At 43.0% G+C, this 60,419-nt stretch overlaps 2 protein-coding genes across 4 annotated transcripts; one reads left to right on the forward strand and one right to left on the reverse strand.

The window, feature by feature from the left end:
* Positions 1–542: 542 nt before the first annotated feature.
* LOC115141178 (HIG1 domain family member 1A, mitochondrial-like) lies at positions 543–3,573 on the forward strand. The gene is made up of 4 exons (XM_029679894.2): positions 543–668; positions 1,191–1,286; positions 1,830–1,964; positions 2,125–3,573. Exons 2-4 carry the CDS (start codon positions 1,196–1,198, stop codon positions 2,187–2,189), a joined length of 291 nt encoding a protein of 96 aa, XP_029535754.1. The 5' UTR covers positions 543–668; positions 1,191–1,195; the 3' UTR covers positions 2,190–3,573.
* LOC115141184 (natural resistance-associated macrophage protein 2-like) lies at positions 3,355–42,491 on the reverse strand. Of its 3 annotated transcripts, XM_029679905.2 has the most exons (18): positions 42,321–42,491; positions 37,697–37,796; positions 37,065–37,187; positions 32,782–32,918; positions 28,818–28,937; positions 21,948–22,067; positions 21,726–21,832; positions 21,435–21,505; positions 21,251–21,318; positions 20,928–21,083; positions 20,494–20,652; positions 20,249–20,335; positions 19,952–20,071; positions 19,610–19,759; positions 19,141–19,214; positions 18,714–18,867; positions 18,459–18,521; positions 3,355–7,041 (listed from the first exon to the last, which is right to left on the reverse strand). In XM_029679905.2, the coding sequence occupies exons 3-18, from the start codon at positions 37,099–37,101 to the stop codon at positions 6,970–6,972; spliced, it is 1,695 nt and encodes a 564-aa protein (XP_029535765.1). In that variant the 5' UTR covers positions 37,102–37,187; positions 37,697–37,796; positions 42,321–42,491; the 3' UTR covers positions 3,355–6,969. The 3 variants fall into 3 exon arrangements, with proteins under 3 accessions (XP_029535765.1, XP_064858280.1, XP_029535775.1); XM_065002208.1 differs by lacking the exons at positions 37,065–37,187; positions 42,321–42,491 and adding an exon at positions 41,315–41,461; XM_029679915.2 differs by lacking the exons at positions 3,355–7,041; positions 37,065–37,187; positions 42,321–42,491 and adding an exon at positions 41,315–41,460 and having other exon boundaries at positions 16,228–18,521.
* Positions 42,492–60,419: the final 17,928 nt, after the last annotated feature.

The raw sequence follows: 60,419 nt of genomic DNA on the forward strand, positions 1-60,419 counted from the left end.
GAGGTTTTTTTTAAGTATGGGGTGATTCCAGTGTGAACATAACATACACATTTTTGCATTTGTTTTATTTTGTATAAAATCCCCAAAATTGATCCGAGGACATGGAAGTGCCCGTAGTTGCATAATCACCCATATATGTTTTAGTAAGATTGGATTTTTGGCATTTATAGCAATGGTTATCAACTGTACTGCAGGGATGGAATGTAAAATAGCAGAAAATAGAGGTTGTGGTGGTAGCTGCAGAAAGGTACTTGGATGTGCGAGACTTAACGTCAGAGTTACAGGGTGTGTTAAGTAGTTGAGTCCCATCCTTTCAAGCTGTTGGCCTGAAGTAGGACTAAATAGATTTAAATCCTGGAGTATTGTGTATATATATTATTATTAAAAAAATGTGTGTGAGTGTGTGTTAGATGGTAGGGTATTTGTTTTATTTATTTACTTTTTCAAGCGAAGTATAAGGGAGTTATACTCCAGTCTGGGTAGGTGGCGGTAATGCAACATTTATTGGATGCCAATTGCCTGTAAACCTCACCGAAGAAGAATATAGCAATATTGCGTATTACGGGATATGATAAATTGATTTGACTTCGAAGGTTGGAATAGACAGCAACAGGTAGCCGAAGAGAGCGTCTTCAGCATTTAACCGGATCGTTCGACAGAGCACGAATGTAAGTTATTAACCTACTAACGTTAAAGCTCACTCGAAGGGCTTTGTAATGTCAATACTTAGAGATGATGTTGTGAATGCTGAACCATACTTTATTGACAGATAAACCCTGATTCTGTCCTTTGAAGGGATGTTAGCTAGTAGCTATTAATAACTTTAGGTGACAATCTAAGGTCACGACGACAAATAACTTGTTATGAAAACAAAGCGGTGTCTAATGATTGTCGAACATCATCTGTTAGTTTAACATGCGAGTCACCGGGCAGAAGCTCGAACTGGGGGCCCATCGGTCTAGTAGTGAGTCTGTACTGTAGTTGATTAGTAGACTAGAACAGATAAATTCAAGGCGTTTTCCTGCTATGTGTCACGTAGCTAGTATGTTGTGTAAGGACATGTGTTATAAGCAATGTATATGGAATATAAATTATGATTAAATTATTGCATTTTAATGGACTTGAAGGAAAAACTATATACATTACTTTTGCAAGTCCGTATGACAGATTCTGCCCCTCTTTGCTCCCAGTTACCATGTCCTCCAACAACAATTTTTCATCATTTGATGATGAGAATGAATCAAAACTTATGAGGAAAGCAAAGGAGTCGCCGTTTGTCCCAATAGGTAAGTGAAGCTGTAGAATTGTAAAAAAAATATTCATGGGCAGGAATTATGTTGGGGGCTTCATTGTAGTGGAGGTTTTCCATAGTGCATGTTTGAGTGAATCCAAGTCAGTCATGGAATAAATTGCAATCCACTCTTCCAACCCTGGTTAGATGGTTAGATATCATACACCCAGTAACCTAACGTAGCAGGCATAAAACAAACCGAGTAGTGGAGTTCCCACATCAGGTTTTAAGTTGAAAAGGAAGCTAGGTTGAATTAGCTGTGTCCCTGAACCAAATGCATCCGGTTGTCAACTCCACTAAGCTCAGTGCTTGACTTGGGCAGGAGCTCACTGGAACTGAGTACTGGCACCTCAAATTTTCTACAGCTTGAGGTTCTGCACCTCCTAGAAAAACAGATCAAAATGATTGTGGAGCTCCTGCACCTAATAGTAAACGGTACCCAAAATAAGTACCGGCACCTATTTCAGTCCAAGTCGAGCACTGGGTAGGACTACACCCACCCAGTCATCATTACATTTCCCATGTGTGTGTTTTACAGGCATGGCAGGATGTGCTGCAGTGGTAGCCTTTGGTCTGTGGAGGCTGAAGTCACGGGGGAACACAAAGATGTCAGTCCACCTCATCCACATGCGTGTTGGAGCTCAAGGCTTTATAGTAGGCGCAATGACATTAGGTAAATCCTAATCCAATATGTGCTGTATAACAGATACACAGGCCCAACAGCTAATATCTCTATCAATTTACAGGGGAAACATGTACCACACAAGACTGACCGTGTTGTCCTTACACACTAACATAAAATAGACTGCTAACATGACTTTGTCTATTTGTAGGGGTGATCTACTCCATGTACAAAGAATACAGTGCCCACAAGGACCTGGGTAAAGATGGCAAGTGAGCCAATCAGCAACTGGCTTGACCAGAGAACGCATCAAGCCTGCCATTCCTGCATTGTACTTTTTGAAATAGAAGTCCTAGAATGGATCATATCTGTCAAAGTAACATTCCATTGATGGCAAGTAATTTATACTGAACAAACATATAAATGCAACAATTTCAAAGATTTTACTGAGTTACAGTTCATATAAGGAAATCAGTCAATTGTAATAAATTCCTGAGGCCCAAATCTATAGATTTCATATGGCTGGGCAGGGGTGCAGCCATGGGTGGGCCTGGGAGGGCACCCACTGGGGAGCCAGGCCCAGCCAATCAGAATGAGTTTTTCCCCACAAAAGGGCTTTATTACAGATAAATACTCCTCAGTTTCATCAGCTGTCCAGGTGGCTTGTTTCAGACAATACCGCAGGTGACGAAGCCAGATGTGGAGATCCTGGGCTGGCGTGGTTACACATGGTCTACGGTTTTGAGGCCATTTGGAAGTACTGCCAAATTCTCTAAAACGACATTGGAGTCTGCTTATGGTAGAAATGAACATTTATTTCTCAGGCAATAGCTTTAGTGGATATTCCTCCGCCAATTGCATATGCCCTAAACTTGAGACATCTGTGGCATTGTGTTGTGTGCCAAAACTGCACATTATATAGTGGCCTTTTGTCCCCAGCACGAGGTGCACCTGTGTAATGATCATGCTGTTTAATCAGCTTCTTGATATGCCACACCTGTCAGGTGGCTGGATTATCTTGGCAAGCGAGAAATGCTCACTAACAGGGATGTAAACACATTTGTGCATAGAATGAGAGAACGCTTTTGCTTATAGAACATTTCTGGGATCTTTAATTTTTGCTCATCAAACTTGGGACCAACACTTTACGTTTTATATTTTTCTGTATATTTTGGATGAGGTTGTCTTTTTGTTTAGTAGCATTTCAATCTAGCAATCACTTTGAAAAAGTACATACATGTCAGGAAATTGGACAGCACATCCATTGTGTGTTCTGTTTATCATTCTCTCTGCTAGACAGCTGCTGTAAACCACTAGTAAAATATCACTTTTTAGGTAACTAAACCCATAGACTACTATAGTTAATCCATACACTGATCCTCACCATGAGTTATTTGTGTGTGTGTGTGTGTAGCTTATTTACTTTGACATGGGAGTGAACTGTTTTTTAAAATGGTTTTATTCTACATGAACAGGTACAGAAGTAGGTTGTACTTTCAACTAACTATCCACACACTAACTAGTCTAACGAGAAGTATTGGCAAAAAAAATTATCGAGCTCAGGTGGTCACTCTGTCCAGCCTCACTGTTCATGAGTTTGTACTTTTGAAAAATAAATATTTTTGAAAAGTGACCAGAAATAAATATTTTTTGAGCATAATTTGTACTTTTATTCATACAAAATGTATGGTATCAACAACTTGTAACATCCAAACTGTTACTTTGGTTTTCCTTAGAAAAATATATACAAAAATACACTAGTCAATATCTACTTGATTGTTACAATTGACAAATTACGAGTACTGACCTGGCTTTCTACAGTACATAAAATCAGTTGAACTATATACCTTAGTGGATGATTCCTGTTAGAATGACAAAACAATCCAGAGTAATAACTTGACTAAAGTGGTGGCCATGCAGAGACCTTATATATATGATCTACACTCAATGTCAGTAGATGGAAACAACATCGATCACTATTGTGTCATGTTTGATGATTCATATTGTCATCAGGAACTGTATTTAGCAGTGACACCTGACTTCAGACAGCGCCAAGCAGCAGAAAAGGCCTACATCTTTCATTTGTTATGGGCTTTGGAGACAACTTACACTTTAACGGAATTTCAATGGGTAGAGTTCTGTACCAACAACAACAATGGCTTACACAAAGGTTAGTATCACATCGTCCTTTCCCTTAACTAATCCTCAGGTAATGGGATCATTTGGGCATGACGTGGGCTTTGTTGCCTTTCAATTTAAAGCCAAAGCAACAGTTTTACTGAGGTGCTTTGACCACAATAGCAGGAAATTAGTAAAAGGGTCAAATTATACAGATTTTCAATGAGTACACCCAATATATCTATTTGTGCCTTGGGTGTGAAATTGCATTTGATAAAATGTATATTTATTTTGAGCACCCCTGTCCCAGTTTAAGCAGGGCAGTGGGTGCATATGCATTGCATATCTTTTGAAAATAAATAAAAATGTTGGCCAATATATTCCAAGTGCCTGACCAATTTAAGTTAGGAAGTTAAATAAAAAGACATCACCCCACCTGTGTTTTGTAAAAAGCTGAGGTATGGGCCTGGAGAAATGTAACCACGCTAATTCATAGACAGAGCTATGAAAGCAAGCCCTGACCTTACAAGATATCAAAATGATAGCTTTAAGCACGTGTCGAAGATATACAGAGTTTGTTTACATTTACAATGTTTCCAGACATTGCAGTAAAACAAGCTTATATTTTTGGTTCTGATGGGGTATAGCAGTTGAATTAAACTCATGAGGCATTTTTAAGAAACAATATTCCTCAAGAATCAATAGATATACACAGTGCACAAAACATTAGGAACACCTTCCTAATATTGAGTTGCACCCCCCTTTTCCTTCAGAACAGCATCAATTCGTTGGGGCATGGACTCCACAAGGAGAGAGCAGGTGTTCCTAATGTTTTGTACACTCAGTGTATATTAATTTATATGCAAAACAATTTATGTAGCAACTTGGCCCTTTAAGTATTCTACATCTTCTCAATTCTTACCAAAGTGAAGTTATTTGTTCTCATAATTTTTTTTATCTACAACATATAGTACCAGTCTAAAGTTGACACCTACTTATTTTTTTATATATTTTATTTCATTTATGAATTTTATTTCATTTGTACTATTTTCTACATTGTAGAATAATAGTTTAGACATCAAAACTATGAAATAACACATGGAATCATGTAGTAACCAAAAAAGTGTTAAATCAAAATATGTTATATTTGAGATTCATCAAAGTAGCCACCCTTTGCCTTGACAGCTTTGCACATTCTTGGCATTCTCTCAACCAGCTTCACCTGGAATGCTTTTTCAACAGTCTTGAAGGAGTTCCCACATATGCTGAGCACTTTTTGGCTGCTTATCCTTCACTCTATGGTCCAACTCTTCTCAAACCATCTCAATTGGGTTGAGGTCAGGTGATTGTGGAGGCCAGGTCACCTGATGCAGCACTCCATCACTCTCCTTCTTGGTCAAATAGCCCATACACGGCCTGGAGGTGTGTTGGGTCATTGTCCTGTTGAAAAATAAATGATAGTCCCACTACGCGCAAACCAGATGGGGTGGTGTATCGCTGGTTAAGTGTGCCTTGAATTCTAAATAAATCACTGATAGTGTCACCAGCAAAGCGCCCTCACACCATCACACCTCATCCTCCATGCTTCACAGTGGGAACCACACATGCAGAGATAATCCGTTCACCTAATCTGTGTCTCACAAAGACATGGCGGTTGAAAAGAAAACAACACAAATTTGGACTCATCAGACCATAGGACAGATTTCCACAGGTCTAATGGCCATTGCGCGTGTTTCTTGGTCCAAGCAAGTTTCTTCTTATTGGTGTCCTTTTGTAGTGGTGTCTTTGCATCAATTTGACCATAAAGGCCTGATTCACGCAGTTTCCTCTGAACAGTTGATGTTGATGTGTGTTACTTGAACACTGAAGCATTTATTTGGGATGCAATTTCTGAGGCTGGTAACTCAAATGAACTTATCCTCTGCAGCAGAGGTAACTTTGCGTCTTCCTTTTGTGTGACGGTCCTCATGAGAGCCAGTTTCATCATTGCGCTTGATGGTTTTTGCGACTGCACTTGAAGGAACTTTCAAAGTTCTTGACATTTTCCAGATTGACGGACCTTCATGTCTTAAAGTAATGATGGACTGTCGTTTTTTTTTTGCTTATTTGAGCTGTTCTTGCCATAATATGGACTTGGTCTTTTACCAAATGGGGCTATCTGCTGTACACCACCCCTACCGTGTCACAACACAACTGATTGGCTCAAACGCATTAAGAAGGAAAGAAATTTCACTAATGAACTTTTAACAAGGCACACCTGTTAATTGAAATGCATTCCAGGTGACTACCTCATGAAGCTGGTTGAGAGAATGCCAAGAGCGTGCAAAGCTGTCATCAAGGCAAAGGGTGGCTACTTTGAATAATCTAAAATATAACAAATTTAGATATGTTTTTGGTTACTGCATAATTCCATATGTGTTATTTCATAGTTTTGATGTCCTCTATTATTCTACAATATAGAAAATAGTCAAAATAAATAAAAACCCTGGAATGAGTAGGTGTCCAAACTTTTGACTGCTACTGTACATGCTTATTAATTGGAGGACAAACAAACAAACTGTGTAATACATACTGTGTATTTCCCATCTAAAATTATAACAGCGTTTCAAAGTCATATGGAAATGCTGACCTGAGAAAAGGCCGGCGTACTTGCAGAATTTTAAAAGCATGCTCAACATGATAAAAACCAACAGCTCATTGGTACTAACTTTAAGATGCCAATCATAGTTAGTGGAATGTCAAGTGAGGGGTTCAAGGCATCTTGTAAGGGATAGATGATGACGAAGGGCACTTACAAAGGTCTCGTTGGCACTAAGGCAAAGGAGGAGGAGCACTGTACTGGCTGAGCCTGTGGTCCCATGCCTCCACCATGTTAGGTCACCCCTGTCTAGCTACTGACTTTACCACTGCTAATATCCACCCCTCCAACATGGCCTCCTTATCTCTCCACCATCGTGTTGCCGTCCATGTCATTCAACAGGTAAACGTCTGTGTGGGCCGTCAGCCTCATCTGTTGAGAAGAGAGGAGGGTGAGAGATGGTTCATCTCATGTAATCTGAGTTTGATTATCTTATTACTCAAAGTCAGAAGCACTCGATTGGTGGGACGTCCCGTTCATCAACTCAATAATCATTACTGGCATACTTAAGCGGTTGTGTTTTGACTATGTATAGGCTACGAACTGTAAGCAGCAAAGCACTTTATCAAGTTTTGCGACTGGGATTGTGATTGGCATCTATAGTCTCAAATTTTGAGACACTGACACCAACCAAAAACATAGTATGTTTTTACCAACACAACACTTTTTGCTCATTGGACCTGGTGGTATGTATTCATTATTGTGAAATTACAGTACAAGTTCAGGAGCATAAAATGTGGTCAGCCCAGTGCAATGCGTAGCTGCGGGAGTATGGGATCAGGACTTTTATTATGTAGGGGTTGCTACAGACCACTATTGTGTGTAGATTGATGAGGAAAAACATTTATTTAATACATTTTAGAATAAGGCATTAACGTAACAAAATGTTGAAAAAGGGAAGTGGTCTGAATACTTTCCAAATGCACTGTAAGTGAACAGAAACGGGCGTAGAAAACTTACTCCAATGTCTGTATTTGGGTTAAAACAAGCTTATATTTTTGGTTCTGATGGGGTATACCTGTTGAACTAGGCTCATAAGGCATTTAAGAATTTGATAAATTGATAAAGTGTACAAAACATAAGGAACACCTTCCTAATATAAAGTTGCACCCCCTTTATCCCTCAGAACAGCCTCAATTAATCAGGGCATGGACTCTACAAGGTGTCGAAAGCGTTCCGCAGGGATGCTGGCCCATGTTGACTCCAATGCTTCAAGCTGGCTTGATGTCTTTTGGGTGGTGGACCATTCTTGATACACACGAGAAACTGTTGAACGGGTGTTGGAGGAAATTATAGTTGAAATGATTAATAATGTATACATTTAAATTAGGACAATTTATTCTAATACTATTATGTATGGGCTCTTGGTTAAGCTGTTACTGAAAATGTAAGCAAAACTAATTAATTGTCTGTACCTCTCGGGCGGTTTAAGGGAGAGGGGTGATGTATCTTTTCTGACAGATAAGAATGGTCCTTGATGTACCATTTGTGGAGGAGAAGATATCTTTTAGACAGATTGGAATGTCTGGTTTATGAGGGGAGTAGAAAACATCTCCGGACCTGAAAACACTGGGCTATTGTGGGAATCTGAGAGTGTGAGAAACTGATGATGTCATTTTCAGTTTATAACCTGTGGAAATATGTGTATGTGGCAGTACTCTCTGGAATTAAACGCTGTTTACCTGGCTTTTAAGACTGGTCTCGATCTACTTCATGCATAATTAATGAACTTACACCTCATTAATGACCTAGAGCGAGTGCTAATATGATTTTGGCTATAAAACATATAGGAATTTAGAAATTCCACTAACAATGGGAAAAACCCAGCAGCATTGCAGTTCTTGACACACTCAAACCAGTGCGCCTGGCACCTACTACCATACCCCGTTCAAAGGCACATTTTATCTTTTGTTTCCCATTCACCCTCTGAATGACACATACAATCCAAGTCTCAATTGTCTCAAGATTAAAAATCCTTTAACTGGTCTCCTCCCCTTCATCAACACTGACTGAAGTGGATATAACAGGTCACATCAATAAGGGATCCTAGCTTTCACCTGGATAGTCGATGTCATGGAAAGAGCAGGTGTTCCTAATGTTTTGTACACGGTTTCATCAATACAGAACCTTCTAAGTAGGTTTGCATGGGTGGGAGTTTCGGCTTTCGGCGCTGGTGGCACAAAATCAAAGGTCGGACTGTTTCAGGGGAAGGGGGTATATCTGATCTCCATCACCTAGGACGTGACAATGGTTAATCAAATCTCCCAATTTTGTCGATTTTTGCTCAGTTTTGAGGGCTTTCTCATACAGTTGCAACTGTATATGCATTTGTAAATCAAGACCTTTTTTTTTTTTTTACCCACTTTTCTCCCCAATTCCGTGGTATCCAATTACTATCTTGTCTCATCGCTACAACTCCCTTACGGGCTCGGGAGAGACGAACGTCGAAAGTCATGCGTCCTCCGAAACACAACCCAACCAAGCCGCACTGCTTCTTAACACAGCGCGCCTCCAACCCGGAAGCCAGCCGCACCAATGTGTCGGAGGAAACACCGTGCACCTGGCTACCTTGGTTAGCGTGTACTGCGCCCGGCCCGCCACAGGAGTCACTGGTGCGCGATGAGACAAGGATATCCCTACAGGCCAAACCCTCCCTAACCCGGACGACGCTAGGCCAATTGTGCGTCGCCCCACGGACCTCCCGGTCGTGGCCGGCTGTGACAGAGCCTAGGCGCGAACCCAGAGTCTCTGGTGGCACAGCTAGCGCTGCGATGCAGTGCCCTAGACCACTGCGCCACCCGGGAGGCAAATCAAGACCTTTCTTGAGTTGGGCTCTGGGATGGTGCAACTGTTGAGCATCTGAGTCTATGGTTGTTTGTGGGGGAAAGGGGTTAAGTGTGTATGAGTGTTTGTGTGTGTGCACGTGTCTATCCCACAACTGTTGCGAGGGAGTAAAAGATGTTAGGGACAATATAGGATGAATCACAATAATTCTTTGCTAAAATAATAATTGCTTGCCAAAGTGTAACTTTTGTAATTGCAATACTGGTAAGAGATAATCCTTTGCATAATCTGCATACATTACTACAAATATGAATAGCTCATTATGGAAATTAAGATAAATATTTTAAAATCCTGTTTAGTAGCTATACATAATACAAAGCGAGGTGAGGGCGATGGAAATGCTTTTGGCGGTTGAACTGCTTCTGTTCTGTGGGTGGCACTGTGTGCTCTTTTCGAAGGATGGGTCCCGGTCTCTCCGGGATCTCTCTGGGATCCGGGGGATCGGGGGGTCTGCCGGTCATTAGGATGACAACCCAACGCGGGATGAGGGGTTTTAGCAGGTCGAATAGTGGGTACCAATTGTAGGTTTACTTAGTAGCAATGCAAATATCATGGTGCAGCTATATAGACAATCATCATGTTACTTTTTAATGGTAGGTTTACAAACATATACAGTGGGGCAAAAAAGTATTTAGTCAGCCACCAATTGTGCAAGTTCTCCCACTTAAAAAGACGTGTCCTGTAATTTTCATCATAGGTACACTTCAACTACGACAGACAAAATGAGAAAAAAAAATATCCATAAAATCACATTGTAGGATTTTTTATGAATTTATTTGCAAATTATGGTGGAAAATAAGTATTTGGTCACCTACAAACAAGCAAGATTTCTGGCTCTCACAGACCTGTAACTTTTTAAAGAGGCGCCTCTGTCCTCCCACTCGTTACCTGTATTAACGGCACCTGTTTGAACTTGTTATCAGTATAAAAGACACCTGTCCACAACCTCAAACAGTCACACTCCAAACTCCACTATGGCCAAGACCAAAGAGCAGTCAAAGGACACCAGAAACAAATTGTAGACCTGCACCAGGCTGGGAAGACTGAATCTGCAATAGGTAAGCAGCTTGGTTTGAAGAAATCAACTGTGGGAGCAATTATTAGGAAATGGAAGACATACAAGACCACTGATAATCTCCCTCGATCTGGGGCTCCACGCAAGATCTCACCCCGTGGGGTCAAAATGATCACAAGAACGGTGAGCAAAAATCCCAGAACCACACGGGGGGACCTAGTGAATGACCTGCAGAGAGCTGGGACCAAAGTAAAAAAAAGCCTACCATCAGTAACACACTACGTCGCCAGGGACTCAAATCCTGCAGTGCCAGACGTGTCCCCCTGCTTAAGCCAGTACATGTCCAGGCCCGTCTGAAGTTTGCTAGAGAGCATTTGGATGATCCAGAAGAAGATTGGGAGAATGTCATATGGTCAGATGAAACTAAAATAGAACTTTTTGGTAAAAACTCAACTCGTCGTGTTTGGAGGACAAAGAATGCTGAGTTGCATCCAAAGAACACCATACCTACTGTGAAGCATGGGGGTGGACAAATCATGCTTTGGGGCTGTTTTTCTGCAAAGGGACCAGGACGACTGATCCGTGTAAAGGAAAGAATGGATGGGGCCATGTATCGTGAGTTTTTGAGTGAAAACCTCCTTCCATCAGCAAGGGCATTGAAGATGAAACGTGGCTGGGTCTTTCAGCATGACAATGATCCCAAACACACCGCCCGGGCAACGAAGGAGTGGCTTCGTAAGAAGCATTTCAAGGTCCTGGAGTGGCCTAGCCAGTCTCCAGATCTCAACCCCATAGAAAATCTTTGGAGGGAGTTGAAAGTCCGTGTTGCCCAACAACAGCCCCAAAACATCACTGCTCTAGAGGAGATCTGCATGGAGGAATGGGCCAAAATACCAGCAACAGTGTGTGAAAACCTTGTGAAGACTTACAGAAAACATTTGACCTCTGTCATTGCCAACAAAGTATTGAGAAACTTTTGTTATTGACTAAATATTTATTTTCCACCATAATTTGCAAATAAATTCATTAAAAATCCTACAATGTGATCTATGAGCAAATGATTATCTATGATTTTATCTATGATGAAAATGACAGGCCTCATCTTTTTAAGTGGGAGAACTTGCACAATTGGTGGCTGACAATACTTTTTTGCCCCACTGTAGATGTGTGTGTGTGTGTGTGTGTGTGTGTATATATATATATATATATATATATATATATATATACACACATACATATATCTACACACACACACACACACACACACACACTACCATTCAAAAGTTTGGGGTCACTTAGAAATTATTGTTTTTGAAAGAAAAGCAAATATTTTGTCCATTAAAATAACATCAAATTGATCAGAAATAGTGTAGACATTGTTAATGTTGTAAAGGACTATTGTAGCTGGAAACTGCACATTTTTGATGGAATATCTACCTAGGCCCATTATCAGCAACCATCACTACTGTGTTCCAATGGCATGTTGTGTTTGCAACTCTGCCTAGAAGATTAGCTAAGAAAAAGCCATCTCTCAGACTGCCCCCCCCCCAAAAAAAAATATCAAGATGAGCAAAAGAACAGACACTGGACAGAGGCCAGAATCCCGGAGTCGCCTCTTCACTGTTGACGTTGAGACTGGTGTTTTGCGGGTACTATTTAATAAAGCAGCCAGTTGAGGACTTGTGAAGAGTCTGTTTCTCAAACTAGACATTAATGTACCTGTCCTCTTGCTCAGTTGTGCACCGGGGCCTCCCACTCTTATTCTGTTTAGAGCCAGTTTGCACTGTTCTGTGAAGGGAGTAGTACACAGCGTTGTACGAGATCTTCAGTTTCTCACATTGAATAGCCTTCATTTCTCAGAACAAGAATAGACTGACGAGTTTCAGAAGAAAGTTATTTGTTTCTGGCCATTTTGAGCCTGTAATCGAACCCACAAATGCTGATGCTCCAGATACTCAACTAGTCTAAGACGACCAGTTTTATTACTTCTTTAAATCAGTAAAACTGTTTTCAGCTGTGCAAACATAATTGCAAAAGGGTGTTCTAATGATCAATTTGCCTTTTAAAATTAGAAACTTGGATTAGCTTACACAACGTGCCATTGAAACACAGGAGTGATTGTTGCTGATAATGGGCTTCTGTACGCCTACGTAGATAATCCATTAATCCATTTTTATTTTATTTAAATCAGCCGTTTCCATCTTCAATAGTAATTTACAACATTAACAAATGTCTACACTGTATTTCTGATCAATTTGATGTTATTTTAAAATGGACAAAATAAAAAAGTGCTTTTCTTTCAAAAACAAGGACATTTCTAAGTGACCCTAAAAATATATGGGGGATTGGAAATTATTACCAAAGACCATTACTGATGGAAGCAACAATCTATCCACAATATTAAAGCTTATCCACCCCCTAATAAAAAGAAAAAAGTTCCAAATCACTAGTTAACAGCTAGTTTTCAGGTTGCCCCGCACCAGATCACTCCCAAACAGTCCTAGCACAATTCTTGCTTGAGAAATCATTTTTTGTTGAAAAGCAGGTATTTAAGATGGCACCGAAGATGTTGGCTGACATTTTACATGCTCCTAACCAAATTGTGCTATTTTGTTAGTAAACTATTTTTTAAAACATATTATGAACAAAAAATGTTGCTGCTACCGTCTCTTATGACCGAAAATAACTTCTGGACATCAAAACAGCAATTACTCACCACGAACTGCAAGAAGCTGTTTCCTTTTTTTATTTTTACCTTTATTTAACCAGGCAAGTCCGTTAAGAACAAATTCTTATTTTCAATGACGGCCTAGGAACAGTGGGTTAACTGCCTGTTCAGGGGCAGAACGACAGATTTGTACCTTGTCAGCTCGGGGATTCGAACTAGTCCAACGCTCTAACCACTAGGCTACCCTGCCGCCCCTTTAACGAGTCCTTCTGAGAATCCGTGGGTGAGCGAGTAAACTCTCAATGCCATCTGTCCTACTTGCTAACATGCAATCATTGGAAAATAAAATGACCTACCTTTATCCTACCAACGGGACATTAAGAACTGTAATATCTTGTTTCACCGAGCCATGGCTGAATGACGAGACATAATATATACATCAATAGACATCTGTATAAATCAATGATGTCGCTTTGCGGATGGTGATTCTCTGATCCACCTCTACGCAGACGACACCATTCTGTATACTTCTGGCCCTTCTTTGGACACTGTTAACTAACCTCCAGATGAGCTTCAATGCCATACAACTCTCCTGCCGTGGCCTCCAACTGCTCTTAAATGCAAGTAAAACTAAATGCATGCTCTTCAATCGCTGCCCGCACCTGCCTGCCCGCCTAGCATCACTACTCTGGACGGTTCGGACCTAGAATGTGTGGACACCTACAAATACCTTGGTGTCTGGTTAGACTGTAAACTCTCCTTCCAGACTCACATTAAGCATCTCCAATCCACAATTAAATCTAGAAATCTGCTTCCTATTTTCGCAACAAAGCATCCTTCACTCATGCTGCCGAACATAGCCTCGTAAAACTGACTATCCTATCGATCCTTGACTTCGGCGATGTCATTTACAAAATAGCCTCCAACACTCTACTCAGAAAATTGGATGCAGTCTATCACAGTGCAATCCGTTTCATCACCAAAGCCCCATATACTATCCACCACTGCGACCTGTTTGCTTTTGTTGGCTGGCCCTTGCTTCATATTAGTCACCAAACCCACTGGTTTCAGGTCATCTATAAGTCTTTGCTAAGTAAAGCCCTGCCTTATCTCAGCTCACTGGTCACCATAGCAGTACCCACCCGTAGCACGCGCTCCAGCAGATATATTTCGCTGGTCACCCCGAAAGCCAATTCCCCCTTTGGCCGCCTTTCCTTCCAGTTCTCTGCGGCCAATGACTGGAACGAATTGCAAAAAAATATATATATTTTTTTTTAATCACTGAAGCTGGAGTCATATCCCCCTCACTAACTTTAAGCATCAGATCATTGCACCTGTACATAGCCCATCTGTAAATAGCCCATCCAACTACCTCAACCCCATATTGTTATTTATTGTATTATTTCTTGCTCCTTTGCACCCCAGTATCTCTACTTGCACATTTATCACTCCACTGTTGATTTGCTAAATTGTAATTATTTCGCCACTATGGCCTATTTATTGCCTTACCTCTCTAATCTTACTTCATTTGCACACCCTGTATATAGACTGTGTTATTGACTGTACGTTTGTTTACTCCATGTGTAACTGTGTTGTTGTGTGTCGAACTGCTTTGCTTTATCTTGGCCAGGTCGCAATTTTTAAATGAGAACTTGTTCTCAACTGGCTTACCTGGTTAAATAAAAAATATAGAGCTGGCGGGATTTTCCATGCACAGGCAGAACAGAGACGCCATGTCAAAAACAGCTGGTGCACAATGTCTTCTATTAAAGAAGTCTCAAGGTATTGCTCGTTTGAGGTAGAGTGCCTTATGATAAGCCGTAGACCACACTATCTATATTATTTGTAGCCATCTATTTACCACCACAGACCGATGCTGGCACTAAGACCGCACTCATCCAACTCTTTAAGGCCATAAGCAAACTAGAAAATGCTCATCCAGAAGCGGCGCTCCTAGTGGCCAGATACTTTAATGCAGGCCAACTTAAATCAGTTTTACCAGCATGTCACGTGCAACCAGAGATTTATTTAATTAAATAAACTCAAGACTACATTTACGCCACACGTAGACATGCATAAAAAGCTCTCCCCCACCCTGTATTTGGCAAATCTGACCATAATTCTATCCTCCTGATTCCTGCTTACAAGGAAAAACTAAAGCAGGAAGTGCCAGTGACTCACTCAATACGAAAGTGGTCAGATGACACGGATGCTATGCTTACAAGACTATTTTTCTAGCACAGACTGGAATATTTTCCAGGATTCATCCAATACCATTGAGGAGTGTACCACCTCAGTCATCGCCTTCATCAATACGTGCATCGATGACATCGTCCCCACAGTGACCGTACGTACATATCCCAACCAGAAGCCATGGATTACAGGCAACATCCGCATCGAGCTGAAGGCTAGAGCTGCCGCTTTCAAGGAGCACTAATCAAGACGCTTAAAAGAAATCCCGCTATGCCCTTCGACGAACAATCAAACTGGCAAAGTGTCAATACAGGATTAAGATGGAATACTACTTCACCGGCTCTGACGCTCGTCGGATGTGGCAGGGCTTAACTACTATGGACTACAAAGGGAAACTCGGATGCGATCTGCTCGGTGAGCTAAATGCCTTTCTGCTCGCTTCAAGGACAGCAACACTGAAGCATGCACAAGAGCACCAGTTGTTCTGGATGACTGTGTGATAACACTTTCGGTAGCCGATGTGAGCAAGACCTTTAAACAGGTCAACATTCAAAGCCGCAGGGCCAGATGGATGAAAAAAAACATCTGTCTGTGCCCTTGAGCAAGGCACTTAATCCTAACTGCTCCAGGGTCACCGTCAATGGCTGATCCATGGATCTGACACCACTCTGAGGGTGTCTCGGGAGTGGGATATGCAAAAAACACACATTTTCACACTTTGCATGTGTGAATAGGACAAACGTATACACCCAACTATTTATTATTAAAGAGGGGGGAAAAAAAAGTAAAAAACGTAAATCCTTTCATCGAACACCAAGACACGAGACATCTAGAAATATCCATGTTTGTTTTGATTTTTATTTTTGATACATGGTGTTGCTTTATTCAGTAGTGAGACAGACACTGTCGTATAGCTTATATCTACAATATGCTTCACTTGGTTCTGCTGGGTTCAAACACACCTCTAGTCAGAACAATGCACTGCTAAGAGAGTCTTCCTGGCTGTATTACACAGAGAGAGAGATGCACTGGTGTGACACTACAGATAGTTACATTTGAGTTCTCTTAAAACCTTGGTAAAAACATAGTAAAATCCTTAAAACCTTTTATAGCTGCTGAATATTATTCTTAGTCAAATAGATTGAGCTTGACCATGCAAGAACTGCATGAATTAAGTTTACAGATTGGTCTGTTGCATTAAACATCAGCAAGAAACCAGTTCTTTATATGCATGTTCAATCTTAAAACAATATATTGCTGACAAGCAAAACATTTTCGGACTTTGTCAACAGTGGACTAATGAACCAAATAACAAAATATATTTTTGGGATGTAATTTTTCTTTAAAGCGATGTCCCAGTCAAATGAACTTGTGGATACCATTTTTATGTCTCTGTGTCCAGTATGAAGGAAGTTCGTTTTGTGAGCAAATGCTGATTAGCATTAGCTAAATGACTAGACTTCGTCATTGCGCTAATGCTAGTTAGCAACTTCCGTCAAAGTGGCAACATCCGCATCGAAAGACATAAAAATGGTATCCACAAGTTCATCCGACTGGGGAAGTAGATAAAGAGCCTCATTGCCAAAATCCTGAAGTATCCCTTTAAGGGCAATCAACTTGTTAAAATATAATTTCAGCGTTTGACTTCGATCTCACTTGGAATTATAGGTTTTTGTTATCTATCCAAGGATTTGTTGGAATGAAAACAATCATAGAATCTTATGAAAAAGCATTGAGGCATTATAGGAAATTACTCATGAATGCTTTTAACAGTCCTGTACTTCCAATCTGATGTTTATCAAAAACATTACAACTAACATTCAAGATAAAACTAACCTCAAGTGGTATGTTATAACATACGTCATTTAGTAAAGGTAGCAAGGGGCATGTTATTAGTACCACATTACAAAAAGTCTACCACAGTGTTAGACAATTGGCAAAACTCTCAATTAAAAGATATGCGAGAATTCTTTATTTACTCGCCATAACAAGAATATTACACTTAAAAAGTTTGTTGTCCTTCCTAGTCACATCAAATTGTACATACGTGTCCATTCCAAATCCTCACTTCTAGTGGGGAACAACCCCAATTTACGAACAGATTATATTAACAGTTTTGAAGTCAAAACACATGCACTCACAAAAATCAGTTTGAATGGAGAGATGTGTGTTGAAAATACTGACTAAAAAAGGTCATTTTTAAATGATGCTCAACCCAAACTAAAAGTGTTCCCTTCCCATGGTTTCTTTTGCTGAAAAGGTGAGAACTGTAATTATAATGAACAAAAATCTAAAATGAATTTAATAATACAGCAAGGAGAGATATACTTCAGTTCTTCATTTGACCAAATAATCATAAATGGTGTCTTCACACAGAGGTACAATAACGGAAAAACGTAAATGACCAAACAGACCGATAGCAGCTGCCAAATACTGTAGACTTCAGCTTATTATGTCAGCAGGTTAAGAATTGCCATTTTGCCAGATCATAACTTGTCAACCTGGAATAGGACTGCAATAATTTGAGAAATAGAATTCAAACTTAATGTTCTAATTGAAAAGCATAAGAATGACACACCCGCTCTGCTTGAGCATGAAAATACAGGATAGGATATAAACTATAACTGAACCCTGAGGACTCTAAAAAGGGACAGGGGGTCGTTGTAATTGGGTTTTACATAATAAACCCCACATACCAGTAGCTCAACAGAACTGAACACGATAAAACCATTAGAACAGTGGAGGGAAAATGTTCTCTGAAGTGTTGATCTCATGATTAGAGATATCGGAATAAGTCTTAAGATCTCTCTAAAAAGGTGTACGTCTCTCTCAAAGCCTGAAGGACATGACAGACCAACAAGAACATTATGTGCAGCGAGTGCGTCATTTTCTGTTCATTTCCCAACGATTCTACATCTCCAACGTTTGTCGACACCTAGCAGGTGATCTGCTGTGCACAGCCAACGTTAGTCTTGGTCTGTCTTGTCCTTTAAAACACTGTCCTGTTCCGTTTTAGGTGTCATACGCTGGCTGTTCCTCAATGAACACAGCGTGGCGGTTGTTGCTTACCCTGTTGCCCAGACAGGACACGTCCAGACAGGACACACCGAGGGCTATCAGACACTGCCACGTCTGTAGACACACAGAGAGGGGAGGTCAGAAGAGGATCACTGTACTCCCTATAATAGTTTACAAACCATATCCCTGCATTCAGTATCTAGTATTCCGCATCGAACGGTAGCCTCTTTATTTGAGAATTGATCTACAGTGTTGTACTTATCCAACCCAGTCCATGCTGTTATAATGACTACTACAGTAACTCACCAGGTAGCACACAAAGCTTAGGTAAGCTATGCAGAGCAAGGCCACCAGCACGTAGAGCGCCACACTGTTCAGGCTGGTCACGTAGATCACCACAAAGTACATGTTTATGGCACAGACCACCAGGATGACCACCCCTCCGCCAATCTTCCACACCCTCAGGAGCACAGTCACAGACGAAACGGTTAGGCATCAATGATAAAGGGTCACTGTCATCACATTTATTAATTAGTTGGTCGATCAGTGAAAATACAGAAATAAATCTGACTACGTCCCAAATGGCACCCTATTCCCTACAGAGTGCACTAGGTATGGCACTATGTAGGACATAAGGATCCATTCCCCGTCATCACATTTATTAATTTTTTGGTCTATCTAAATACAGAAGCAATCTTCAGTGTTACATGGGTTGAGGGTTATGGTGACTCACAGTCCATTAGCAAAGTCATCCATGATGGATGTCAGACTGGTGAAGGTCAGGATGGGGATTAGAGCAAACGGCAGCTGTGGAACAAAGCGAGACAGAAAGAACTGACGACATTCTGTCTCTGTCCCTTCAATAGCTTTTAATACTACATGCATCAGTTTAACACCCCCAAAGACTCCCAAGCCAGCCCAGAGTAGCTGCTACCCCTCTCTCTAACCAGCAGTCCCTAGCCCAAGTCTTCACTCTCTCCGTCCTGCACCCTTCTCCCTAATCAAGCAAATATATTTATAAAGCCCTTTTTACATCAGCTGATGTCCAAGTGCTATACAGAAACCCAGCCTAAAACCACAAACAGCAAGCCCTGTCTCTTCTCTCTGCATGTTCCCAGACCCCTTCGGCATCACAAATGGCAACCTAGTCCCCATTTTGTGCACTACTTTTGATAGGGCTCTGGTCATGTCTTCTCTCTGACCTGCATGCTCTGCAATACGTTGAGGAAGTCGTTCATGCCCGTTAGGTGCTGTACGTCCTGAAAGATGGCCACAAGCAGGGTGGGGAAGATTGCGATGGAGCGGGTGAGAAGCACCCGGGCAAAACGGGACCAACGCAGGTTCAGGAAACCCTGAGGCAGGGGAAGAGAGAAAATAGTCAACATACAGACAAACACACATCCCTTCTGACAAAACACTGAGGTGTTTACATACAAAACACCAACACACGCATACACAAGGATTGACTTAGAGGTTAACAATACAATGTGCACTCTCACATACACAAACAAACACGGTAGTTGGGTACTTGTGCACGTTCTCACCTCCATGACAAACTGGCCAGAGTACGTGCCTGTCATGGTGGAGCTCTGTCCGGCAGCCAGGATCCCGATGGCCCAGATGTAGAGGGCCGCAGGGCCAAAGAAACAACCCAGCACCACGCCCTGTATAGAGTGAGTGGGAGATTGTAGAAATTCCCCCCATGGTTATTCATATTATCAACACCAAACAAATGTTAATTTCATGGCAAAATGATTGACTGAGATAGCAGGTATATACAGTATCAAAGTGATTTCATATCACAGGTTATATAGATTGTTGTTAATCCTTGAAAGATGTACCCCTTTGAAGATGTCCACCTGTAGCGTGCTGTTGTCCAGAGGGAAGAGGTCTGTGTGAGGACTGCCTGATGCATTGCATTTTGCATTCTGTGACACACAGAATAACAGCAGCACATCACAAACAAGGGAGGTCACTGGTTTAGAGGTGCCATACTGATGCTATATTAATGTATAAACCATCTGTAAAGGATTGCTACAGTCCGAGACAAGGAGACATGCTGGGTCTGGTTAGTCATTATACCCACCACCTCAATGTTGGTTTTGTCGTAGAAGGCCTCAGCAAACACTGCTACAACAAAGACGTTGATGAGGAAGGAGATGAAGAGAGCAATAGTTGACTCGATGAAGTAGTATTTGTTGGCCTCCTTCACCTCCTTCTTGTTCCCACGATCTATTTGCCGAGACTAGACAATAAAATATCATTAAAATGAATGAATTAAAATATAAATCACAATTCCTGTGACATTGTACTTTCTGGTTGTTTGGCCCAAAAATGTATAAATGATTGTTTCAATCGTTACCAATATTTTATGTCATAGTAAAGGTCAATGACGACCCTCTACTATGTCATAGTGAAGATCTTTGACTCTGTAGTAAGTCATAAAGCAGGTCTTTGACTCCTATGTCATACTATAGAGGAGTGTAAGACTTTCACTATGTCATAATGCAAGAGACCTACCTTGACGAGGGCAGAGTGCAGGTAGATGTTGTGGGGCATGATGACCGCTCCTACGATGCCCACAGCCTGCTCCATCTGGGAAGAATCACAGTTCTCACAGTACGGCAGAAACATCCCCTTCAGCAGCTCCCCCTGGTCCGGACGCACCATCACATACTACAGGCACACACACAAGAGATGGCAGTCAGATACACACAAATGCAGAAGAAAAAAAACCTACCAAATTCTATTAAAGCTGCGCTATATACTACAAAAACCAGCTGGCAGGTTTACAGAAGGGTATTTTTTTAAATAGATGAACACAGGGAAAAGCCTGTTCTTACCTCATATCCAAAGCTTACAGCCATGATGGTGATGAGAAACCCAAAGAAGGCTTCAAGTTTCCTCAAGCCTAAAAAACAAAAGTCGGAAATCATTTTGAAACACGCCCAGACAGAAATGCATACACACACCTGTGCCCAAGGACTTAAAATCACAGACATCTTAATGTGTCAAAGAAACACTCACCATATTTATCTAGAAAAAGGAACACAAAGGTGTCAATGATGGTGATGAGGACACCTCCCCAAAGTGGAATCCTGGTAGATAGCAAACAACAATGTTAGTTTGACCCAAACACATTGACCTCTAGAGCACCTGTTGTATGCCTTTGTCAGCATCCCAAATGTCACCTATATAGTGCACTACTTTTGAACAGGGCGCACTATATAGGGAATAGGGTGTCATTTGGGACGCACTCTTTGTGTAGTGTAGTACAGTGTGGCTTGGTTGGGCGCTGGCGGATGGTACTGTAGCTACCTGCCCATAGAGAGGAGGTTGAAGGCGATGGCACAGCCGATGACCTCCTGCATGTCTGAGCCGATGATGGCCAGCTCCACCATCAGCCACAGGATAATACGAGGAACCTGGGAGTGAGGTGGGGATGGAGGAGTGAAGAACAAGACTGATATAACACAAAGCAATCACATTCAAATAATTTAAACCCTTGTATATGGTGTAGGGCGAGGGAGGGTTACTCACAGTGGGGTACTGGCGGTTGCAGACCTCTGCGAGGTGCATCCCTGTGACAACCCCCAGGCGCGCAGCCAGTCTCTGCAGGAGGAGGCCGATGATGGTGGCCCCCAACAACACCCACAGGAGCTGAGAGAGAAAGAGAGCGAGAGTGGGGGACAAAATAATGGTGATGAAGCATTGGAGTAAATTAAACAATCAAGAGCATAAAGACCAGATGTAATAGGGAATGCTGATTATAGAATAAAACATTACTGTCCAACCAGAGATAGAACTGCCTTTGAGTAAATTATTTGTCTTCAAATTTGAGCATGGTCCAGAAATCTCTACAGTTGCACCATTGAAAGCATCTTGACTGGCTACATCACCACGGAGTTTGCCAACTGCTTGGCATCCAACCGCAAGGCACTACAGAGGGTAGTGCGTATGTCCCAGTTCATCACTGGAGCAGAGCTCCCTGCCATCCAGGACCTCTATATCAGGCGGTGTGAGGAAGGCTCTAAAAACTGTCAAAGACTCCAGCCACCCAAGACAGACTGTTCTCTCTGGTACCGCACAGCAAATAAGACCGATGCACCAAGTCTGGAACCAACAGGACCCTGAACAGCTTCTACCACCTCCAAGCCATAAGACTGCTATATTTGACAATAAAATCACACATGTGGATACATTGCAAATCATCAAGGATAAAAAAATAAATGTGTTATCGTTAATCAACAAATGAAAGATGGAAAACAAATGGAGTTGAGGCAGTTACAGCCAGGGAGAAAGTCAGTCTGTCAGTCAAGCCTGAAGCTCTTCATCAGGGTCCATCCCTTTGTCCGAAGTTCCCAGTTCCTTCATAGTAGCCACTCCTCCATAGGTAGCTGATCCTCCATTGTCGACAGTGTAACACCCAACTGAGTGATGCTTCTACTGCAATAAAGCACCAGGAAAATCAGCCACACATCGGCAGTGGTCAGGAACAGTCCCTCCGCCTCGGACACCGTAGTCTCCACCTTCCAACCGGCAGGTGAAACAAGAAAGCCAGAGCTACTGCTGCATTATTTAAAACGCAAACTTTAGCCATTAGGCATGGCCGATTAATTCAAAAATCAAGTCAAAGTTTGTCACGTGCGCCCGGATACCACAGGTGTAGACCTTACAGTGAAATGCTTACTTACAGGCTCTAACCAATGGTGCAAAAAAAGGTATTAGGTGAACAATAGGTAAGTAAAGAAATTAAAACAGTAAAAGGACAAGCTATATACAGTAGTAGAGGTCGGCCGATTATGATTTGTCAACGCCAATACCGATACCAAAAAAGCAGATACCGATTACTCAAACGATTTTTAAATATTTTTTTATTTGTAATAATGACAATTACAACAATACTGAATTAACACTTATTTTAACTTAATATAATACATCAATGAAATCAATTTAGCCTCAAGTAAATAATGAAACATGTTCAATTTGGTTTAAATAATAAGTGTTGGAGAAGAAAGAAAAAGTGCAATATGTGCTATGTAAGAAAGCTAACGTTAAAGTTCCTTGCTCAGAACATGAGAACATATGAAAGCTGGTTGTTCCTTTTAACGTGAGTCTTCAATATTCCCGGGTAAGAAGTTTTAGGTTGTAGTTATTATAAGACTATTTCCCTCTATACCATTTGTATTTCATTAACCTTTGACTATTGTATATTCTTATAGGCACTTTAGTATTGCCAGTGTAACAGTATAGCTTCCGTCCCTCTCCTCGCTGGGCTCGAACCAGCAACACAACGACAATTAGCGCGTGCTAACTAGCTGGCCATTTCACTTCACTCATCTCGGGAGTTGATAGGCTTGAAGTCATAAAAAGTGCAATGCTTGACGCATAACGAAGAGCTGCTGGCAAAATGCACGAACGTGCTGTTTGAATGAATGTTTACGCGCCTGCTTCTGCCTACCACCGCTCAGTCAGATACTTGTATGCTCAGTCAGATGATATGCAACACAGGACACGCTAGATAACATCTAGTGATATCATCAACCATGTGTAGTCAACTAGTGATTATGATTGATTGTTTTTTTATAAGATAAGTTTAATGCTAGCTAGCAACTTACCTTGGCTTACTGCATTCGTGTAACAGCAGTTGTGGAGTGCAACGAGAGAGAGGCAGGTGGTTATTGCCTTGGACTAGTTAACTGTAAAGTTGCAAGATTGGATCCCCCGAGCTGACAAGGTGAAAATATGTCGTTCTGCCCCTGAACAAGGCAGTTAACCCACCGTTCCTAGGCAGTCATTGAAAATAAGAATGTGTTCAAAAGTGACTTGCCTAGTTAAATAAAACGTATTTAAGGTATTTATAAAAAATAAAAGTAGGCAAAATCGGCACCCAAAAAAATACCAATTTCCGGTTGTTATGAAAACTTGAAAATCGGCCCTAATTAAAATCAGTCAACCTCTATACAGTAGCGAGGCTATAAAAGTAGAGAGGATACATACAGACACTGGTTAGTCAGGCTGATTGAGGTAGTATGTACATGTGGATATGGTTAAAGTGATTATGCAAATATGATGAACAGAGAGCAGCAGTAGCGTAAAAGAGGAGTTGGCGGGTGGTGGGACACAATGCAGAAAGCCCGGTTAGCCAATGCGCGGGAGCACTGGTTGGTCGGCTCAACTGAAGTAGTATGTACATGAATGTATAGTTAAAGGGACTATGCATATATGATAAACAGGGAGTAGCAGCAGCATAAAAAGAAGGGTTGGGCACACAATGCATAGTCCGGGTAGCCATTTGATTACCTGTTCAGGAGTCTTATGGCTTAGGGGTAAAAACTGTTAAGAAGCCTTTTGTACCTAGACTTGGCACTCCAGTACCGCTTGCCATGCGGTAGTAGAGCGAACAGTCCATGACCGGGGTGGCTGGGGTCTTTAACAATTTTTAGGGCCTTCCTCTGACACCGCCTGGTGTAGAGGTCCTGGATGGCAGGCAGCTTAGCCCCAGTGATGTGTGTACGGCCCAGTACCCTCTGTAGTGCCTTGCGGTCAGAGTGCGAGCAATTGCCGTGGTCACTGAATATCATTGTCACATAAGTGTTCCTTTTGTCCAGGTGGGAAAGGGCAGTGTGGAGTGCAATAGAGATTGCGATATCTGTAGATTTGTTTGGGCGGTATGCAAACAGGAATGGGTCTAGGGTTTCTGGGATAATGGTGTTGATGTGAGGAATTATCAACCTTTCAAAGCGCTTCATGGCTACAGATGTGAGTGCCACGGGTCGGTAGTCATTTAGGCAGGTTGCCTTTGTGTTCTTGGGCATAGGGACTATGGTGGTCTGCTTGAAACATGTTGGTATTACAGACCCAGTCAGGGACATGTTGAAAATGTCAGTGAAGTCACCTGCCAGTTGGTCAGCACATGCCCGGAGCACAAGTCCTGGTAATCCGTCTGGCCCCGCAGCCTTGTGTATGTTGACCTGTTTAAAGGTCTTACTCACGTCGGCTACAGAGAGCATGATAACAGTCGTCTGGAACAGCTGATGCTCTCATGCATGCCTCAGTGTTGCTTGCCTCGAAGCGAGCATAGAAGTGATTTAGCCCATCTGGCTCGTGTCACTGGGCAGCTCACAGCTGTGCTTCCCTTTGTAGTCTAATAGTTTGCAAGCCCTGCCACATAAGACGAGTGTTGGAGCCGGTGTAGTATGATTCAATCTTAGCCCTGTATTGACGCTTTGCCTGTTTGATGGTTCATCACAGGGCATAGCAGGATTTCTTGTAAGCTTCCGAGTTAGAGTCCCGCACCTTGAAAGCGGTAGCTCTACCCTTTAGCTCAGTATGAATGTTGCCTGTAATCCATGGCTTCTGGTTGGGGCATGCATGTACAGTCACTGTGGGGACGACGTCCTCGGTGCACTTATTGATAAAGCCTGTGACTAATGTGGTGTACTCAATGCCATCGGAAAAATCCCTGAACATATTCAAGTCTGTGATAGCAAAACAGTCCTGTAGTTTAGCATCTGCTCCGCCGCCCCCTTGGGTTGTGCCATGGCGGAGATCTTTGTGGGCTATACTCAGCCTCGTCTCAGGATGGTAAGTTGGTGGTTGAAGATATCACTCTAGTGGTGTGGGGGCTGTGCTGTGGCAAAGTGGGTGGGGTTATATCCTTCCTGTTTGGTCTTGCGCGTTGTCCTCGTTGTAGAAAAAAATCTTTGTCTAACACGAGGTGAGTGATCACTGTCCTCATATCCAGAAACTCTTTTTTGCCGTAAGATACGGTTGCAGAAACATTATGTACAAAATCATTTACAAATAACACACAAAAAAAAAAAGAATAGCACAATTGGTAGGCACCCGTAAAAAGCTTCCTGCCATTTCTTCCGGTGCCATTTCAATTCGAGCCGATTTCAAATTCTCACAACAAAATCAGTAATCAGCATTTTTTACAGGCTGACCACCTGTTTCGCGAGTGCAGCAAGAAGCCAAGCCAAGGTAATTGCAAAAGGGTTTCTAATGATCAATTAGCCTTTTAAAATAAACTTGGATTAGCTAACACAACGTGCCATTGCAACACAGGAGTGATGGTTGCTGATAAATGGTCCTCTGTATGCCTACGTAGATATTCCAGCTACAATAGTAATTTACATCACTAACAATGTCGACGCTGTATTTCTGATCAATTTGATGTTATTTTAAAATGGACAAAAAAATGATTCAAAAGAGGAAAATTCTAAGTGACCCCAAACTTTAGAATGAAAGTGTATGTACAACATATTCAGAATGTTGATACCACTTGACTTTTTCCCACATTTTGTTACAACCTTACTCTAAAATTGATTCAATTGTTTTCTTCCCCCTCAATCTATACTCAATAGCCCATAATGACAAAGCAATTATAGGTTTATTGAAATGTTTTCAAATGTAAATTTTAAAAAAGAATATTCTATCTACATACAGTACCAGGCAAAAGTTTGGACACATGTAATTAAAGGGTTTTAATTTAGTTTTACTATTTTCAACATTGTAAAATAATAGTGAAGACATCAAAACTATGAAATAACACATATGGAATCATGTAGTAAGCAAAAAAAAAAAGTGTTAAATCAAAATATACAGTGGGGCAAAAAAAGTATTTAGTCAGCCACCAATTGTGCAAGTTCTCCCACTTAAAAAGATGAGGCCTGTAATTTTCATCATAGGTACACTTACAACTATGACAGACAAAAACTAAATAAATCCAGAAAATCACATTGTAGGATTTTTAATGAATTTATTTGCAAATTATGGTGGAAAATAAGTATTTGGTCAATAACAAAAGTTACTCAATACCTTTGTTGGCAATGACAGAGGTCAAACGTTTTCTGTAAGTCTTCAAGGTTTTCACACTGTTGCTGGTATTTTGGCCCATTCCTCCATGCAGATCTCCTCTAGAGCAGTGATGTTTTGGGGCTGTTGTTGGGCAACACAGACTTTCAACTCCCTCCAAAGATTTTCTATGGGGTTGAGATCTGGAGACTGGCTAGGCCACTCCAGGACCTTGAAATGCTTCTTACGAAGCCACTCCTTCGTTGCCCGGGCGGTGTGTTTGGGATCATTGTCATGCTGAAAGACCCAGCCACGTTTCATCTTCAATGCCCTTGCTGATGGAAGGAGGTTTTCACTCAAAAACTCACGATACATGGCCCCATCCATTCTTTCCTTTACACGGATCAGTCGTCCTGGTCCCTTTGCAGAAAAACAGCCCCAAAGCATGATTTGTCCACCCCATGCTTCACAGTAGGTATGGTGTTCTTTGTCCTCCAAACACGACGAGTTGAGTTTTTACCAAAAAGTTATATTTTGGTTTCATCTGACCATATGACATTCTCCCAATCTTCTTCTGGATCATCCAAATGCTCTCTAGCAAACTTCAGACGGGCCTGGACATGTACTGGCTTAAGCAGGGGGACACGTCTGGCACTGCAGGATTTGAGTCCCTGGCGGCGTAGTGTGTTACTGATTGTAGGCTTTGTTACTTGTCCCAGCTCTCTGCAGGTAATTCACTAGGTCCCCGCGTGTGGTTCTGGGATTTTTGCTCACCGTTCTTGTGATCAATTTGACCCCACGGGGTGAGATCTTGCATGGAGCCCCAGATCGAGGGAGATTATCAGTGGTCTTGTATGTCTTCCATTTCCTAATAATTGCTCCCACAGTTGATTTCTTCAAACCAAGCTGCTTACCTATTGCAGATTCAGTCTTCCCAGCCTGGTGGTGCAGGTCTACAATTTTGTTTCTGGTGTCCTTTGACAGCTCTTTGGTCTTGGTCATAGTGGAGTGTGACTGTTTGAAGTTGTGGACAGGTGTCTTTTATACTGATAACAAGCTCAAACAGGTGACATTAATACAGGTAACGAGTGGAGGACAGAGAAGCCGCTTAAAGAAGAAGTTACAGGTCTGTGAGAGCCAGAAATCTTGCTTGTTTGTAGGTGACTAAATACTTATTTTCCACCACAATTTGCAAATAAATTCATAAAAAATCCTACAATGTGATTTTCTGGATATTTTTTCTCTCATTTTGTCTGTCATAGTTGAAGTGTACCTATGGTGAAAATTACAGGCCTCATCTTTTTAAGTGGGAGAACTTGCACAATTGGTGGCTGACTAAATACTTTTTTGCCCCACTGTATCTACCACAATTACCTCGTACGCCAGCACATCAACTCGGTATTTGTACCCCATGTATATAGCCAAGTTATTGTTACTCATTGTGTATTACTTATCTATTATTTCTCTATTTTTCCTTTCTCTGAATTGTTAGGAAGGGCCCGTAAGTACGCATTTCACTGTTAGTTTACACCTATTGGTTACGAAGCACGTGACGAATAACATTTGATTTGACTTGGTACCCCTGTCCCTTGAATGAAGTTTTGTGTTCACCTTAAAGCCAGCTTTAGCTCCAGACTGCAGGTCGGACTCGATGTTCCCTGGGTCAAGATAGGCGATGCTCATCAAGAAACCAGGTCCCGTAAAGGCCCAGAGTTTACGGAAACTGAACACCTGAAAAGAGAGGATCGCAAATATTACAATCAACGCCTGAAAATAAATCTTAGCATGAAGTATTACCAGTCATTGAAGTTATAATTTCTAAATTATTCTATACTAATAGTATCTTTGTGTATCACTTTATTCAGGTCATCAGCTTAGCATAATATGCTCTTTGAGTCATACACACTTAGAAGATAGGCCCTGTGATGCCATAGGCTCTATGACTCAACTGTGATGTAATATACAGCACCAGTCAGAAGTTGACATACTACTCAAACAAGGGTTTCTTCATTTTTACATTTTTCTACATTGTATAATAGTGAAGACATCAAAACTATGTAACACATGAAATCATGTAGTAAGCTAAAAAAAAAGTGTTAAACTAAACATATTATATAGCCACCCTTTGCCACGATGACAGCTGTGCACACTTGGCATTCTCTCAACCAGCTTCATGAGGTAGTCACCTGGAATGCATTTCAAATAACAAGTGTGCTTTGTTAAAATAATTTGTGGAATTTCATTGCTTCTTAATGTGTTTCAGCCAATCAGTTGTGTTGTGACCAAGGTAGGGGGGTAAACAGAACATAGCCCTATTTGGTAAAAGACCAAGTCCATATGGTAAGAACAGCTCAAACAAGCAAAGAGAAACAACAGTCCATCATTACTTTAAGACATGAAGGTCAGTCAAGCCGGAACATTTCAAGAACTTTGAAAGTTTCTCCAAGTGCAGTCGCAAAAAACATCCAGCGCTATGATGAAACTGGCTCTCATAAGGACCGCAACAGGAAAGGAAGACCCAGAGTTACCTCTGCCGCAGAGGATAAGTTCATTAGAGTTAACTGCAACTCAGATGGCAGCCCAAATAAATGCTTCACAGAGTTCAAGTAACAGACACATCTCAACATCAGCTGTTCAGAGGAGACTGTGTGAATCAGGCCTTCATGGTCAAATTGCAACAAAGAAACCACTACTAAAGGACACCAATAATAAGAAGAGACTTGCTTGGGCCAAGAAACACAAGCAATGGACAATAGACCAGTGGAAATCTATCCTTTGGTCTGAGGAGTCTAAATATGAGATTTTTGGTTCAGTAGGTGAACGGATAATCGCTGCGTGTGTGGTTCCCACCGTCGTAGCTGAACGACGACATTAAGAACATACAACTGGCAGGTTATACACTATCGACAGGACAGAACAGCAGCCTCTGGTAAAACACGTGTGTTTTTCTTACCACCACAGACCGATGCTGGCACTGAAACCGCACTCAATGAGCTGTATACAGCCATAAGCAAACTGGAAAACCCTCATGCAGAGGCGGCACTCCAAGTGACTTTAATGCAGGGAAACAAATCAGTTTTACCTAATTTCTTTAGCATATTACATATGCAACCAGAGGAAAATAAAATTCAAGACCACCTTTACTCCACACACAGACATGTCCCTCACCCTCTATTTGGCAAATCAGACCATAATTATATCCTCCTGATTCCTGCTTACAAAAATTAAAGCAGAAAAGCACCAGTAATTCAGTCTATAAAAAAAAGTGGTCAGATGAAGCAGATGTTAAACGACACGAATGCTTTGCTAGCACAGACTGGAATATGTTCCGGGATTTCTCCGATGGCATTAAGGAGTACACCACATCAGTCACTTGCTTGATCAATAAGTGCATCGAGGACGTCGTCCCCACAGTGACGGTATCTACATACCCAAACCAGAAGCCATGGACTACATTCAACATTCAAGCTTAAAGGGTAGAGCTGCCGCTTTCAAGGAGAGGGACTCCAACCCGGGGGATTATAAGAAATCCCGTTTTGCCCTCCGACAAACCATCACAGGTAAAGCATCAATACAGGACTAAGATTGAATCGTACTACACCAGCTCCGACACTCGTCGGATGAGGCAGGGCCTGCAAACTATTACAGACCGCAAAGGGAAGCACACCCGAGAGCTGACCATTGACACGAGCCTACCAGACAAGCTAAAAAACTTCTATGCTCGCTTCGAGGCAAGCAACACTGAGGCATGCATGAGAGCATCAGCTGTTCCGGATGACTGTGATAACGCTCTCCATAGCCGACGTGAGTAAGACCTTTAAACAGGTCAACATACACAAATCCGCAGGGCCAGACGGATTACCAGGACGTGTACTCCGAGCATGCGCTGACCAACTGCCAAGTGTCTTCACTGACATTTTCAACCTCTCCCTGTCCGAGTAATACCAACATGTTTCAAGCAAACCGCCATGGTCCCTATGCCCAAGAACACTAAGGTAACCTGCCTAAATGACTACCGACCTGTAGCACTCACATCTGTAGCCATGAAATGCTTTGAAAAGCTGGTCATGGTTCACATCAACACCATTATCCCAGAAACCCTAGACCCACTCCAATTTGCATACCGCACAAACGATGCAATCTCTATTGCACTCCACACCGCCCTTTCCCACCTGGACAAAAGGAACACCTTTGTGAGAATGCTATTCATTGACTACAGCTCAGCGTTCAACACCATAGTGCCCTCAAAGGTCATCACTAAGCGAAGGACCCTGGGACAAAACACCTCCCTCTGCAACTGGATCCTGGACTTCCTGACGGGCCACCCACAGGTGGTAAGGCTAGGTAACAACAGGAAACTAAAAAGATTTGGCATGGGTCCTCAGATCCTCAAAAGGTTTTACAGCTTGGTATGCCTGGTATGGAAACTGCTCGGCCTCTGACCGCAAGGCACTACAGAGGATAGTCCGTACGTCCCAGTACATCACCGGGGCCAAGCTTCCTGCAAACCAGGACCTATATACCAGGCGGTGTCAGAGGAAGGCCCAAACAATTGCCAAAGACTCCAGCCACCCTAGTGATACTGTTCCCTCTGCTACAGCAAGCCGTACCAGAGTGCCAAGTCTAGGTCCAAGAGGCATCTAAACAGCTTCCATCCCCAAGCCATAAGACACCTGAACAGCTAATCAAATGGCTCCCCAGAGTATTTGCATTACCTTCCCCCCTCTGGAACACTGCTGCTACTCTGCTACTCTGTTATATCTATACTACCATGTTACCTCGACACCAGTGCCTCCGCATTGACTCTGTACCGGTACCCCCTGTATATAGCTCCGCTATTGTTATTTACTGCTGCTCTTTAATTTGTTATTCTTTTCTCTTTTTATTTTTTATAGGTATTTTCTTAAAACGGCATTGTTGGTTAAGGGCTTGTAAGTAAGCATTCCACTGTAAGGTCTACTACACCTGTTGTATTCGGCGCATGTGACAAATACAATTGGATTTGATTGACGGTTTGGGATAAGTTGGACCGCAGAATGAAGGAAACACAGCAAACAAGTGCTCAGCAGATGTGGGAACTCCTACAAGACTTTTGGAAAAGCATTCCTCATGAAGCTGGTTGAGAGAATGCCAAGAGGGTGCAAAGCTGTCATCGAGGCAAAGGGTGGCTACTTCGAATAATCTAAATTATAAAATATATTTTGATTAACACTGTTTTGTTACTACATGATTCCATGTGTTATTTCATAGTTCTGATGTCTTCACTATTATTCTTAATGTAGAAAATAGTAAAAAGAAAAGAAAAACCCTTGAATGAGTACGTGTGTCCAAACTTTTGACTGGTACTGTATTTTATAAGGTCATAATTGCACATGTGATGCCATAGGCTCTGGGTTCATCTGTGTGAGGTCATAGACGTTGACGTCATAACCCTCTGAGTTAATACTTACTGTGATGTCATAGGCTCGGTGTTAATAATCCCTGTGGTTTTCTAGACTGTGTTAATAATCTGTGTGAGGTCCTGGGCTCTGTTTTAATAATGCCTGTGAGGTCATAGGGCACATGGCCTCAGTACCTGGGTGACATCCTCTGGAATGGGCACCTTCTCCTCAAAGTATGTGGAGAAAGGCTCGTCGTCTGAGGCCGGAGGGGAGGTGGAGCTGTACAGGCCCTGGGTGCTCTGGATGACCCCATTCTCCTGAGAAGGTTCCTCTGTGTGTGTGAGAGAGAGAGTGTGTGAGTGAGTGAGTGACATGAAAACTACTGTGATCACATGACCCTGAGCAATATGAAGAGAGATTCTATTCTACCCACACTCTTCCCATGACCAAGCTATGTTCCACACCATTTGATTCGAGACAAGCAACATTGAAGCATGCATCAGACAATCAGCTGTTCCTTGACGACTGTGATCATGCTCTCCGTAGCTGATGCGAGTAATATCTTTAAACATGTCAACATTCACAAGGCCGCAGGGCCAGACGGATTACCGGGACGTGTACTCCGAGCATGCGCTGACCAACTGGCAAGTGTCTTCACTGACATTTAACCTCTCCCTGACCGCGTCTGAAATACCAACATATTTAAAGCAGACCACCAGTCCCTGTGCCCAAGAACACCAAGGTAACCTGCCTAAATGACTACCGACCCATAGCACTCACATCTGTAGCCATGAAGTGTTTTGAACGGCTGGTCATGGCTCACATCAACACCATTATCCCAGAAACCCTAAACCCACTCCAATTTGCATACCGCACAAACAGATACACAGAGGTTGCACTCCACACTGCCCTTTCCCACCTGGGCAAAAGGAACACCTTTGTGAGAATGATACTCAGTGACTACAGTTCAACACCATAGTACCCTCAAAGCTCATCACTAAGCGAAGGACCCTGGGACTAAACACCTCCCTCTGCAACTGGTTCCTGGACTTCCTGACGGGCTGCCCCCAGGTGGTAAGGGTAGGTAACACCACATCTGCCACGCTAATCCTCAACATGGGGGCCCCTCAGGGGTGCGTGCTCAGTCCCCTCCTCTACTCCCTGTTCACCCATGACTGCACGGTCAGGCACGACTCCAACACCATCATTAAGTTTGCCAATGACACAACAGTGGTAGGCCTGATCACCGACAACGATGAGACAGCCTATAGGGAGGAGGTCAGAGACCTGGCAGTGTGGTGCCAGAATAACAACCTATCCCTCAACGCGATCAAGACAAAGGAGATGATTGTGGACTACAGGAAAAGGGAGGGCTGAGCATTCCCCCATTCTCATCGACGGGGCTGTAGTCGAGCAGGTTGAGAGCTTCAAGTTCCTTGGTGTCCAGATCACCAACAAACTATCATGGTCCAAACACACTAAGACAGTCTTGAAGAGGGCACAACAAAGTCTATTCCTCCTCAGGAGACTGAAAATAATTGGCACGGGTCCTCAAATTTGGCCGCCTTTCGTTCCAGTTCTCTGCTGCCTGTGACTGGAACGAATTGCAAAAATCGCTGAAGTTGGAGACCTTTATCTCCCTCACCAAATTCAAACATCTGCTATCTGAGCAGCTAACCGATCGCTGCAGCTGTACATAATCCATCGGTAAATAGCCCACCCAATTTACCTACCTCATCCCCATACTGTTTTTATTGATTTACTTTTCTGCTCTTTTGGACACCAATATCTCTACCTGTACATGACCATCTGATCATTTATCACTCCAATGTTAATCTGCAAAATTGTAATTATTCGCCTACCTCCTCATGCCTTTTGCACACAATGTATATAGACTCCCTTTTTTTCTTCTGTGTTACTGACTTGTTAATTGTTTACTCCATGTGTAACTCTGTGTTGTCTGTTCACACTGCTATGCTTTATCTTGGCCAGGTCGCAGTTGCAAATGAGAACTTGTTCTCAACTAGCCTACCTGGTTAAATAAAAGGTAAAAAAAAAAAAATAATAATAATAATAATAATAATAATATATATATTTTTTAAATCCTCAAAAAGTAAGTTCTACACCATCAAGAGCATCCTGACTGGTTGCTTCACCGCCTGGTATGGCAAGTGCTCGGCCTCCGACCGCAAGGCACTACAGAGGGTAGTGCGTACGGCCCAGGACAAGCTTCCTGCCATCCAGAACCTCTATACCAGGCATGTCAGAAGAAGGCCCAAACAATTGCCTAAGACTCCAGCCACCCTAGTCATAGACTGTTTTCTCTTCTACCGCACGGCAAGCGGTACCGGAGCGCCAAGTCTAGGTCCAAAAGGCTTCTTAAAAGCTTCTACCCCCAAGCCACAAGACTCCTGAAAAGCTAATCACACAGCTACCGGGACTATTTGCATTGTGTCCCCCCCCTTTACACTGCTGCTACACTGTTTATTTTCCAAACATAGTCACTTTACCTATACAACATGTACATATTACCTCAATTACCTGGACTAACCGGTGCCCCTGCACATTGACTCTGTACTGGTACCCCCTGTATATAGCCTCACTACTGTTATTTTATTGTCGCTCCTTAACCTCTTCAACCTATGGGGGCGCTGTGTCATTATTGGATAAAAAGATGTGCCCGTTTTAAGCGCAATATTTTGTCACGAAAAGATGCTCGACTATGCATGGAATTGACAGCCTTGGAAAGCCAAAACTCTGACGTCTCCAAAACTGCAAAGATATTATCTGTGAGTGCCCCAGAACTAATGCAACAGGCGAAACCAAGATGAAGTTTCATACAGGAAATGCCCCAGATTCTGAAGGCGCTGTGTTCCAATGTCTCCTTATATGGCTGTGAATGCGCCAGGAATGAGCCTGCTCTTTCTGTCTATTCCCCGAGGTGTCTGCAGCATTGTGATGTGTTTGTAGGCATATCATTGGAAGATTGACCATAAGAGACTACATTTACCTGGTGTCCCGCCCGGTGTCCTGTGTGCGTAATCTGTAGGTCCATGCGCGTTCCATTTCTTCAGAAGAGAAAGTAAACTGCCACGATGGATTTTATCGTCGATAGATATGTGAAAAACACCTTGAGGATTGATTCTAAACATCGGTTTGCCATGTTTCTGTTGATATTATGGAGTTAATTTGGAAAAAAGTTTGCGTTTTTTTTTTCCTTACCCAAACGTGATGAACAAAACGGAGCGATTAGTCGACACAAATAATATTTTTTGTAAAAACTGAACATTTGCTAACAGTCTCCTCATTGAAAACATCTGAAGTTCTTCAAAGGTAAATTATTTTATTTGAATTCTTTTCTGGTTTTTGTGGAAAATGTTGCATGCTGAAATAGAGGCATAATCCTATGCTATGCTATCAATACGGTTACACAAATGCTTGTTTAGCTATGGTTCAAAAGCATATTTTGAAAATCTGAGATGACAGTGTTGTTAACAAAAGGCTAAGCTTGAGAGCAAATAGATTCATTTCATTTCATTTGCGATTTTCATGAATAGTTAATGTTGCGTTATGGTAATGAGCTTGAGGCTGTAGTCACGATACCGGATCCGGGATGGCTCGACGCAAGAGGTTAATTATTATTATTATTTTTTTTTTTTTACTTCAGTTTATTTTAGTAAATACTTGCAGTTTTAAGAAAAGAAAATAGTATTGTTGGTTAAGGGCTTTTATAGCCTCGCTACTGTATATAGTATTTTTACTGTTGTTTTATTTCTTTACTTACATATTGTTCACCTAACACCTTTTGGTTAGAGCCTGTAAATAAGCATTTCACTGTTTATTCATCTACACCTGTTGTATTCGGCGCATGTGACAAATAACATTTGATTTGATTCAGGTGCAAATTAAAGCAGAAATTCAATGGCAACCGTGCCACAGTCAAGAGATTGAAAGCCATACTTTCAGTCTACAAGACATCTATACAGTCACTTGAAAGCATGTATGACTAATGACAGAAGCGTTTGCGAACTTCAACAAGGAAGTGCCACATTAAAGTCCCCTGTAAAGGGAGTGTCAATCAACTCTCTTAACCTGGCTGAGTCTCCAGGAAGGGCCAACAAACCCGTTTTTATGACACATTTTGAAACACTTCAGGTTATAAAGTAAAAGATAAGCTATTGGGTGGCAGGTAGCCTAATAGAAGGTGTCATTTTTCTCTTTCTTTACATGAATAGGCTACATCATACCTCTGAAAAGTAGGCTAAACAAAGAGCAATACTAAGGCCAAATATCTATTTGCGTAACAGGTTAAATATGAACAGAGTGATCACATGAATTGTCACATCATATGAATCAAAAGCCCAATAATCACATCATTACACAAGAATTCTAGACCCTTAATGCATCCTCCTCCTTACACTCTTACACTAACAGTGTACCACTCTACCGATGGTCTGATACAATGATCTGTACTTACTCAGGTTGGAATGTTCATTGGGCTTCTCTTCCTTCATCTCCCAAAGGTTCCTCTCGCACTAGTCTCTTTGGGTCCAAGTCTACTTCTTCTAACAGGAGCGTTGCTTACATGGGCTATAACTTCCTATTTCAATACACGAGTCAGACTCAGGATGACAAAGACTAACTTACTAACCCGTTCCCCTTCAACCCAAGGAAAGAAATCTTGGTCACAAACTCCTGATTTCTATTGCCACATCATCAACACCCCCCCCCCCCCCCAACACACACACATCCCTTCTAAGTCCAAGGCACAAGTTCCTAAATTGAAAACAATGACCATGCTGTTTCCCAAAAGAGCAGTGTCACTTCTTGACACTTTAGAAGAGGGTTATCACACACACTACCACCAAGCTTATCTCATTGTGGTGCTGGGAGTTAATGCCCTAAAAACAACAAGGTGAATCTCACTTTGTCTTGAAAAAGGTATTGGATCGAAAATGTGCAGAGGTAAATCGTGTGTTCGGGAGTTATTTTTTCTACAATGTATTGTGTATACTGGCATAGAGCCTATAATGCACCATGTTTGCTGAGCTGACCACAGTAAGTCGTGGGAGTTAGTGTGGTGGAATGTCTTGTTTCTGTTAACGTTACCTTCCAGGAGGTCAGCTTCCCGCTCTGTCTCCATCAGTGTGGGTTGGGGTTAAAGGGGGGCGGAGGGGGAGCTCTGGAAACGCAGAGACTGGAGATCTGTCTGGAAACAGGCAACTGAAATTAAACTAAATATTAAGAGAGAAATATATATAATACAACACTGCAGAGACCAGTAACACTTATTTTGGGTTTGAAAAAAGTATGCTTCCATCTCTAGCCTTAATTTCTGACCAATTACCCACAATGACCAGAGTTTATCTGCAGGCTATCACTCCAGTCACCCACTGAATCACTGAAGGATCAGTGTTAGTAGACAGTTGGTTTGGGATTTTATTAGGATCCCCATTAGCTGTTGCAAAAGCAGCAGCTACTCTTCCTAAGGTCCACACAAAACATAATTTGACAAGAACAGCAAGGACAGAACTACATTTTTTTTTTAAAGGCACACGTAGTCTACATATCAATGCATACACAAACTATCTAGGTCAAATAGGGGAGAGGCGTTGTGCCGAGAGATGTTGCTTTATCTGTTTTTTTAAAACCAGGTTTGCTGCTTATTTGAGCAATATGAGATGGAAGGAAGTTCCATGCAGTAAGGGCTCTATATAATACTGTACGTTTTCTTGAATTGTTCTGGATTTGGGTCTATGAAAAGACCCCTGGTGGCATGTCTGATAGGATATGTGTGTATGTCAGAGCTGTGCGTAAGATGACTATGCAAACAATTTGGGATTTTCAACACAATGTTTCTTATAAAAAGATTAAGTGATGCAGTCAGTCTCTACTCAACTAGTAGCAAAGAGAGACTGGCATGCATAGTATTTATATCAGCCCTCTGATTACAATGAAGAGCAAAACATGCCGCTCTGTTCTGGGCCAGCTGCAGCTTAACTAGGTCTTTCCTCGCCACACTGGACCACACGACTGGACTATAATCAAGATTAGACAAAACAAGAGCCTTTTGGAGTGTGGTGTCAAAAAAACAGAGCATCTCTATATTAGAGCAGTGGTTCACAAATGCCCAAGGGGTCTGTGTGTGTGTGTGTGTGGGGGCGCGCGCAAACTCTGCTTTAAAACTTAATCTTGAAAGTTTTAATAGTAGAATGCACAAGGTGCAATTTTGAAATTGGGTAGTGCATCATTAGATCCTTTTATTACGTTAGTCACTGCATACCTTGGAGAGCTATTTATAACTTAGGAGAAATGTCCAGATCAACTAGACTATGTCAGCGAATGTTTTTTTTTAATTATTGGCTTTTTTTCAGCCCATAGATATAGTTGTAATTTTTCTGTCACTCAAATAACACGAGTACACAGACAGGGCAAATGTATAAAATTACAACAACAAAAAATGCTTTAAAACTGCAACGTTTTCTTTGCACCTCATGACAAAATGTGTAGAATTGCAGGAAATAAACTAAACCTGCAATATTATCTCCACCAACAAAACAGGTGTCAACAGTTTGTGTCATGAACAGTGCTTGTGTCCATAGAAAAATTCCAATGCTGGACGCCCCCCAGAGTGAAAAAGTTTGGGAATACCTGGGTTAGAGTTCCATTTCTTTCAACCATTTCTCCACTTGGGTCTAAATACTGCTCTTCCAGAGAAGAGCAGGACCGCTATAGAAAATGGTGAGAGGCTGACTGGTGCATGCTTTAATTTGTAGCGCTAGACCAGATCTCTTCAAGATAAACTAAAAAAAAGGTAACCTAGAAAAAAGGTATTCACTACAATGGGAAATAAGCACTCTTGAAACTTGTATCAATAACCCATGACAGGAAACGACTGATATTGATGCTGCTGAGTAACTAGTTCTGCAACAGCAAAATGACTCAGCAAATGCACATGACTACTTCATTCAAGTTTAAAGTCACATGTACAAGTACAGTGTAACGCCTTTCTAGCAAGTGCTAACCCCAACAGTGTCGTAATCAATAACAATGTAATACAAAAAAAATATTACCATGAGAATATTTGGTACAAAAGCCTTAAATTGACCTCAACATGGTCTCTGTGGTTAGAATACATATTATTCGGTAGCCACTGAGCAAATTTCACTTCCCTCAATGAGAAGTTAACAAAAACCTCCTGACATTCACACAGTGTACCGTCAACACTTTACAAATGCCCAAACAAGAAAAAAACAAAATCAGGAGACGCTATCCTGTCAACCTTGGGCAAACACCCCTATCAATGTAAATAAAATAAGTTGTACAACACCTGTGTATATACTCAGTTAAAATTGTCAAATAAGAAGCCCGATCATTCATTCTTCCCAAGAAACAGAAGCATGAGGCTTAGGAGAATGGGGGGGTTGTGAAAGCGTGCAACTATAAAGTCATGACTCATTGAAAACTTGGGTGGGAGAGAGAGAGAGAGAACAGAGTGGGAGCAGTTTGCTCTTCCCCTAACCTGGGGCCTTTCCTCTCCCCCCTCTCTCCAACAGACCTAATCTGTGAAAAACAGCTCACTCTATATAACCTCCCTAACGGAACAAGGACCTTGCACACACACACCCATCTCTTTTAAGGTATAGCAGCCTAGGAAGAAAACACAAACCTTTAGGCTATATTCCTCACATGACACAAGGAGTATGCTTGAAATCAGGAAACAGAACAGTTTGGCCTAGAAATGTCTGAGGGCTGAATAAATGCCTGTGGCAACAGTCTGGCAAGTTTAGAACATGTTATAGTTTGTCCAAATCAATGATTAGGCCTACATATCTGTCAAAACAAGGTCAGACTGACCATTTTCATATCAAATCTCAAAGGTTGTGGTTTAAACAGTGAAGTGATTAAAGGTATTTGATATTTATTCAAACTTGTGCAATGTAAAAACTGTCCATTAATTTCCATCTACACTGCATATACTAGATGTATTTATTTTAAGCTGTTTGGTGGCATGGGCTCACTTTGACATTGGAACACAGTCAAATCATGGGCTCACTTTGAAACCCAGTCAATAACAAATGACTAGCAAGCAAGTGTGGTTAATAACTGGATAGGAAGGGGGTGCAGAAAGTCTAGACATTTCTATGGCAGCTATCTGAAATCAAGTAAAAGTAAGCGTCAAATGAGTACCATAACAAACCAATGGAATCTGAGCAAATGTAAGCAAATGTAAGAAGTCAGTTGAAGTCAGCCAAATTTCCTGGCTGAACAGTATTCTGACGTCTATACTAACTAACTGTTATATATCTTAAGAAACATAGATTATCGCCAAAACCTTGGATAGGTAGCTAGCAAACCACAGGTAAACTAACTACATTCCCTGGCTAGCGCTGGAACATTGGGCAACTAACGTTAACATGGACTCTAGCTGGACAGTTACCAAACGTGTAACTTAGCTAGCTAATGTATGCTGCATTAATAATATAATAGTCGAAATAAGTGTTATTTAATTTACATAGCTGTCTACTTACATCATTTTACAGTAAATAATTGACAGCTAACTAACTAACCAGCTAGTTAGTTCACTTTGACCTATGATGTGGCAAGCAATTAGCCTAGCTAGCTAGCTAACGTTAACTTGGATGCCATGGTGTTAGCCGGCCAGAAAGCTAGATGTAAAGTTAAAGTAAAACAAGCACCGGAATGAATGTATCAGCGTCGTCTTACCTGGATATAGCTTATGTACAAAACGTGTGTTCATGTCAATTTCATTACGTTAAATAACGAATAGATAAACCGACATAACACTAGGACAGTAGGACGGTGTCCATTGACCCTGGTTTATTCCACAAAAGCAATGTCGCAAAAACAAAAAAAGAAAGTCATTGCGACATGTGTAATGGAAACGGCAATTTCTAAAGATCGACATTTTTATCCGTTAGACTGAGGTGAATTTTTATTTTGTCGAACTTTCTTTCATTGCGACAAATTATGTAAACATTTTTTCGAATAAAATATGATTGCGGAATAATTTTAAGATACACGGGGCACGCGTTGTAACCGCGTAACGTAACTATAAAGCTCAACTCCACGATTAATTCTAAATGCGAAATATTTTTTTTCTAATATAAAAATGTGTCTTTGCAGGACAATGATGGTCCTGACTTTCAAGAATTGCTTCACCTTGCATTTCTGGTTTGCTGGCAATATTTGTATAGCCTACATTATGATATTATTTGTAGTAGTCAAATGCAGCCAAGCATCGATCATCATGTCACCAGAATAAGACCCTCGATATTTATTGGAAAGGTGCAACAAGCTCATCTCCTTGCACTTTCACCTCCCTATGAAGTTCACCATCATTCATTTAATCTGTAGCCTAAGAAACTGCATGTTTTCCTGACGAGTCGTAGTGGGAGGACCACACAAAATGTCGTGACTCCAAGTTTACTTTGATATGGTTATTATATCAATATTTTCGCATAAAAGCGTTTCTACCGATATATTTCATATATCATTATTAATATACGCCTACTGTATGATTAATAGCAAATTAATTAGTTAACTAAAGTTAGCCTATTTAGTTGGAACTTCTGAAAAATAACATGTTTTATTTCTACAATTTCCAAATGATAACACAACAAAAACATATGTACTTTTTACAAGACGTGTTTGTGCCGTCATGTGCATTAGTATCACAATTTCTAACTTATTTGCATTCGTTTTTACTTACACTTGTATATTGACTTCTCTATTGACGTTGTTTTTAAGTTTTGGCGGACATTTCTTAGCGGATGTACAATCGTCGCGAATTTAATTATGGGGAGTTTCAGGCCCTGGAGTGAACCTATATGCACACTCCGTCTACCGTCCAAACACTTAAAAGACACACCCTCGTCCACTAACCCTCGCCTAAAACCCTTGGGAGAATACCCGTCGCCATCTTGGTGGGTGGTCCAAATGATTAGCCAAGCAAGGGAAGTTTGCAACGTAAGCCCCTCAGCCCTCGTTTTCAGTCAACTTTGCGAGTGTACAATTATGTTCTCTCCGAGGCCTGAAACTCACCAATTAGTGATGGGCATTCCGGGTCTTTTCAGTGAGCGGGCTCGTTCGGCTCTGGTCACCAAAAAGAGCCGGCTATTTTGACTCCAAAACGGCTCTTTAAAAAAGTATGTTTTGTATTTTTTCAAGTCAAACAGTTTGCGATAGTTTGACTATGATTGGTGTTAAAACAATTCTAATTAAATTATTAAATAAAATAATACTCTACCTTAACCACAATGTATTTAAAAATGCATTGGTTTGTTATGAAAAATGCTATTAAACATGTGCATTTAAAGTATAACTTTTTAATGTATATTAACAAAGTGCATATAAATGTAACAATTCAAAACGAATACAATCTGAACAACATAATACTATAATATTGCACCATATCAAAGAAAAGTAAATAACAATGTGCAAAACTGCAGCATCCCACTTAAAACATTAAACTGGTCCCTCTTTTCTCTCTCTTCTTTATTGCCATGTTATTTTTTATTTTTTATTTCACCTTTATTTAACCAGGTAGGATAGTTGAGAACAAGTTCTCATTTGCAGCACACAGCAATGCTGACCATATATTGCTTTTCTGAGAGATTTGCATTCAGAAATGCAAGCTGCCTCACTTATGAGGGGCTGATTGGGTTTTTTCTCTCAGTAATTATTTGTCCCGTTTTCGAGAAGACCCTCTCAGAGGGAACGTATGTGGCCACTATGCAGAGTCTCCCTGTCATGACTTTAGTAAGCAGTGGATAGACAGAGGCCTTGTTCTTCCACCAGCTCAGAGGATCTACAGATCTATTTGGAGGGGCTCCTCCAAATAGGATCGGACCTCCATTATGGCATCTGCTGAGGGATTCCTTCGTGCTGCATCCCCAGTTGCTCTCTCGTCAAACAGCAGACGTTTGTGGCACTACTGCTGGAGCTTCGGCTCCATCTGATCCCTCTTCATCCTGTTGCCCTGGTGCCTGAGCCAGCTGACTGCTGGGGCTGTCCCTCCCTGCTGATAAGGTTATTCTTTGAAGAGCCTCATCAATCGCTCTGGCATCACTGAAGGCTAACTTCTTAAACCTGGGGTCAAGTGCAGCGGTTTCTAATAGTACGTGATTATATTCCATTCTGTGGAACTTTCTGTCCATTGATGAACATAGGGTGTCCATCAACTCTGTCACAAGTCCTGTGGTTACCTTTGCTTCTCTCTGGCGGCTGGCTGTGATTCGCTGCAGATGCTTACACAGGAGTATCATTTTTGAGGCTGTCACATAGCTGAAAAGAGAGAACAGTAACTTATTAGTTCAGGTTCATGTTTTGTCTACTGATACTACATTCTCATCTACTGCTCATATACAGTGGGGCACAAAAGTATTTAGTCAGCCACCAATTGTGCAAGTTCTCCCACTTAAAAAGATGAGAGGCCTGTAATTTTCATCATAGGTACACTTCAACTATGACAGACAAAATTAGAAAAAAAATCTAAAAAATCACATTGGATTTTTAATGAATTTATTTGCAAATTATGGTGGAAAATAAGTATTTGGTCACCTACAAACAAGCAAGATATCTGGCTCTCACAGACCTGTAACTTCTTCTTTAATGTCTGGCTGTTACATCTAGAATTGTGGTATGCTCGCAGTTTTGGACTGATATGTTAAACTGTCCTTTTTTCTGGATTTTTTTTCTAATTTTGTCTGTCATAGTTGAAGTGTACCTATGATGAAAATTACAGGCCTCTCTCATCTTTTTAAGTGGGAGAACTTTCACAATTGGTGGCTGACTAAATACTTTTGTGCCCCACTGTACATATATAATACTGGATTAAATAATGATGTAGTAATAACTGCTTACTGTACCTCTCTCCACTGATCTCCACAGTGACCTGCTCAAAGGGTTCCAGGACTCGCACACCTCCTCCCATTCCTCTTGGGTCAGAGCATCAACAGGTACATTGACAATGGCCAGGGTTGAGGTGATGGCATCCTTTGACTCAAGAAACCACTTCAACATATAAAATGTTGAATTCCACCTTGTAGTGCAGTCTTGTTTAGGCCTCAGTTCCGACATCCCCATCTGGCATTGGGTAGACTTTAGTTTTTCAGCACCTACTGTGCTCCTGTGGAAGTATTCCACAGCTGCTTTCACTTTGTCCACAGTGGGCTTCATCACCTTCAGAGCATCTCTTACAATCAGGCTGATTGTGTGGGCAAGACATGGATGATGGGTCCATTTTAAGATTTCCATGAGTTTGGTTATGTTAGCTGCATTTTCGCTAACACAACAGACCACTTTTCCATATACTTGCCATTCTCTGGCCACTCTCAACAGTTCCTCTGCCAAGTTCTCTGAGGTGTCTGTCGCTGAACTCAAAGCAGTCCAGAAGACAGCTAGACATAGAAAAATCTTCAATGAAGTGACATGTAACAAGTGGTTACCCTTGATGTCCAGGAGTCAGTAGTAAGGCTTTTTTGGACTCTTTCCCGCACTGAAGCCTGTGTGCTCTCATACAGTTATGGATTAAGTGATTTTGAAAGGGTTTTCCTGCTTGGAATTGTGTACATTGGATTTAGACTATTGCTATAATTTCTAAAATCTCTGTCCTCCATCATCGAAAATGGCTCGAAATTGGTGGCAATTATTTTAGCCAATGCAATATCAATTTGGCCTTGTTTTGCTACAGACATAGACTTTGGCATAAACTGGTCTATAGAAAACTGTGTTGCTGTGGGTCGCTGAGTAGTGTTGATGTTCAAATACTGGAGAGTTGAGACCAAATCACTGGACAGAGTGGACGCTGGACAGAGTGGATTTCAGTTGTAACAAAAGGCAGTTTTATTGAGTCAGAAGATATCTTGTCCTGCAGATTTAACGTGCACGGACCTAGTTCATATAACTCAGTATGGAGTCAGGTGAAAAAGGGACCTATACAAAGGTTACAATCATTTTTATACATAGAATAAAGTAGGTAGAGTCTTGTCGTGTCGCCTTCTGGATGGTCCCGAAGGGTTGGAGGCGGACCTGCTCTAGCCAGAGCAGGAGCCCCATTGGTGCACAGCAGAGTCTTCTGTTCTGAGCACCCGACCAGTAGAGGGGGTTGAGTTGTGTGTGTTTATGCAAGGAGATATTTGTGTCAGGGGATCGTGAGGTAGGACACTGAGAGGGGCAGTTTTATGGCTGGGTGTATGTGTTCTTGCGATGGAATGTCTTGTTTCCTGGGGTCGTGAGACAACAGAGCTGAGGGGGGTAGTTTTAGGGGGTAGTTTTATTGCTGGGTGTGTGAGCTGGTTCCTGTTTTAGCAGGGGTACGTAAGATGACTTGAGTCAGGCGGTTTGGCTTGGCGCTGTATAATATATGAGCTATGTGTATGAATGTTTACATATATATATATATGACAAATCCCCCTCTTCACATCTACTAGACGTGAACCATAGAACCAAAAATATGAAGCAACCAAACAATTTGGTAGGAACCAAAATTTTGAGTCCCCCTCTTCACGTCTTTTAAGACGTGAAAACTATAGCAGAAAGGAGAAGGAGGATATAACGAAAACAAGAAGCCCCCTCAAGTATGGAGCGAAGCGAGGTAAATAAGCAAGGACAAAACGGAGACCACTCCAAGTGCTACACCTGGAGTGGCCAAGAGGGATAGACAGGAAGAGGGGGTTCCTCAAAAGGTGGAAACGCCTCATCGGGGTCATCAACCGCCAAAAGCGGGTACATGTGGGTCTGATCGCTGGGCAATGGGGTAATGGCAGTGGTGCTCACTCTAGTGGCTAATGTGCGTGCGCATGGAATGCAACAAACAACCGCACAGAGTTAGGATAGCCATAAAAACAGCTACGGACACTAGGACAGAGGAGATCAGGGTCTTATAGTTACCAAACGCATCCATCCAGGAGTCCCACATAGAGGTGTCAACCCCGGAGTGGTGCTTCATCTTACCATTAAGTGTGCGAAGACACTCTAGGGCAATGGTAAGACTACCATCAGTTGCTGTGTTATTGGGAATGAAAGTACAACATTGTTCCCCAAACATGGCACAAACGCCACCGCGTTCCGCCAATAACATGTCAACAGCAATTCTATTTTGAAAAGCTATCAATGATGTTGCTGCCAGTTGTCCATGTACGGCCTCAAATCTTTGCTGAGTCCAATTGCCTAGTTTTTGGACATTGAAATTAATGTAGTTAATACGATCTACATTTTTGTTAACTGTACACCACCAACAAATAGATGATTCAAAGCCTGCAGTCACTTGATCAATGAGTTTATACTCATCTGGTACCCCCCTGGGGACGCCAATTGCATCAATGTAAGTTGGGTCCCCAGCTGAAGGGCCCACCATGCGCTTGGTCCTGGTAGGCCAAATTTCAGGACCCAGGGCTTGTATGCGGGTGAGCAGATCTTGGACGCCTATGGGGTAAACAGAGATTGGCAGCAGAAGGTTAACAAGCGTACAAACTCCAGTGGTGTACCGGGGAAGTCCGTCAAACAGCTCAGTCCCCCCACACCACCACCATACGTCAGCTCTGGACACTGATTTAAAAGAACTTGTAATGACATGTGTGTGAGTACACCAACTGGCAGGGAGTTGTCCCAGAGACCGTCCTCCACCTGTCATGTTGATGCATGTGAAATTAGCCTTAGCCACCTTAGAGGAAAATGTGGGTTTCTTAGCAATATCGGAGACTACTGGATAAACCGTGTCCCATTGTGAGCAAATGGCGGGTGGGTTGTCTTTATTCACAAGGGGCAGTAGGCAGTCATCAGTCAGTACTGCCGGCACTATGCGAAGCAGAGGCCTGGCTCCCATGCACACAACACAGCTTTGCAAGGTTGTGTTGGCTGCTTGTTCAGCCAATAAGAGCCAATTATTGGAAAACCCAGAAATTCCAGTGGTAGTGTGTATTGTGTCATCAGGGGAGGTGGGAGTGGAAATCATAGTTACAGGACCCCAGAGTCCTGTCCCCAAAGTTACAGGGACAGCCTTGCTTATGTCATCTCCTACAGTAATCGCTGTGGGCTGACCCCTTTCCGCAGAGCAGATTTGTACTTCCCAAAATACCGTTACCTCAGTAGGGCCTACATATGGAGCGACCCAAAAATCCTGGCAGCCCTTACTGGATTGGGCTCGGATAATTAATTGGAGACCGGTACTGGTCCTGGTCAGAGACAATCTGCTCCTCCATTCAAGAACTGTCCGACCAGAGGAACAGCTTGACCAGTCATAACCAGTCTCAGCCACTAGATTTTGCCAGGTCCATTCGTCATAGGTTCTCCCTTTTGTCATGTACCAGTCATACCTGGTGTATGAAAGAGCCGTCAGTCCCTTCCTAATCATCTTGTCTCCCCATGTCCCCCAAGGTAGTACAAAGGTGGTGGTTGCATTTGTGGGTATACATAAGGTGGTGCTTCTAACCGTTTCTGGTATGCATGGTGGGTCTGCAGGTGTAGTGCTACGTTTGGGACGGGAGTGATTGGAGGGAGTGATATCAAGAACGGAGTTAGGGACATGGGTAGGGGTAAGTGTACGTGATGTGGCAGGGTGAGATAGTTGTTCAATTAACCATGTGAAAGTTCCCAGGGACACCCCAAAGATCAGTAGGAATATCACGAACAAGGGGCCAGATATCCCCAGCCTCACCCAGGGAGGGAGAAATGTCCCTCTAACTGGGCGAGGTTCCTTTTTCAGGGGAGGCGGAGTTTGATGCCGCATCACCTGAGTAAGGAGTGTCTTCATTTGGAATCGAATTTAGGCCGCTCAAATCAGCTCTGACTTCAGTCAGTGTTCTGGAAGGAGTTGGGGCTGGGGTGCAATGTGTAAGGTGGTGCCAAGGTGCACCTGATTTACCTTTGACCTGGACTGAGTGTGAAGTAACCTCCTTCACTTCGTACGGTCCAGTCCACCTTGGTTCCAGCCACTTTCTCTTGTGGACTTTAACCCTCACCCAGTCACCAACCTTTACCTTCAGTGGTGGCGTGTCCCCCGGCAGCTCCCCCTCCTGGACCTTGTGAACCTGGGTAGAGAGTGCTGCAGAGAGAACCGTCAGTTTTTTCACATAATCAGACATTACAATTTGTTGTACATCAAGAGCGGGCATATGACCTCCCTCCCTTGGTGGACCAGGCATGACTCTTCCAGTCATTATCTCATGAGGAGAGAGATGGGTGCCTGCTCCTGGTGAGGCTCTCATGGCCATCAACGCCAGAGGAAGGGCTTCAACCCATGTCAACTTCGAACCTGCACACACTTTTGCTATCTTAGATTTCAGAGTCTGACCAGACCTTGAGACTGGGGCCTGTACACAGATCCAAATCTGTGGGTTATGCCAAATCTTTCTTCCACCTGTCTCAGGTGTTTGTTATTGAAGTGCGACCCATTGTCGGATCTGATTTGTCGTGGGATGCCATACCTGGGTATAAGTTCTGTTTGTAGCCACTTAATGACTGACTTGGCATCCTCTTTTGCTGTTGGTATTGCCTCTACCCATTTGGAGAACCTATCTACCATGACTAAGAGATAGTGTTTCCCTTTGGTTACATTATCAGCGCCCATATCGGTGTAATCTATGCTGATGTCCTGAAAGCATGCATTAGGTACTGGGTATGAGCCCATTGGTGTTTGATATGGTTTCTTTGGGTTGTGGCTGCCACAAATGTTGCATTCGTCACAAAATAAGTCAGTCATATTTTTCATGTGAGGGTGCCACCAGATGTGCGAGACCTTTTGAAGGGTCCTCAATTTGCCTTCATGTGTGGGGCCATGTGCTCAAATTGCTCCTTTTGTAATGACCACCCAGAAACAGTTGGTTGCATCTTTTTGGCATTGTATGCATGTAAGAAAGCTGTGGCAAGACATCAGTAGGTTTATAATTGAACAAATTTATGAAGATTTTACACTATTGTGGAGAGATGTACTGTTTGGATTATTTACATACAATAGAAATAAGCTGAAACATTTTTACGTAATTAATTTCATTATTCCTTTGGCCAAATTTCATATGCACAAATGTAAATTTACAAACAGAAAACCACATTTTCGTACCCTACAAAAATAAATTGAACTGTATTTTAAGACTGTTAAATGCTCTACTAACAATAAAGCTGTTAAAATTGTAAGTATATGTATGTCCCTTAACGACTAGCAATCCCGGATCCAGAATCGTAATCATAGCCTCAAACGAATTAGCATAACGCAGCGGACATAAATACCCCTAGAAACTTTTCCTATTCATGAAAATCGCAAAGGAAATGAATGAAATATATTAAAACACAAGCTTAGCCTTTTGTTAACAACACTGTCATCTCAGATTTTCAAAATATGCGTTACAGCCAACGCTAGACAAGCATTTGTGTAAGTTTATCATGGCATAATGCTATGCTAGGCTCTGCTGGCAGCAGGCAACATTTTCACCAAAATAAGAAAAGCAACCACATTAAATAATTTACCTTTGAAGAACTTTGGATGCTTTCACTCAGGAGACTCCCAGTTAGATAGCAAATGTTCCTTTTTTCCAAAAATATTATTTTTGTAGGCGAAATAGCTCCCGTTTGTTCATCATGCTTGGCTGAGAAATCGACCGAAAAATGCTACCACTACAACGCCAAACTTTTTTCAAAATTAGCTACATAATATCGACAGAAACACGGCAAACGTTGTATAGGATCCATCCTCAAGGTGTTTTTAACATATATATTCGATAATATATCCGTCGAGGCAATTGGTTTCTCATAAGAAGCGATTGAAAAAATGGCTACCTCAGTATTTTATGCAAGATTTTCTGCGGGAGACACCATGTGACCACTTGCTAAATATGCTCCCTTACGGCTATTCTTCAATGGAAATGTGTAAAAAGACGTCACAATGCTGTAGACACCTTGGGGAATACATGGAAAACGTAAGCTCATTTGTAGCTCATTCACAGCCATATAAGGAGTCATTGGCATGAGGCGGTTTCAAGAAATGCGGCACTTCCTGGTTGGATTTTTATCTGGGTTTCGCCTGTAACATCAGTTGTGTGGCACTCATAGACAATATCTTTGCAGTTTTAGAAACGTCAGAGTGTTTTCTTTCCAAAGCTGTCAATTATATGCATAGTCGAGCATCTTTTCGTGACAAAATATCTTGTTTAAAACGGGAACGTTTTTGTTAAGGGAATTTTTTATCAATAATGACTAATTATGTATACATTTCAATCAGGACTGACTAATCAGAATACTATTATGTTACTGTATATATACTAATCAGAATACTATTATGTTACTGTATATGTACTAATCAGAATACTATTATGTTACTGTATATGTATGAATTTTCTTTCTTAATCCTAGTACTGAATATAATGTGTGTAAATATAATCAAGAATTAGAACAATGACTGTCTGTTCCTTGGTAGAAATGAATGAACTATATCTTCAGACTGGCTAGAATGCTTATCTACACAAGAAGACCTTGGCTCGGCCATAAATTATATTAAATTGGTAGGGAGACGATGTGGGAAGGCTTGAGATAATGCCTTTGTACCAGGGTGGGAGAAGAGACGGGTTGGTACTGGAACTAATGATGTCATTTTCAGTTTATAACCTGTGGTAAACTGTATCGTGTTCAGTACTCTCGTGAATAAATTCTGCTGTATGACTTTAAGACTGGGCTCTGTCCATTACTATAGAATAAGGGTCTTACAAATCCTTATGAATAGAGTGTTTAATTTTAATTGGGTGTTAAAACATAGAGCAATTTCATTCCTGAAACAATTGGTCCTTCGAACCCGGGATCTAAATATCCGTCCCTGCCATCTGGAGGTCGTACGCCGAATAAATCGTGCAAGAACGGGTCTGGTCCCGTTATTTAAGACCTGGCCTCTGAATTGAGGGAAAGACTAGGCCGATGTACACCCCAGACCACAGGGACGGTGACTAGATCCAAACGAACAGTGCTTTTCCCAGTCGGCAGCAGGTCAGTAGCCTTTATTCTCGAATTTGGGAGGGATTATTTGGGATATTTTTTGATTAAATGTTATAAAGGAGTTTGGATTTAATCAATGATAGGTGCTTGAATATTCTGAACAAATACAACGGGTTTCTACCTTGTGTTTTAACCAAAATCGATAGGAAGGAAACAGGTCTGAAATTGACCTGTGGTAAGGTGCACTACCATAAATAAACTAGAGCTTAATAAATCCTGGTTTTGCAAGCCGGAAGGTTATTAAGGAGAGATATAGTACGCATTGGGGAATAGGACGCTTGTTCCGTACAAATAGGATAGCCATTCATTCAAAAAACATACCTAAATAAAGTTTGAACCTGAGTAGTCTATCTGTATATGGGAAGTAGTCTGACTATGAAGAAGTAGCAGATAGATATATATAAAACAGGTGAGGATAAATTAGGCTTTGTGAGAAGGCAGGGTAATTCTAGGCGAACAAAATAATTGAACCTGTACAATGCTGAAAGAAATTAATATCTAAGGGGAGGACAGGGTAACTTAGTCTAGAGTAGTGAGATATGAGATATTAACGTTGAAAGTCCCAAGGAAAATATCCTATGGGTGAAATGTAATGTCCGATCAAAAGTCATCTATAGATGAGGTTTCCAGGAAGGAGAAATACATACTGATTATCATTAAAGAGACACACACATAGTCAGACAGAAAAGCAACTAAAGTAACTAAGTAACGGTAAATGGCAGATTCATAGAAATACACGCACATAGAAGGTAAAATTAAATATAGAAAGGCATAGATAAGTGATTAAATACCATAGCTACTAGTAACGGTAAGGATTAAGGATGGGTGGAAATTCCTCAAAGGAGGTGCCGGAACTAACGGGAGACGAGCGTTATATGGAACAGAGAGACAAGAGAAACATTGATTTCGGTCTAAGATGGAGAAAGAAATATGATTTTGATGGCCATCTAAATGTAGAAAAGCTGGAATCACTTATAAAACAGATACATAAGGAATGTGGAAAAAATGTGAAAAAGCAGAATAAACAGGGGTTATACACAGCCGGAGTTTGGCTTTCAGAAGCAAAAAAGAGAGTTGGGGGCGCAGATAGTAGTAAATCTAAAAATAGTCAAGATGCGCTGCCCTCCGCTCCCGCAGATGAAAAAGTTAACCAATTGGGTCGAGGTGAGGGTAACAAACTAAACTATCCTTCTCGATTATACCAAGAATACAGAGGTAATCCAGTCGATGAAATAGTGGTTGTGAGAATACGGTTGCAGGAGCTACCTGCGAAATTACCACCCATATATGTGAATCCTGCTGAAGCCGAGGGAGGTATAATAGAGTTAGAAAAGGGAATAAAGTCGAGAAAAGTGGATAAGGTGAGTCAAAAGAAAAATATTAAATGTTTTAATTGTAACGAAATTGGACATTTCCCCCGGGAGTGTAACACTCCCTGCAAACGTCACCACCAATATTGTAATTTAACTGAGGGGAAGGTCAGAGGCGACAATCGGGTAAAAAAAAAAAAAGGGTCAGATACAAAGATATAAAGCCCTTGAATTGAATTGAATTACAAAGCCAGCGAGATTAATGAGAATCTTAACTGAGGGAAAACTTTGGGTCGTTAAATTAGGGCTATTTTCTGTTGTCCAGATGCCGGAGTTACAAATACAGGCAACTGTAAAATGGGTCTATTTGCGGAGAATCTCAGTCAGTTCCATAGTGTACAAACTGCAGTCCAGGGTTCGGTTCCCAGCCAAAGCGGTTAACTAAATTTACTTTTAGATTGTAAATTCGTCTATTTGTATGTTTTGCCTGAAAAAATACAGTCGCTAGTGTTTGTATAAGATATGAACTGAACGTTTAATATGTGGTTTTAGATTGAATTGAAAAAAGAAGTCATTAAAAATAATGGCGAGACAATTTCGATATTTTGCCCAAAATGATCTGCTGAAATAATGTATTGAGATGGGAGTCGTATTTAAATAAATGTATCATAGAAGAGAAAGTCACCTAAAGTTAAATGTAGGGAATAACGGAGAGATACGATACAATTTCGTGTTATCAGGATGTTATAGCTTTTTATGAATCGACTGACATACGATAAATTTGGCACAGAACATGGTACGTTTAAATGTTAGGGTATAGAAATTTGAGAAGTTTGTTTGGTTATACTTCGTTGATAGAATTTAAAGCAGAACTCAATCTGAATAGGGAATATATATTTTACAGAGGCAGGCTGACTTGCGGATTCGGTTTACGTTGACAACACAGTTCCTAAAATGTAAACAGAGAAAATGGGTTGTGGCATTTAGAGGGAAAATGCGCGCATTATAGCTTAGAGTTACTTTTCAAAAAGTGGCTAAAAGTTCCAAATACATTTTTTTTTAAGGAGCTAAATATCGTAAGGATAGTCTGAAAAGATGCTACAGCTAGCAACGGAATTGCTAGGCATTCAATTGGGCTATATAGTGCAACACTTTGGACTATAAAATAGGTAAGAATAGTTTAATCGTAAAAAGTTGTGATTGTTTTCCCGAGTATTGATTTTTGGTTAGGTAACGCCAGTGAATTCGAACAAGAAGTTAACGTATTCTAAAAACATTATATTGACCTAGTCAGGTCATTACATTGGTGTCAGAAGTAAAAACGTTGATACAAGTTAGCCAGCTAGCTAGCTGACTTATGTGGCTAGCTACCGTAGGTGAGAACGGGGATTGAAAATGCTTCGAGGGAATCCGAAAGTGGAGGTAGGGGACGATTATGGCCAAGGAGGTGCGTGTGAATGGACGTCGGGGTTCTGTCTGAGGAGATCGTCAGGGCGTCGGAGCGCAGAGGCCGCTTGAGGGAGGACGTTAGAGTGATGGCCGCTGAAGCGGGCATGAGTGCTTCGTCGAGTGTATTTCGCGCGGATTCTGGTGGGCGGACCGAAGTGGCGACGTCGACGCGGCGTGACGAGGAATCTGGGGCTCAGGATGTAAACAAACATGGCGGCGCCCAGTTCCCGGCTGCGTCCGTATCTGTTAAGACCCCGAAGTATTCCGGTAAGGCGGATTGGGAAGCTTTTCATGCTCAGTTTGAACTGTTAGCTCATTTTAGGGGTGGTCGGATGAAGAAGATGCTGCATGTCTATCCTGAGGGCACTGCAGTTGGCTTTATGCCTCACGGATGAAGCTCTGGCCTGTTTGATATTGATTAGCCCCGAGGACAGGCATGATTATGGTGCTCTAGTGGGAGCACTGAGGAGGCGCTATGGACAGTGTGTACAGCCCGGGCTACTGCGCTCCGAACTGAGGAATAGACGCAGGCAGCCTGGAGAGCCTCTACGGGTGCTAGCTAATGACATTGAGAGCCTCTCTCGGCGGGCATATGCTCACATGCCCCCTCCGTGCAGAGCGAGCTAGCACGGGACCAGTTCATACAGGCTCTCTCCCCTACGGAGCTGCGCATACAGACCCAGCTGGCTCATCCTGAGTCATTGCAGATAGCCTTGGAGATGGCTTTGGAGAGGGAGCTGGTGTGGGCTGGGGCTTCAGCTGGGGCTTTGGTGGGGGTGCAGGGAGACACACCCTCTGTGCGAGCTGGGGGCAGAGCAGCCCGGGCCGGAAAAGCCTGCTTGGGTGGCCGAAATGACAGAACTCATTCGGGCTGTGTCGCTACAGGCGGCACGAAACACAAGCCCTGGTCCCAGGGTCTGCTGGGGTTGTGGCCAGCCAGGCCATCTGCGCCGAGATTGCCCCATGTCCCCCAGAGCTCAGGAAACGGCTCGGGGTCCGCATAGACCGGGTAGTGCGGACCCCTGGCTTTCCCCAACCACCATCATCTTCAGGAGGAGCCCACCGGCACAGACGGGGAAGCAAGGCTCCACTTCCCCCAGAAGCAGACGAGGGCAAGCGGATGGAGCCTGTTGTTGTGGTGGGCCGGACCTGTGTTGGGGACTTTTGTCATGTCCCTGTCACTGTGGAGGGGGTGCCCTGCTCCGCCCTGGTGGACACTGGGTCCACAGTAACCCTGGTGAGGCCAGATATTGTGCCAGGTTGGACCCAACAAACCCTTTACTCCAACAGTTAAAGCAGCAGAGACTCATGGCTGCGCCCCTCCCCACAGCTGTGTGTGACTTTTCCCCAGTCCCCCTGTCACCTACGGCGGTGTGTTATATTCCCCAGCTACCTCCATGACACAGCCCTCTGTGAGCCCGGGCCGCACCCCCAGCCCAGCTACCCCAGATGGGAGAGGAGAGGACACTGTCTGCAGTGAGGGAGATATGGGGGAGGAACTGTGTTGGTCTTGACCCCGAGCAGCAGGAACGGCTGTGGCAGTTGCTGTTTGAATTCAGAGACAGCTTTGCGTTGAGTGAGGAAGAGGTGGGTCAGACCCATCTGGTGCAGCATGAGATCGACACAGGTGATGCTCGACCCATCAAGATGCGTCCCCGCCGTATCCCGCTGGCACGCCAGGAGGCGGCAGACAAGGCTGTGTTGGAGATGCAGCGGGCAGACTTCATTGAGCCCTCAGACAGCCCCTGGGCGGCGCCAGTCGTCATGGTTCCGAAGAAGGGGGGCAAGCTGAGGTTCTGTGCGGACTACAGGCGGCTGAATGAGGTAACCAGGAAGGACTCATACCCCATACCACGTATCGATGAGTCGCTGGACCTGGTTAGGGGGTCCTCCTGGTTCTCCTCACTAGACCTCCGCAGCGGCTACTGGCAGGTGCCCCTCTCCCCAGAGGCCAGAGCCAAAACTGCGTTCTCCACTAACAGAGGACACTGGCAGTTCAAGGTCCTGTGCTTTGGCCTGTGCAACGCTCCAGCAACTTTTGAGCGTTTGATGGACAGGGTGCTGGATGGCATCCCCCGACAACAGTGTCTGGTATACCTCGATGACATCCTGGCCCATGGCAGCTCCTTCCAGTCAGCCCTGGGGGCGCTACGGCGTGTGTTGGAGAGGGTGGCTGCCGCAGGTCTGAAGCTCCACCCCGAGAAGTGCCACTTCATGAGGAGAGAGGTGTCCTTCTTGGGCCACCGAGTGGGGAAGGAGGGGATCAGCACCATGGAGGACAAGGTAGGGGCTGTCAGAGACTGGCCCACCCCCACCGACCAGCGTCAGCTGAAGAGCTTCCTGGGCCTGGCCTCGTACTACAGGAGGTTTGTACGGGGCTTCTCAAGCGTTGCTGCTCCACTGAACCGCCTGCTGCCGAAGGACAAGGCTTTCACTTGGACAGTGGAGTGTGAGGAGGCGTTCAACACCCTCAAACGTGCACTGATCGAGGCCCCGTGCTCGCCCCCTGACCTCACCTTGCCCTTTATCCTGGACACAGACGCGAGCAATGTGGGCATGGGTGGGGTGCTGGCCCAGGTGGGGCCAGAGGGGGAGAGAGTGGTGGCGTACTTCAGCAAAACATTTGACAAACATGAGCGCCGCTACTGTGTCACCCGGCGGGAGCTCTTGGCTGTTGTGGCTTCCGTCAAACACTTCAAGTACTACCTGGGTGGTCTGCCCTTTACTGTAAGGACTGACCACTCTGCTCTCCAGTGGCTCATGTCTTTCAGAGAGCCAGAGGGGCAGGTGGCACGCTGGTTGGAGGAGCTTCAGCCGTATGACTTCACGGTGGTGCACAGGGCAGGGGCACGCCACTCCAACGCCGACGCCATGTCCCGTCGGCCCTGTACTGCAGACGGCTGCCGCCACTGTGAACGGAGAGAGGGACGGGAGAGAGAGCTGCGGGCAGAGGAGGGTTTCTGTGCCACAGTGTGTCGGGCGAGCGGGCCTGTCTGCTGTGAGCTGCAGACTGTCGACGTGGCTGAATGGCGGCAGCAGCAGGGACGGGACACAGACCTACAGCCAGTGCTACAGTGGGTAGAGGCGCAGGTGAGGCCACCATGGGAAGAGGTGACAGCGCTCTCACTCGCGACCAAGGGTTGTGGTCGAAGTTTGAGAGACTGCGGCTGGCTGATGGCGTGCTACAGCGGGCATGGAAGGAGTCAGCTACGGGAGAGGAGAGGTGGCAGGTGGTGGTCCCAAAAGCATTGCGGGAGGCTGTGCTCCAGAGTACTCATGGGGGTGGGGACTGGACACTTTGGGGTCACAAAAACACTGCGCCGTCTCCGTCAGGGCTTCTACTGGGGGCAGCACAAGAGGGATGTGGAGGACTTTTGTCGCCGCTGTGACAACTGCACAGCGAGAAAGGGCCCCCAGGCCGCTCTCATGCTCAGCTCCAACAGTTCCCAGTGGGGGCTCCCATGGAGAGGGTGGGAGTGGATGTAGTTGGGCCGTTCCCCACCACAGACAGTGGAAACCGCTGGGTGCTCACGGCCATGGACTATTTCACAAAATGGCCCGAGGCCTATGCTCTGCCTGACCAGGAGGCAGAGACCATCGTCGACGCCCTGACAGCGGGGATGTTCAGCAGGTTTGGAGCTGCAGAGTCCATCCACAGCGACCAAGGCAGAAACTTTGAGTCCCGTGTGTTCGCCACCATGTGTGAGAGGCTGGGTATGCACAAGACCCGCACTACTCCTCTCCATCCTCAAAGTGATGGCCTTGTGGAGCGCTTCAACAAAACGCTTGGACAGCAGCTGGCCATCGTCTCTTCCAAACACCAGCGTGACTGGGACAAGCACCTGCCTATGGTCCTCATGGCATGCCGCTCCGCTGTCCAAGACTCCACCTCCTGCACGCCTGCCCTCCTCATGCTGGGGAGAGAGATCCGCACCCCTGCGGAGATGGCGTTTGGTCGGCCCCTGGATAGCCCTCATGTTCCTCCGGGGCCGGAGTATGCCCGGAGACTCCAGGACCGCCTGGAGACAGCCCACACCTTCGCCAGAGAGCAGCTGGTGAATGCAGGTGTGAGGCAGAAAAGGAACTATGACGTGCACACCCGGGAAGGCACTTTGTGGCTGGGGAGCTGGTCTGGGTCTACAGCCCCCTAAGGAAAAAAAGGCAGATGCCCCAAGTTGGACAGTCACTGGGTGGGACCCTGCAGTGTCCTGGAGAGGGTAGGGGAGGTTGTGTACCGGGTGCAGCTTCCTCCCAGGGGGAGAAAGGTGGCACTGCACCGGGACAGGTTAGCCCCATACAGAGGGGCCTCTTCTCCCCAAACCCCAGGAACCCCCACAATTCCCCTCTCTGGCAATGACATTCTCCAGGCACCCACCCTCAGGTGCCGCAGACAAGGCTCCAGACAGCCCACTCCCCCTGTCTCCCCCTGTGTCACCGCGTGGTTCCCCAGAACCACGGACTGTATTACCCGTTCCCGCTTCCTTGTCCCCCATATCCCTGCCTTCATCCCCTGGTTCCCAGAGGGGCACTCTGCGACCATCACGGACACGCAGGCAAAGGAGACCTCCGGGTCGCTTCAGAGACTTTGTTTGTTCCCTCGGGGACGAGGGACTTTGTGGTGGGGGGGCTGTGTAGCGACCCGCACAGACAGCTGTGTGTTATGTGCTAGGCTAGGAGGTGGTTGTGTTGTACTGACCAGTACCCGGTGTTCGCGGGGTCCGACATGTCAATCAACCTGCTATCTGCCAATCACGGGAATGCCTGGAATGTTCTGATGCCGGGCATCCTGGTGGTTGGCGGAGTGGCGTGGAGGGGGGTTGGGCATTGGAAGTTAAGACCAGGTTCAGCCTTTGTTCTCTCTCTCTTACGTCTGGGCTTCACAAGAGAAGGTCACGATTGGCTTGTGGGTTATCTGTCATCTATTTGGCGTGTGCTACGGCCCAAACAGTAGCCTGTGTAAAGTTGGTTCAATAAACCGTCAATTCGCAAACTCAAGCCTCTGTCTGGACAATTGTTCATTTATGATCTAGTCAGGTCATTACAATATGTTATCATTACGGGGAACAAGTAAATGTCTCATCTTAAAGGGACAGTGCACGTTTATCACAGTGGTTTGAGTGTATGGCAGTGTATAAAATATTTTGGGACAACAATTTGAAGATAGACTGAATGAGTTACATGAAACATCGAGGGATTTAAAACTAATAATGTGAAGGGATTATCATAATTATTAGGTTTCGTTGTTGTAGTAAAAGTTTGGGTGAAGGGGATTTCCCTGTTCCCAGAGACAAGATATCTTAAAGGGGTACACTCACATATGGATTATTAGGATTTTTAATTAGACAAGTGAATAATGTATTGGGAATTAGAGTCGTAATTAAAATGCTAAGTCGAGACGAGACAGTTACTTAAATCAAAATGAATTCTAAACAATAACGAAGAGACAATTATGATTTATGCCCATCGAAAGGTTTTTATAAAATTAGCGAATTTAGAGATGTTTGTTGATGTTGTAAATTATAATTCAAGATTTGAACAGATGTGATAAATTAGGTTTGGTTTATCGAACCCGTACTACTGTAGCTGCAGATAACCAACAATTATTTACAATTCATTGAAAGTCGTTACGGATTGGGTCGAGGTTGAGCGCTTGTTGATGACATCACTCGCAAGGCACTTTTGTAGCCACGGAAATGATGTTGTGACTGGGGGTAACGGAGAAAATTGTTTGTCTTTTAGAAGGGAAATACGTGCATTATTGTTTTGACTCACTTTTCAGAAGTTGATAAAAATGTCAAAATACATTTTTAAAAGTAGTTTGTGAGTCGTCAGGATAGTCAGGAAAGATGCTAAAAACTAGCAGCTGATTCGCTAGGTGGGCATCAGATTTGTGGCGATTATTTGGACTGTATTAGGCTATGAGAAAGGGAGACTGGATGTCTGAATCGTAAAACATCGTGATAATGGATTCTGATGGTTATTGATTCCTGGTTTGATTGTTTATGTAACACCAGTGAATTTGAGCACTGTTTCCATTATGTGGAACAATGTTAGGGTATTAATGTTGAAAAGCA

The sequence above is a fragment of the Oncorhynchus nerka genome, linkage group LG2 (genome assembly GCF_034236695.1).
Source record: "Oncorhynchus nerka isolate Pitt River linkage group LG2, Oner_Uvic_2.0, whole genome shotgun sequence".
Taxonomy (NCBI): Eukaryota; Metazoa; Chordata; class Actinopteri; order Salmoniformes; family Salmonidae; genus Oncorhynchus; species Oncorhynchus nerka.

Bases quoted from the DNA above. Each gene is read 5' to 3' on its own strand.
- LOC115141178 (XM_029679894.2), top strand. From the start codon at position 1,196: ATGTCCTCCAACAACAATTTTTCATCATTTGATGATGAGAATGAATCA. The intron at 1,287-1,829 runs GTAAGTGAAGCT...TGTGTTTTACAG, and splicing joins GTCGCCGTTTGTCCCAATAG to GCATGGCAGGATGTGCTGCA. The intron at 1,965-2,124 runs GTAAATCCTAAT...GTCTATTTGTAG, and splicing joins AGTAGGCGCAATGACATTAG to GGGTGATCTACTCCATGTAC.
- LOC115141184 (XM_029679905.2), bottom strand. From the start codon at position 37,101: ATGAAGGAAGAGAAGCCCAATGAACATTCCAACCTGA. The intron at 21,833-21,947 runs GTGAGTAACCCT...CCTCACTCCCAG, and splicing joins GCAACCGCCAGTACCCCACT to GTTCCTCGTATTATCCTGTG. The intron at 20,072-20,248 runs GTACATCTTTCA...CACTCTATACAG, and splicing joins AGGTGGACATCTTCAAAGGG to GGCGTGGTGCTGGGTTGTTT.